This window comes from Triticum aestivum, chromosome 1B (assembly GCF_018294505.1).
Source record: "Triticum aestivum cultivar Chinese Spring chromosome 1B, IWGSC CS RefSeq v2.1, whole genome shotgun sequence".
In the NCBI taxonomy this organism is placed as follows: domain Eukaryota; kingdom Viridiplantae; phylum Streptophyta; class Magnoliopsida; order Poales; family Poaceae; genus Triticum; species Triticum aestivum.
The window spans coordinates 562,034,990-562,107,078 of NC_057795.1; positions in this window are offsets into that span (position 1 = coordinate 562,034,990).

Sequence of the window (72,089 nt, forward strand, 5' to 3'; positions counted from 1 at the left end):
GTCTTGGCGGAGGAGGTTTACATGCGCCAGCCTCCGGGTTTCTCTGATCCGGATCGCCCTGATCATCTCTGTCGTCTGTCCAAGGCAATTTATGGTCTGAAGCAGGCTCCTCGTGCTTGGCATGCTCGTCTTGCAATGGCTCTTCGTGCTCATGGTTTTGCATCATCAACTGCTGACTCCTCATTGTTTCTTCTTCAAAGGCCTGAGGTTACTATGTACTTGTTGGTCTATGTAGATGATATCATTTTGGTCAGCTCCTCTCAGTCGGCTGCTACTGCGCTTGTTCGCTCACTTGGTGCTGATTTTGCGGTCAAGGACCTTGGGAAGCTTCATTACTTTCTTGGTGTGGAGGTTACTTCTCGTGATGCTGGCCTTGTTATGACGCAGAAGAAGTACTCTCTGGATTTGTTGCAGCGAGCTGGGATGCTTAAGTGCAAACCGACGACTACACCCATGTCTACCACTGATAAGCTCAATGCTGTTGATGGTGTGCTTCTTTCTTCTTCTGATGCGACAGAGTACAGGAGTATTGTTGGTGGGCTCCAGTACTTGACGATCACGCGACCAGACATTTCCTATGCTGTTAACCGAGTCTGCCAGTATCTGCAGTCACCCCGTGACACTCATTGGTCTGCTGTTAAGCGGATTTTGCGCTATATTCGTTTCACGGTGGCTCATGGTTTGCATATTCGGCCGTCTGACTCTGGTTGTCTTTCAGCATATTCTGATGCAGACTGGGCTGGCAATCCGGATGACAGGCGATCCACGGGGGGTTATGCTGTCTTCTTTGGCTCTAACCTGATTGCCTGGAGTGCTCGGAAACAGGCTACTGTCTCGCGTAGCAGTACTGAGGCCGAGTATAAGGCTGTGGCCAATGCCACATCAGAGATCATCTGGGTACAGTCCTTGCTTCAGGAGTTAAGTATACCCCAATCACAGCCTCCTGTTCTTTGGTGTGATAACATCGGTGCTACATACCTTTCTGCAAATCCGGTATTCCATGCCCGAACGAAACACATTGAAGTTGACTATCACTTTGTGCGTGAACGTGTCTCTCAGAAGCAACTACAGATCAAGTTTATTTCTTCCAAGGATCAACTTGCTGACATCTTCACCAAGCCATTTCCTTCGCCACAGTTTGAGACTTGCAGGCACAATCTTACCCTTCTAGATTCATTAGAAAGTGGCTAAAATTGAGGGAGGGTGTTAGACTGTATTTACATGTGTATATTGTAACGTTGTATACCACCTCATTATATATATATGTGATAGGCCACCCCTAGAGGGTTGTGCCGGTTCCCCCCAAAGCCTATTGTCTTACACCTGCCCACCCGCCTTAATCTCTAGCCTGATCTTCTCAAAAGGTACAGGAAACCCACGCCACAATAAGAAACGTAGCGGCCGCCGTTCGCAAGCTCCCTCGCTCTTACCCACACGGCGTGTGCGTGGTCAAGGCCGCCATCACGCAGCCATGTGGTGTCACGGCGTGAATGATTGATTGTAGTATCCGCAATAATCTTTCCCCGGTTAGGAAAATGCAACATGGTCGATCCTCTCGCTGGATGAAGATCAGTGTGGAGTGTTTCTGCAAGTGTCTGCAAGCGTGCAGAGAGTTTCCAGTCATGGAGATGCGAGCCTCTGGCAGTAAAATTGCTCTTGGTTGTAGTGAAAATGCGGGTTCAAACATGGTGATCCGGGCTCAAGCAGTGCATATTCTGGGGCTCTTGGCTTCGAACAGAGCGAGATGCTCTGCGGCGCCCTTCTGGGATCGGGCGACGATTAATGGCGCCACGCATGGGGATCGGAGAGCGCGGGTTTTGAGAAGCTGGAAACATCTTTTCTCGAGCCGGAAGCGCCGAGTCCACGGGGGCGCGCGCGAGATCGCGGATGTTTTGGATCGACCCGATGGCCAAGGAGCGCACGGGCACTGCACCTCAATTAGTCAACGGATTAGTGGCCAGTTAAGTACTCTACTAACCATGGCGGTCACTGCATGTCTGCGTGCGCATGTGTTGTTTTGACCTCGGTTTGCGTGGCTAGCTCCAGGAGATGTTAATTCCGGATGAGATTAAATAACCAGCGGAGCAGCTGATGAAATTAATGCGCGATTCAGGCCACTTGATATAGCAGCGGTTGTTTATCATCTGAGTGGCATTTTCCATTCTGCGGGGGAATCTGAGTGACATTTGTGGCAAGTTTCAAACTTCAAACGGGGTTCGTGATTAGTCACTGGCTACCTGTCGACCCGTACTGCCAACGGCCGGCGTTAATGGCGTGCCGTAACCTCGTGATCGACTTACCGGCTGCCTCATCATAGGATACCGTTTTCTACCCACCTCTTTCCTCGATGAAGATGAGAAAATCTTCAGATATTTCACCATTCAGTGGATGGATGCACGAATTCTGACATTGCATTTGAATCGGCGTTTCCATGCTCGTCCGGAGAGATTTATCGGCGTTTCCGTCGTGGCTGATGATCGTGGCCGTCGTTACTGTCATGCCGTACCACCCTGGTCGACTCACTAGCTGCTTCGTTCTGTAATCTTCAGGTATATACTACACGTAGCACTTCTTTCCTCAACAAGGAAAAGAAAAAAAAAGATCTTCAGACACTTCGTCGTTCGGAGAAACTAGATGCCTGGATGGAACCACGATCTCTGACACTGCATTCAAATGGGCGTATCCATCCCCATTAAATTGGTGCCTGTCTGGTGTTTTGGCACGGGCAAAAAAAGGGTACGTACTTGATACTACTGGTCATGCCTCCTCATAGTAGAAGAGAGAATCTACTTACGTTGCATCGGTACTGGCTCGGCTGCAACACATGGCTACGTTGATCAGAAAGAAATCAGTTGCACTGTTGCAATCTGACATACTACTCGCTCCGTCCCATCATAATGTATGTAAGACGTTTTTTTGACGCTGCTCATAGCCCGGCCGCATCTCATAATCTGGCTGGGATTCTCTCATTCGCCATTACTACTTCGATTCCTCTTTGGATGCTCAGTCCAGAGACCAGTTGCTGGTTATTTTTCCATGCATGTTACGACGTCAAACAACTCTATTCTACTCTTCACACGCGGCTGTAGTTTATTTCCAGGGGGAACCACCAGAGTAATAAAACCCCTGCACTTTCTGCTTAGTTAAGCGTAACAGTGTCTGATGTCCCAGGCAGTGATTACTGCTCCGATTCATTAGCACTAGCATCGGTACTGACAGGTACTCACGCTTATGGCTGTGCGTTCAAGTTTGAAATTTGAATTTCAAAGGATATGAGTGTGCGGGTTGGCAACAAGATAAAGAAAGATCACGCAGGTTCTTTATTACTACTGGAGTACTGGTATACTGAATGGTGTTGCAAAGAATTGTAGGTTCGGCACTTGATGGAAGCAGATCTTCAGATCCAATGCCGGTACGGGTATGCCTCAATGAAAACTGCATCTCACCAAGATTGCTGTTAGGTTATACATGCAAATCCCGTATAGGGCGTACTACAGGGATAAACTAGCCAGCCTATTAGAGCAACTCCAACGGGCCGACCCAAACGGACGGTGATTTCGCCCGCTTTTTATCCGTTTGGGTCATCCGCCTGCCCGGCGTCCGTCCTGTTTTTCATATGGGGCGGCAGCGCGCCTAACGCGCCGACCCATATGTGCAGGCGTGGCCGGCTGGCCGCCCAATTTTGCATTGCATTCAACATATTGTGAAATGAAAATATAGTCCGCCCAAATAAATAGTATAGTCGGCCAAATAAAAATAAAAATGTTTCACATAGTTTTACGAGCGAATAAAAGTAGATACATCTATTGGTTGCCAACATGAGTCCACATATGCTCGATCAAATCATTTTGCAGTTGCATGTGAGTTTCCCAATCACGCATGTCTTCATGAAACTGAGTGAACTGCTCAAATGTTGCCGCTACTCCATGCTTAGGCACAACATTCTCACCCTGAAACTGAAAGCCTTGATCGTACAGACGTTTCGGGCGCTCGTCTTCTACGATCATATTGTGCATGATCACACAAGCAGTCATCACCTTCCATAGTTTCTGCATGCTCCAAGTATTAGCAGGATACCAAACGATGCCCCATCGAGATTGCAAAACATCAAAGGCACGCTCGACATCCTTTCTAGCACTCTCTTGCTCTTGGGAAAATCTTTTCCTTTTCTCTCCAACAGGGTCGGGTATTGTCTTTACAATAATGGTCCACTGAGGATAGATACCGTCACCCAAATAGTACCCTTTGTCATAGTTGTGGCCGTTGACAGTAAAGTTCACCGGTGGGTTGTTGCCTTCGGCAAGCCTAGCAAACACCGGCGAGCGCTGAAGCACGTTGATATCATTGTGTGATCCAGCCATGCCAAAGAAAGAGTGCCAGATCCAGAGATCTTGAGACGCCACGGCCTCTAGTATGATAGTGCAAGCCCTGACATATCCCTTATACTGCCCTTGCCAAGCAGAAGGGTAGTTCTTCCACTCTCAGTGCATGCAGTCTATGCTGCCAAGCATCCCCGGGAAGCCCCTGCTAGCATTCATCGCCAACAAACGGGCTGTATCTGCAGCTGTCGGCTCTCTCAAGTACTCAAGGCTAAACACAACAATCACAGCCTTGTAGAACTTATACAGGGACTCTAGGCATGTAGACTCGCTCATACGAACGTACTCGTCAATGAGATCACCGGGCACTCCGTATGCAAGCATTTGGATGGCGACAATGCATTTTTGATAAGAGGAGAAACCAATCTTGCCGACAGCATCCTCTTTGCACTCGAAGTAGTCATCATAGCCGACCACTCCCTCTCTAATACAGTTGAAAACATGCCTACTCATACGGAACCGGCGGCGAAATTTGTGATGTTTGAACAACGAGTTTGTTGTATCAAAGTAGTATTTCCAGAGAAGGAAATGCCCACTCTCTCGGTTACGATTCAACGCCGGAAGGTGGCCCGGAATTGAGCCACGGAACAACGGTCGCTGGTTGTTGAGGTGGTGATGGACCAACACGGCAACCAATATCTCCTCCTCGTCATCGGACGACGAATCGTCGGAGTCGCAAATGAAATTGTGGAAAAAGAACTTGTCGGTGGAGTCCATTTTTGTACCTTGGAAAACTGTCAAACAGCTTGCGGGCGTCGAAGAAGGAGACTGCCGGCGAGGGGAGACGCGGCGCGCACAGACCAGCTAGCTGCCCGGCCGGCGTCCGACGAGTGTGACGGCGTCGGACGAGCATGCCGGTCGTATGTGGCGGGGGCGGCGAGGCGTCTTCTTAGTGTTGGGAGGCTGTGCGGTGGGGGAAGCGGCGGCGGGAACCAGTTTGCTCCCCGGCGGCGGCGCGCGACTGGGGACAAGGGCGGCGTTGTTGGGCGGATGTGGAGGCGGTGACAGCTGGAGGAAGTGTCGCCGCAAAAATGGGCGGCGACGTCGGTGACGGAGGAGGCGGGGGGCGAGGGTTGCTTGTTGGCGGGGGGGGGGGGGGGGAGGGAGGCCAATGTGCCACTGACCAGCGGGCCCGGGGACAGGAGTAGGCGACCGCGCGCGCGTCCGTCGCGTGTCCGCGCCGACGCAAATCAGGCTAAAAAATGGGCCGGGAATGGGTCGCCCGCGGACGAAAAACGGACGCGCGTCCATTTGGGTCGGTGCGTTGGGCCGCCTTTTCTGTCCGCGCCGACCCAAACGGATGACCGCAGATGAAATGGGTCGCCCCATTGGAGTTGCTCTTACGTACTCCCTCCGTTTCTTTTTAGTCCGCATATAAGATCTGGTCAAAGTCAAACCTAGCGCTAACCATCGCCACGACAACTTTGAAGTTCTTTTTATCAAATTTTCTATTTTGTATTTTGGTGGTATCTCTCATGGAACAACAACTTTTCATTCCCGAAATAAAGTAATGATTACATAAAAGGTACTCTTAAATAAACAATAAACAACTGATGTTGATTCCATCCAACAATTCGAGAATGCAAGCGTTATGCATATGAGTAAAGTAAATCTATTTGGTACAATTCTTAACAAAAATCATCTAGCCTTGTAAGCAAACTCTAGTGCTCTCGTGTAAAGAATTTTATTTATTTATTTATTTTCTCAGCAGGTTTGCTACAATTTTTTTGTGGAGTTTACTTTTGTGTCCTGGTGATATTGTCTTTAGGATCTATTGAGTTTTTGTCATTGTGTTTTGCTGCTTTTCTTGTTTTCTTGGGTGTGAATATGGAATCTTTCTTCGGCACATGGTGAAGATCTTGTGGTTCAACATCCCACACTTTTAGGAGATCATCCCTGACCCAAGTTCGTTTATTACTGACGGCTCTCTAAACTTTTTATGGGTAATCAACTTTATATTCCAATTCTTAATTTTAAGAGTTACTATTGGATCTTTGATCCAAAATAATGATTCCCGTGTTTGAATAAAATTATCGGTGGAAAAGGTAATTCTTTCTTAGCGCAACAACGAAAAGTGATTATGAATTTCCCATGTTATTTGTGAATACTTTAAACCCGTCAGTATTTTTAGCATTTCATATTGGTAGTCTTTCTCATATGACACTACAAAAAAAATACACTTCCGTGATGATACGTGTTTGTCACAGTAGGTCGCGTTTTCTGTCATGCATGTACATCCATGATAAATTTATGACAGAATCAAGATAGTCATACCTGTGCTGTCGTAGAAGTGTTCCATGACATTACCAAAATTATCATCACGGAAATGTCCACTTCCATGACGATAAATCGCATGTCACAGAAGTGCTTTCGTCAAGGGTGACCGACACATGGCATCCACCATAACGGAACGCCGTTAAGCTATCGGGTTGGGTTTTGGATTCGATAACCCATTAACAGCCCCGACCAATGGGGATTTTCCACGTGTAAAATCATCATTGGCTGGAGGAAACACATGTCAGCTCATCGTTGGGACAGATGTCATCCACTCATTGGACAGAAGGCACCTATGATACGTCGACACGTGGCACGACCCATTGAGTTTAAATGGGCCGGCCCAACTAAGGGCCTACAAGATTTTGCGGACCATAATGGGCCGGCCCAGCTAAACGCCCACGAGATTTTGCAGACCATAATGGGCTGGCCCAGCTAAAGGCCCACAAGATTTCGTGGCCCATAATGGGCCGGCCCAGGTAAAGGCCCACAAGATTTTTCTGTGCCATAATGGGCCGGCCCAGGTAAAGGCCCACAAAATTCTTGCGGATCATAATGGGCCGGCCTAGCTGTAGGCCCACAAGATTTTGAGGACCCTAGTAGGCCGGCCCATTAACTGGCTGCCATGTTTTGGGCCAAATGCCGGCCCATATTTGATCCAGTCCATTAATGACCTGCCACGTTCCGGGCCTAATAATGGCCCATATGAGATCCGGCCCATTAAAAGCCTCCCACGTTCTGGGCCAAATCACGACCCAGATCAGGTCCGGCCCTTTAAGAGGCTTTGGCCTCAATTATGGCCCATATCAGATTCGGCCCGTTAACTGGACGCTATGCTTTTGGGCCCACTTGCTAAAGGCCCATTTAGTAAATCGGCCTGATATTAGTTTCGCCTGTTAAGGGCCCGTTTAACATTTTGGCCCTATATTAATTTCAGCCTGTTAAAAGCCGTCATATAGTTGGGCCTAACTACGGCCCGGTTTGCATCCGGCCTGCTCGCAGCCGATATATGATTGGGCCAAATAAGGACCGAGCCAATTTTGGCCTGTTAAAAGCCCGTGATTTGATTCGCACAATCATGGGTCGGGGTCCAATTCGGACTGCTGCCAGCCCGTGAGCTGTTCGGCACGTTTCAGGCCCAACCTACTTCTCAGCCTCCTAAAAGCCCACTGAGTTTTCTTGCAAAAAGAGGGCCGGGGGTTACTCAGCCTATTAAAGGCCCGAATCTACTAGTGGGCCAGTTTGACGGGGCCCATGATGCGGATCATACATCGTGATTGCATGACGGCCCGATTATGTATCGTAATTTTACGGTTTGGCCGCTTTAATACGAAGACAGGATATATATACAGTAAAATAACTGCAGCATCGTGAATAAGAAAAACCTAGACTATACAATAAAGAAATTACGGCATATTACATCCACTGGGCATCAAAGTTCGCCACTATGATAATAAAGCACAAGCAGACAACAGATTACATACATTGGGCATCAAAGATTGCCACCAGTGCAAATAAACACACCGAGAAAATAATATACAAAACCGACAGCACTTCAATAGAGTTCAAGAAAGGTTAGCCCTGCTGGCGAGCTGCAGCGCAAGCACCTGAGCAAGATGATGAGACTGCTCTTGTTCAACACTTATATCTTTCTCACTCTGAAAGATAAACAAGCAGACAGATGATAGGTTTTGCACATAAAAGTATCAGTGCTGACAATTCATCACATTTCTTACTGACGAATAAAGTGACACAGTTTAAAAATGCATTAACACAATATGGTATTGTTCAGGTCAAGACATGGCAGGAAATGACATTGTGAAGGAGTTGGCAGCTTCACGACACCACTGGATTACCGATCAAGAACTCATAAGTATCAATGGTTAGTGTGCTGTCAATTTATCCCATTTCAGATTGGCAAATAAAGAGACGGTTTAAATAATAGTAGAATGATATGACATTGTTCATAGTTAAGACATTGCAGAATATGACATTGTGCTGTAGTGGGTAGGTTCACCACACCACTGGATTACAGATGAAGAACAGAAGCATACATGCAGTGCAAAAGAAGATCACTTGCTCTGTATAGTTTAATTTACATGGTATGAAGAAGGAACTTGGTTGTATAACTGAAAACTTAAATTGAGAAGGACAATCTTTTGTTTATGAACTACTCCCTCCGTTCCTAAATATAAGTCTTTTAGAGATTTCAATATGAACTACATACAGATGTATATAGACATAGTTTAGAGTGTAGATTCACTCGTTTTGTTCCGTATGTAGTGCATATTGAAATCTCTAGAAAGACTTATATTTAGGAACGGAGGGAGTACATAATAAACTTTAAACATGCAATTTGATGCAAACACCAAAAATAAACAGCTGTTGCATTCATGCCTAACCAAATATACACAACAAAGTTTGAAGGCTTGAGAAGGACAAACTTACATTACTGGTGAAGACAGGCTCTATAAAGCCCTTGTCCATGCTGATGGGGGGGGGGGGGCAATTCAAGAAGTTTACCACAGAATCTTCTTCATAAGCATTGCCTTTATTCTACATTTTGTTAAGAGTATATATAGATGTGACAATATACGAAAAAATGGAGAATATTTAAGATAAGATGAAGAGTGATGCTACATAACCAAGTAGCTATAAATGTATGTGCAGCGATACAGGCAAAAGGCACAAGCCAAGAGCAATGCACAACTAAACTTCTTCAGTACCAACCTTATGGTAAGAGTAAATATAGATCTGATGTGTAGAAAATGGAGGGAAAAGGAAAATAAGCTGCAGAGTGATGGTACATGAACAACTACATGTCAATATAAGTACACTGATAAAGGACAACATGTACTTACAAGAACAATGCAGAGCTAAAAAAATTCATTGGCATTGGATATATTCTACACTAATGTAACCATTCATACAGATCATATAATTTGGAGCAAACAATTGATAAGCAAGCTATCATGCATACTGCTGTCACATAATGAACCAGGTATGTATGCAAGTACAGTGATACAGGACAACAGGTACTAACAAGACCAAAGCAGCGGGCAGCATATTTGCGATATTCTGTCGTTCTTTTCAAACCGGAATTCTTCATCGAGCAGATTTCCTGCAAAAAAGATCCGTAAAGCACATGTGGAAAAGTAGAAGTTTAAATTGTCATGTGATTTCATAGACAGTACCTCATCCTGGGAATGAGACCAGTGCATAACAAGGTTTTTCCATTCAATGTCTTCTAAATTTAGCACAGGAGACTTCACCGGAAATTCGTTTATAGACTTGCCATCAAAGTGTGATTTCCTCAGGTAACACCGATACTGCTGCAATGCTTTCTTGAAAAGCACAAGCAAGCTTTGCTCGTCATGACTATCCCGATTGACCCTCGCCTAGTGATACGTCTCCAACGTATCTATAATTTATGAAGCATTCATGCTATATTACTATGTGTTTTGAATGATTATGGGCTTTATTATACACTTGTATATTACTTTTGGGACTAACCTATTAACCGGAGGCCCATCCCATATTGCTGTTTTATTGCCTCCTTCAGTATTTTGAAGAAAAGGAATATCAAACAGAGTCCAAACGGAATGAAACCTTCGGCATCGTGATTTTTGGGAAGAATATCATCCTGGAGGCTTGGAGATCAAGTCAGAAGATCCTCGAGGATCCCAGGAGATAGGGGGGCGCCCCCCTACAGGGCGCGACCCCTGTCTTGTGGACCCCTCGAGCAACCCCCGACCGACTTCTTTCGCCTATATAACCCTACATACCCTAAAACCATCGAATATCAAGATAGATTGGGAGTTCCGCCGTCGCAAGCCTCTGTAGCCACCAAAAACCTCTCGGGAGCCCTTCCCGGCACCCTGCCGGAGGGGGGATCCTTCACCGGTGGCCATCTTCATCATCCCGGCGCTATCCATGACGAGGAGGGAGTAGTTCACCCTCGAGGCTGAGGGTATGTACCAGTAGCTATGTGTTTGATCTCTCTCTCTCTCTCGTGTTCTCTCTCGTGTTCCCTCTATGGCATGATCTTGATGTATCCCGAGCTTTGCTATTGTAGTTGGATCTTATGATGTTTCTCCCCCTCTACTCTCTTGTGATGAATTGAGTTTCCCCTTTGAAGTTATCTTATCGGATTGATTCTTTTACGAGAACAGTTGATGTATGTCTTGCCGTGTTTATCTGTGGTGACAATGGGATATCATGTGCCTCTTGATGTATGTTTTGGTGACCAACTTGCGGGTTCCACCCATGAACCTATGCATATGGGTTGGCACACGTTCTTGACTCTCCGGTAGAAACTTTGGGGCACTCTTTGAAGTACTTTGTGTTGGTTGGATGAATCTGAGATTGTGTGATGCATATTGTATAATCATGCCCATGGATACTTGAGGTGACAATGGAGTATCTAGGTGACATTAGGGTTTTGGTTGATTTGTGTCTTAAGGTGTTATTCTAGTACGAACTCTTTAATAGATCGATCCGAAAGAATAACTTTGAGGTGGTTTCGTACCCTACCATAATCTCTACGTTTGTTCTCCGCTATTAGTGGCTTTGAAGTGACTCTTTGTTGCATGTTGAGGGCTTGTTATATGATCTATCTATGTTATTATTATTGAGAGAACTTGCACTAGTGAAAGTATAAACCCTAGACCTTGTTTCCTATCATTGCAATACCGTTTACGCTCACTTTTATCGCTTGCTACCTTGCTATTTTTATAATTTCAGATTACAAAAACCTTTATCTACCATCCATATTGCACTTGTATCACCATCTCTTGACCGAACTAGTGCACCTATACAATTTACCATTGTATTTGGTGTGTTGGGGACACAAGAGACTCTTTGTTATTTGGTTGCAGGGTTGTTTGAGAGAGACCATCTTCATCCTACGCCTCCTACGGATTGATAAACCTTAGGTCATCCACTTGAGGGAAATTTGCTACTGTCCTACAAACCTGTGCACTTGCATGCCCAACAACGTCTACAAGAAGAAGGTTGTGTAGTAGACATCAAGCTCTTTTCTGGCGCCGTTGCCGGGGAGGTGAGTGCTTGAAGGTATATCTTTAGATCTTGCCATCGAATCTTTTTGTTTCTTGTTTTATCACTAGTTTAGTTTATAAAAGAAAACTACAAAAAAAATGGAGTTAAGTTTGTCTCATATGCTTCGTCTTTTTAACATCTTTCGTGAGAATGATGGAAGGGAAAATTGTGCTCAAGTGCTAGAATAAGAATGCATTGGAATGTTTGATACTAAATCTTTGAATGATAAGCATGATTTCAATGTTGTTAGTATGAATTCCTTGAATATCCATGATGCTAATGATATGCAAAGCCACAAGCTTGGGGAATATATGTTTGATGATTATGATATTTTTAGTCCCCCAAGTTTTGATGAGAATATTTATTATGATGAAAGCATGCCTCCTATTTATGATGATTATATTGATGAAAGTGGGTTTGGAAGTGTGTCAACTTTAGGAAGTAGTGATCCCACTATTTTGGAGGATGTTGAATCTTATTGTGATGAACATGAAAGTGGATTCGGAAGAGTGTCAACTTTATTTAGTGATGAATCCACTATTTCGGAAAAAGTTCCAATTGATTATGAGAACAAATTTGCTATCTATGATGATTATTGTGATGACTTGTATGCTATTAAGAATAATGATAACCATGCCACTTGTCATCATGATTTTAGTTTTCAATTGGATTATGCCTCACATGATAATTATTTTGTTGAGTTTGCTCCCACTACTATTCATGAGAAGAAATTTGCTTATGAGGAGAGTAGTAAATTTTCTATGCTTGTAGATCATGAAAAGAATGCTTTAGGTTCTAGTTATATTTTTGAATTCATTCATGATGCTACTGAAAATTATTATGAGGGAGGAAAATATGCTTGTAGGAATTGCAATAATGTCAAGTTTCCTCTCTATGTGCTTAACATTTCGAAGTTATGCTTGTTTTACCTTCCTATGCTAGTTGATTATTGTTCCCATAAGTTTTTTGCTCACAAAATCCCTATGCATACGAAGTGTGTTAGACTTAATGTGCTAGTCATATGCTTCATGATGCTCCCGTTATGTTTCAATTCTTATCTTTTATGTGAGCATCATTGTCATCATCATGCCTAGCTAGAAAGGCATTGAAGAAAAGTGCTTGTTGGGAAACAACCCAATATTTATCCTTACTGTTTTTGTGTGTACACATGATTATGCTACTGTATTAATCATGTTTTATAGCTTTTGTTTCAATAAAGTGCCAAGTAGAACCTTTGGGAAGACTTGGGTGAAGTTTATGTGATCTTGCTGTAAAAAACAGAAACTTTTGCGCTCACGAGATTAGCTGCCATTTTTTATTGGAGAGTGATTTTAGGTTAATTCTTTTTGGAGATGATTAATAGACAAATTCCTCAAGTACAGAAATTTAGTTCAGAATTTTTTGAGTTCCATAAGTATACGTTTGATACAGATTACTACAGACTGTTCTGTTTTTGACAAATTATGTTTTCATTGTGTTGTTTGCTTATTTTGATGCATCTATGGCTAGTATTAAGTGGTATGAACCATAGAGGAGTTAGAATACAGTAGATATTACACCAATATGAATTTATAATGAGTTCATTACAGTACCTAAGTGGTGGTTTTATTTTCTTATACTAACGGAGCTTACGAGTTTTGTGTTGAGTTTTGTGTGGTTGAAGTTTTCAAGTTTTGGGTAAAGATTCGATGGACTATGGAATAAGGAGTGGCAAGAGCCTAAGCTTGGGGATGCCCAAGGCACCCCAAGGTAATATTCAAGGACAACCAAGAGCCTAAGCTTGGGGATGCACCGGATGGCATCCCCTCTTTTGTCTTCGTTCATCGGTAACTTTACTTGGAGCTATATTTTTATTCACTACATGATATGTGTTTTGCTTGGAGCGTCATTTTATTTTGTTAGTATTTGATTTCTGTTAGTTAGAATAATGTTTTGCATCTTTATTTTCAATAAAAATTTCAAGGATAGCCTTTGCCATGCTTATTTTGCTAAGTATACATGTTGCTGTTTGAAAACAGAAAGTTTACCGCTGTTGCAAAAATTCCCTAAAAAGTTAGAGAATGGTATAACCTTGAATCTTTTTTAATATTAAGATCTGATAAATTTATTACAGTGGAAATTTTAGTTCATAATTTTTGGAGTTAGGGAAGTATTGATACTCTTGCATTCTTTACAGACTGTACTGTTTTGGCAGATTGCTGTTATGGTTGCATTGTTTGCATATGTTTGCTTGTTTAATGATTCTATTTGAGGATAGGAGTGTTAAATATGCAGAGACATTTAGTATGGAATGTTGAATAATAATTTTAGTGATTTGTTACAGTATCAAGTGATAAGGTTTTGCATTGGTTTATACTAACCTATCTCACGAGTTCTTGTTGAGTTTGTTGTGAATGAAGCTTTTGATAAAAAGAAGAGAAACCATGATATGATAGGAATTAAGGAGACATAAAAGCTCAAGCTTGGGGATTCCCAAGGCACCCCAAGATAATATTTCAATAAGTCTCAAGCATCTAAGCTTGGGGATGCCCCGTTAGGCATCCCACCTTTCTTCTTCAACAACTATCGGTTAGTATCGGTTGAGCCTAAGTTTTTGCTTCTTCACATAAGTTGTGCTATCCTTGAAATGTAATTTTATTTTATTTTGCTTGCTGTTTGAATAAGATACCAAGATCTGAAACTGTTTAATGAGAGAGAGCTTCATATAGTTGCATAATTATTTAGCTACTCATTGTTCTTCACTTATATCTTTTTGGAGTAGTTTGTCATTTACTCGTGTGCTTCACTTATATCCTATGAGTAAATGGTTGAATGAGTTGATTGTCATAAATCTGAAATTATATATGTCTCTTTTGCTTATCCCATGGGGAGTAATGACTTCACATCTAAGAAGTAGAGGTTGTAAATTTATTGACGGTTAGCAAGCATTGTATTGGTCATTTGAACAATTCATGAAAGAATATTGAAGGAAGGGAGATTTCACATATAAATATATTATCATAGACATCTTTCATAATTGGGAGCACTCATTATGTATGACATGCTAAAGAGTTGATGTTGGACAAGGAAGACAACATAATGGGTTATGTTTTCTCGCATCTCAGTTAAAGTATATTGTCATGGATCATTCAAACATGTTTAGCTTGCCTTTCCCCCTCATGCTAGCCAAAAATTCCTAGCACCAAGTAGAGATACTACTTGTGCTTCCAAATATCGTTAAACCCAGTTTTGCCATGAGAGTCCACCATACCTACCTATGGATTGAGTAAGATCCTTCAAGTAAGTTGTCATCGGTGCAAGCAATAAAAATTGCTCTCTAAATATGCATGACTTATTAGTGTGGAGAAAATAAGCTTTGTACGAACTTGTTATGGAAGCAATAAAAGCGACGGACTGCATAATAAAGGTCCATATACAAGGGGCAATATAAAGTGACGTTCTTTCGCATTAAGATTTTGTGTATCCAACCCTAAAAGCGCATGACAACCTATGCTTCCCTCTGCGAAGGGCCTATCTTTTACTTTATGTCTTTTACTTTATGCAAGAGTCAAGGTGATCTTCACCTTTCCCTTTTTCATTTTATCCTTTGGCAAGCACTTTGTGTTAGGGTGATCCTGATATATATATCCAATTGGATGTACGTTAGCATGAACTATTATTGTTGACATCACCCAAAGGTGAATACATTTGGAGGCAACATTATAAGCCCCAATCTTTCTCTGTGTCTGATTAAAACTTCATAACCACAAGTATTGCGTGAGTATTAGCAATTGTAGAAGACTATATGATAGTTGAGTATGTGAAGTTTGCTAAACCAAAGCTCTGACATAGACTCTTCCTGAAAGTAAGATGAATTGCAATTGTTTGATGACTAAGAATGAAGTTTGCTAGTTTTCAAGAAAGTTTATGGTCTATGCTTTAACATGTGAATTGCTTGTTACTAGTTCGTGAAAAGTTTTATGAGATGAACTACTGTTATGACATATTATCATGCTAGAAAAGGTGATTGAAATTATCATTGATCAAACTTGTGCACCTTCTAGCATTCACACTTCATAAATTCTTTCTTTTATCATTTACCTACTCGAGGACGAGTAGGAATTAAGCTTGGGGATGCTGATACGTCTCCAACATATCTATAATTTATGAACCATTCATGCTATATTACTATGTGTTTTGAATGATTATGGGCTTTATTATACACTTTTATATTACTTTTGGGACTAACCTATTAACCGGAGGCCCAGCCCATATTGCTGTTTTATTGCCTATTTCAGTATTTCGAAGAAAAGGAATATCAAACGAAGTCCAAACGGAATGAAACCTTCGGCATCGTGATTTTTTGGAAGAATATCATCCTAGAGGCTTGGAGATCAAGTTAGAAGATCCTCGAGGAGCCCAGGAGATAGGGGGGCGCCCCCCCACAGGGCGCGGCCCCCTGTCTCGTGGACCCCTCGAGCACCCCCCGACCGACTTCTTTCGCCTATATAACCCTATGTACCCTAAAACCATCGAATATCAAGATAGATCGGGAGTTCCGCCGCCGCAAGCCTCTGTAGCCACCAAAAACCTCTCGGGAGCCCTTCCCGGCACCCTGCCGGAGGGGGGATCCTTCACCGATGGCCATCTTCATCATCCCGACGCTATCCATGACGAGGAGGGAGTAGTTCACCCTCGAGGCTAAGGGTATGTACCAATAGCTATGTGTTTGATCTCTCTCTGTCTCTCTCTCGTGTTCTCTCTCGTGTTCCCTCTATGGCACGATCTTGATGTATCCCGAGCTTTGCTATTGTAGTTGGATCTTATGATGTTTCTCCCCCTCTACTCTCTTGTGATGAATTGAGTTTCCCCTTTGAACTTATCTTATCGGATTGAGTCTTTTATGAGAACACTTGATGTATGTCTTGCCGTGTTTATCTGTGGTGACAATGGGATATCATGTGCCTCTTGATGTATGTTTTCGTGACCAACTTGCGTGTTCCGCCCATGAACCTATGCATAGGGGTTGGCACACGTTCTTGACTCTCCGGTAGAAACTTTGGGGCACTCTTTGAAGTACTTTGTGTTGGTTGGATGAGTCTGAGATTGTGTGATGCATATCGTATAATCATGCCCACGGATACTTGAGGTGACAATGGAGTATCTAGGTGACATTAGGGTTTTGGTTGATTTGTGTCTTAAGGTGTTATTCTAGTACGAACTCTTTAATAGATCGATCCGAAAGAATAACTTTGAGGTGGTTTCGTACCCTACCATAATCTCTATGTTTGTTCTCCGCTATTAGTGGCTTTGGAGTGACTCTTTGTTGCATGTTGAGGGCTTGTTATATGATCTATCTATGTTATTATTATTGAGAGAACTTGCACTAGTGAAAGTATGAACCCTAGGCCTTGTTTCCTATCATTGCAATACCGTTTACGCTCACTCTTATCGCTTGCTACCTTGCTGTTTTTATAATTTCAGATTACAAAAACCTTTATCTACCATCCATATTGCACTTGTATCACCATCTCTTCGCTGAACTAGTGCACCTATACAATTTACCATTGTATTGGGTGTGTTGGGAACACAAGAGGCTCTTTGTTATTTGGTTGCAGGGTTGTTTGAGAGAGACCATCTTCATCCTACGCCTCCTACGGATTGATAAACCTTAGGTCATCCACTTGAGGGAAATTTGCTACTGTCCTACAAACCTGTGCACTTGCATGCCCAACAACGTCTACAAGAAGAAGGTTATGTAGTAGACATCACCTAGTTACAACAATGTAATGTAAATCATTGATGTGTTCGATCAGCAGAAAACAGGAAAATAATAACCATGAATAATAGCACTTACACGTAAGTTGGACAGGAAGATGTGAAAATGGTGTTTGTCTTCACTATAATCTTCCCATGATGGGAATATATGCACGTAGTCCCTAACAACATTGAAAGCATTATCTTTTAAACTGGGAATAAATGGAATGGGGTTCCAATCTGCAGGAATTGGCCGACTCTGCAGTTGGGAAGGTCTTCGGCCGGTGGACTTGCTGTACTTTTTGCTGGAGTGGGATTTTTTTGTGGTACTGCTGGTGCTATGGCAAATGAAATCGGTATACCTTTTGCTGGTGTGCAGGTCCTATGTGGTGGGGCTAGTGGTGTGGCCAGTGAAGTATGGGTACAGTCTGCTGGAGTCGGTCCTACGTTTTGTGTCACTGGTTGTACATCCAATATTAGTGGGGCGCTGTCTGATTTCTCCGGCACCACCACGTTTTCCAAGGACTTTGCTGGTGCTCCTTTGGGTTTGGCAATCATCCTCTTCCTTTTTGATGTCTGATGCACAAGACCAACATTTGAGTGAAAAAACATGGTATGATGACAGATGGAATATGTATTGATAAGGGATGGGCATGGCATCTCGAGTTATATGATGAGTAAACTAAGCAGATGGCGGTGCAACAAAGTAGAAGAAATGCAAGACAACATATGCAAGATACACGCAATCAATAAATCCTTGCCAAATTAGAACATGCACCTTGATGGGTGAACAGGACAGGCCATCTGCCTTTGACTCCTTGAGGTTAGAATAGTCATTAGGATGATATTCTGAACAAGAATCAATAGGTGGGGAGCGTATGAGTTTCATTGCTTCCAGAATGGCACTCAATGCCTTGGTGCCAATTTTGTAAGTCATTGCAGTGTTCCACAATATTCTTCTGATGCGCGGATTCTGATATTTACTGTAATTGCGTATAATATCTGAGAACCATGAAAACATAAATAGTTGTGAGATTATCTTTGTAATGTAGATGATATTCTAATATAGGGGCGCCCCTGTAAACACTTGTGTGCTATCACTGGATTCTGATGAGAAAGCTCATGTGTGCTGTAATATGGTGCGTGCATTTATATAATCTGGCACAAGTACACAAAAAAATAGGCTCCAGAAGTAAGGATAGCTGGCAGATGACAGGTTCATAATATACTGTATAGAGAGTTTATTGCCAAACCATGACAACAAGAGCACACAACAACTAGGCAGATCATAGTGTACATAACAGGGGTACACCATAACCACGATATATAAATCAGGAAAGTGGAACTGGCTTGAAAATATGGTGTTGTATTGCCGCTAGTAATTGAAAGCTTATCGATCACGTACAGGCCAGCTCTATTAGCTGTTGACTGCAGATGTCCCTGCACCCCTTCCTGACAAGGAACATACTGTACGTACTAAATACAGAATAAACAAAGAGGAACATGTTAAAGAACAGAAGAGGAAGCATATTCTTGAGGTTCCGCTTCATTGCATACAATGTTGGTTGCCCACTCATGATGAATCACAACGCCCAAAGAAATGCAATTCCATGCTGTCTCTCTATATGTGGCAATTTCGAAAAAGAGTCATTAGGATCATATTCTGAACAAGAGTCAACAGGTGAGGAGCGTATGAGTTTCATTGCATCCAGAATGGCACCCAATGCCTTGGTGCCAATTTTGTGAGTCATTGCAGTGTTTAGCTTCAAGAGTGGACTGCTGCTAGTGCAACACAAAGCAGCTACACAGATCATAGTGTAGATATAACGGGAAAACCTTAAGCATCAGAGTAAAATCAGCAAAGTGGAACTTGCTGGATATATGTGCTAGTTTGCTGGTATGACTAGAAAGGCTTCGGATACCAGCTCTCTTCAAGTGAAGGTGCGGTACTGTTAATATCAGTGTAACTCTCAAAGGCGACACAACTCCCCGCATTTCCTTGCTGTTCTTATAGGATTCAAGTGGGCAAGCCAATACAAATCATATTCCTATGTTTACAAGATCCTACGAATCAAAGAGGCTCAAAGTGTCCATCACAACCGACCATATAGACCTCTACACTGCAAATGTCCATGCTCTTCTTCAGTACAAGGAACATACTGTACTACTATCAAACTCCCTGCATTCCAAAATATAAGTCTTGGTAGAGATTTCCACTATGGATCACATACAGATGTATCCAGATACATTTTAGAGTGTAGATTCACTCATTTTGCTCCATATGTAGTCCATGGTGGAATCTATACAAAGACTTGTATTTAGGAACGGAGAGAGTACATATTAAAGAAGAATGGAAGAGGAACATGGTAAAGAAGAGAAAGCAGATTTTGGATAATAAAGTGTTGGTTGCGCAGTGCCCACACATGATGAACCAGAGCGCATTAAGAATGCAACTCCCAGCTGTCTCTCGACCCTTTCAGGCGGTTGGATGAAGATCCTACGTCTCCTAACCCATCTTCTTCATCGTCTCTGATTCTTCTCATACAGAACACCGCACGGGCCGCCGGCCGGACCACCGGCACCTAACGCCCGTGTTCCTCCGCCACCCCCACCCCACCCCCGCCCCAACCCTCACCCGTGTTGAGTTTTCTTCGTTCGGTGAGGCCCCACAACCACCTGAGCCCCTTCGTTCGCACCGGCGAACTCCGGCGAGCTCTAAAAAATTTAGTCTACTATGATTTAACTAGTGTGGAATATAAAAGGGGAAAACCATAAGCATTGGGAGTATAGTGTTGAGCGTGCCATGGCGGATCTGAAGGTGCAAACCGGACAAAGGCAACTTCGCAACCAAGACAAGAAATCAGAGTAAAGCAGTGGCGATCTATTTTCTTGCTGCGATAAATAAGTTGAGCAGATACGAAAGAGTACCTTCTCTGGTGCGGCGCTGAATACGCATCTGCTAAGAATTTGATGGTGCTGCGGTAGCGTTGGCTGTCGGCAGTGTGGAGCCAAATCTAGGAGGGTAGACGGTGGCGGCGGGGCACGGTGGACGAGACGATCGTAGGAGCAGCGCCGACAAGGTGGACGACGACAGGGATGAAGCGAGATGACGGGATGCAAGGATCCCGGTCCGAAGCCGTGGATGAGAGAGGTCGATCTCTTCTAATGGATGGCGGCATCAGCGTATCAGCTCCGGCATGGTGGAGGAGGACGGCGGTGGATGGGGTGGCAGGCGGCGGCAGATGGAGGAGGGTGGGGTGGAGGGGTGTTTTGGCGCCCACGGAGTACGAATGGGGAAAAGGGAGGTAGAGAGGAAGGGGGAAACATGTATTCAGGGCGCGCTTGTCTTAAATGCAAGGAAATTTACAAACTTAGCCCCCGTTTCAAATTTCTACTACATCACAGCAACATTAGTCGGTTGGGGATAGGACGGTAATCTCGAATACACCGAATATTTGTCGACGAGAGTTTGTTTTTGGCGCCCACCGTGTATATGAATATGAATCGGGGAGGGAGTCGATTTCAGCCGAGGACACACTGTGTTTTGGCGCCCATCGTGTATGAATCCGGGTGAGAGGCGGTTACGTCACATTTGGGTGAAATTACAAACCTACCCCTATCAAAACCTATAGAAATCCAGCAGATAGGCTTTGCCTGGTAGGGATAGGCAGTAGTAATTTCCATCTCGCAGGTTTTGGTTTCGGACAGTTACTGCGACTTTCCCCGCTTCGTTCAAATTTTGCACAGTGCACGTTTACGCTCATGCCAACTCAATTCGAATCCCGTTTGTATTCTATTTTTTTCGGGCGGGATCCATTTTCAACTGGAATTACATTCTATATACATCATTTTTTATATATACTTTCAAAAGCACAAAACCATTTATACATAAATATGGTTTAGAAATGGCATGATCTTAGATTCATAAGGTTGTATCCATCAATTTGGATTTTCAAATATTTGAAACCACTTTATGTTGAAATCCAAAGTATGCATTCCTCGCTAACTGTCTCCAATTAATGTGTGTTTCATGCATGTTTTTTATTTACTTCTCAAACATGTATAATGTGTTTCACACACGCAACATATAGTGTAATCCCGTTTAGACATTAATTGCATATAAACCATGCATTGTTTGTAATTAAAGAATCTATGGATCACCAATATTGATCAACTATATAACATTACACGTGTGCCCAAATTCAAATGAATATGCATGTTTGATACACCAATTTGCGTTATGATATTATCGATGTCGTGATCTCCAGTTTAAATATTTGAATCCCCTTTAATCCAGATATTCGTCTCATATAGCTATCACTCATGCTTATATAGGACTATCTCTCTGGACCTATACGCGTTCATCGTCTCTCAGGTATCTCTCGTGCTACCTGTATGTCGACAATGATCTTTTATCTTCGTAACACACTGACGGTACTCTCTCCCTCGACCTTCATCACTCTATCTCTCTCTAAGTATATCTCGCTCCCTGCTATGTGTCTCTAACTATGATTCTCCATGTGGAATCTCTTTCTCTCACACAAACACAAAACTTTGTCTCTTGGGGTCTCATTTCTCTCTACTATTCCCATGTGTGCCACTCGCACACCCCTCATACAGAGATGTCTTTCGCTCCTTAGATATGAGAACCTACGACTCTTCCTCTTAAATATCTCTTTCTCACACACAAACACAAACTCTGTCTCCCAGGGTCCCATATTTCTCCATTGTTCTCTTGTATGCCGCTCACACACACTCTCTCTCCCTAGATATATCTTGCGTTCCCTCATATGTCTCTCTAGCTATCACTCTCGTTGTGAAATATCTTTCTCTCTCGCAGACACAAAACTCCATCTCTCGGGATCTCATTTCTCTCTAATATCTGTTTGCATGTGACTCACATGCACCCTCTCTCTATCTCTCTCACACCCACACACATAACTTAGCCTTCTGATCCACTCGACTCCTATCTCTAACGCACACTAGATAGCATCTTTATTTTTCTATTTATCTGTTTCTCCATCAACCTTCTTTCTCACCCTTACTCTTGATTCCTATCAAGCACACTACATATGTTTCTCTCTACATGCAGTCAAGTGCCCTCTCACACACATATATAACTTCACCCTCTGAACCATCCGACGGTCATCTCCAACACCCAAACTAGCGGATGTCCCTCTAGCTAGCATCTCCATCTCTGTATCTATCTGTAGTTTCTCCGTCAACATCTCTTTCTCGCACAGAGTCTTGCTTCCTATCACCCACACTATATATGTCTCTCCATACATATGCATTTATAGGTTGATCTCTTTTGCACAATCGTTGTGCCTCACTCCCTCTGCTCGCCATAGATGCATGCTCCAGCCTACGCCACTATCTCTTAAAGACAAAAACACATGCTCAATTGTCGGGCCTTCTTCCCTGCATTCTCACATGCATGCATATTGTCATACCGATCCGTCTCTCCCATGTCGTTGATCTTATGACTTATGTCTTCTTTCTTTTATCTCGATCATGCGCGCGCGCACACACACATCCCACGTATACATGTATACCTCTCACACATGCACGTTCAAGGTCTCTATGTCTCCATACGTAGTTAATTACCCTCAATCCTAAGGCCACATCAAATCGTTCTCCTCTTTTGTGCACATAACTTCCGCCTGGATGGGTAAAACACACACTCACACTTAACAATCTCCTTCTAGCTACCCCTCGCATCTCACTCTTCCCCTATATCCCCGAAGCCAATAAGACCATCCCTTTGTTTAATTCCCGCCTACATGCACCATCGATATATAGTAGTCTTCCTCGGTGTCTCTCGAACAAACATGTTCTCTAGATATCGACTCCTCTCACGCGCACACACCTTCTCTTCCCTCTCTACGGGCATTTTCTCTCTCGCACCCCATCGTTGGTGGCCTCTGCCATACACATCACCTCTCTATGATGAAGCCATGCACACTTACACACACGCATGCACGCACCCCCCACACACACTAAGACTCCATCTCTCTCTCTCTCTCTCACACACACACACACACACACCACACACACTAAGACTCCATCTCACACACACATGCTTTAGGCGGAGCATTTGTTCCTACCACCCTTCATCCAACCTTACCCGTATGATAAACAATCACCTTTATTTACTTGCATAACATGGAAAAATTCCACTTTACTTTAGTAGTCAGCAAACTTATCATCTGTACCCTTATAAAAAAACGAGTTGGCGATGATGGTGTGCCTGCCATCTTGTAATACACACTGTATGATCTATATCTGACGGATAGAAAGCAAACTATGATAATTTTACCAAAGATACCCGCACCTCTCTCCACATCATTATCTCCCACAACCTCATTGCTCAGTAATTAAAAAAGGAATAAGTCTCTGGAAAAATCTAGCAAGCATGGTGGCCGCTGCCGCCTGCCGGCGCCGTCAATCCCCATGCATCCGCCCTTTCCGACCACTAGTCACCACCACGCTCCACTCCTCCTCGCCTTATCTCTCATCTTCCATTTTTTCGATGACATTCTCGAGATACCAGTTTTTTGATAAAATTCTTGAGATATCATTAGTTTTTACACATGGGATTACTCCTACATGGGTCAATCACAACAGGTGTTTTGTAAAAAAATGCATATTGATGTTCCGTGCAATGCACGAGAATCTTGCGTGTAATTATATAACGCAAATCACGAGCAGGAAGTGACATTTTTTTGACACAACCACGTTAACATGGCCACGTAAATCACTAGCTAAAGTAAATACCATTATACTTATATCCCGATGCAAAAGGTTGAGTACATGTACGAAGAGTAGAGTCGCACACACGCACTCTGTTTCTCAGAATCTCTCTCACACACACACCAGTTACGTGATGCCCACTTAAGCAGACACGTATGTTACAATTTGTGCACCCGCGGGTACACGTGATGCTGTGCATTTATTGAAGCCGGAAGGCGAACCCAAACTGTAGCTGCATTCATTCCCCTCCCGCTGCCTCTTCTCTGGTCGCCATCGCCCGGTAGCCATGGCCCATCCGAAGGTAACAACATACGCCATACTCCCGCCGGAGCGGCGCTTTAATATGGAAATTTTAGTGGTCATGCATGCATCTTTTAGTGCTAGCACTCCTATATAAGGGTTGACCGGTCGCTTCCCACGGACGTGCGTGGGCGGTGGAAGAGGAAGGAGAAGGGAAGCGGGCTGTGGAGTAAGGTTTTTTACCACCATTTCTTAGGAAACTGAGTGCAATAATTGAGTAGTTTTGCAAACTACCAGTACTACACCTTAAACGGTTCAAAACCTATGCTCCCTTGCCAGCGCGCGCTTCTCGCGTGAAACGGTCAGCGTCGCCCTGGAGCGTCAGTGCCGCATTAATGCCCGGCCAGAGCGGAGGCGACCTCTCACTGGCGCCGGCTTTGAACTGGCGCGACGGCCGAGAGAGCGCCGCTTCCCGGTGCACGCGACTGCTCCGCATCGAGACTGGCCATAGGCCCTGTTTGGATCCATGGGTTAGAGTTAGTTTGAGCTAGTTGGGGCTCAAATAGGCCTAAAGTATCCAAGCATGAGGGTTTAAATTGGAGCAAGTTGCACCGAACCCACCAAAAAAAAACTATCCCACCCAAGAGGTGCTAACTGGAGATAGTTCTCATTGGGACCACTGAAAAATCACTTTTCTCCCTCCATCAAGTGCATTTATTGTCAATCTAACCCTGTCACCCAAACACCTCTTTGGCTACAGTTAGTTCAGGCTTAGTCATGAGTTAGTCTAACCTCTAGCTAAGTTAGAGTATCAAACAGGAGCAGTATAGGACATGCAAGTTTCTCAAAGCATACATGCAAATACGTACGTGAAAGGATTTTTTTCTTTTTGAAAACAGAACATGAAAGGAATTTTTTTTAGAATGCTCTTGGCATGTCGCTAACATGTGATGAGTTAACCAACCTTAATAGACGGCAAAAACGCCAGCCCGCCGCACTTTGATAGAGACGAGGAGGGAGAAGCGATACAGGCTGTTGGATTACTAGAGATAGGTGTCGCACGGAAGCCAAGAAATATGCTGATAGCGTGGGTTAGCCATGTACTAGTATGATGTAACTATACTGGGCTGCCGTGTTTCATACTCTTCCAGTCCACTGTGGAGATGATTTGTTAATTTTATATCGCTGAACAATATTAAATATTATGAGTGCAGACGCTCCACCACGAGGTTCCTTGCTCCTTCTCGGTCGTCCGGAATCTATGTTCTTCCACTCTATTTTTTTACGTGAGCTTTGTTCATCCTTTTGCCAACACATGAGACATCTAGCATCAAGGTGCACGTGTTATGAAAGGATCATTCCATCTATATGAAGAACACGTGGGACTGGAACTACGAGACGGACATGTACCCAGGAGTGGACGTACGAACCTGAGTAATGTAGCGCAGTAAGTGAAGTAGAAAGGCACAAATGGTATGAACAGGCGTGGCATATAGGGTGTGTTTGGTTGCATTCTCGTCTCAGCATAGTTGTTCCCTCTTCATGCATGCTCACCTCAACACCCCTCTTCATGCATGCTCAACTCAACACCCCTCTTCATGCATGCTCTCTTCATGCATGCTTCTAGTGTATTTGTGCTAAATTAGTGTGGACTCATGCACCCTACCAAACACCCAAAAGTGGGTCGAGAAGGGAACTCTTGGACGGCATTTGTCTCTTACTACGTACTACCACTAAATGTTGTACATGCAATGCACGGTGATGTTATGGAGTACGTGCCTAAGTACTCTACTACTACTATATTAGTTGGAGGCACATATTAACTTTTATATTTGTTTACTTGTATGCCCCGAGACCTTCCAACTAGACGTGTCTTTCTCTCCAGGTCGCACTTTGTATCGTTCATACCACTAAGTACTACTACGTGTGGTCTCCGACGCAGAAGTGGAGACGCTCTACCACACTGTTTTTTTTACGCTGGGCTCTACCACGATGTTCATGTCCCACTCCTTTCGCTGACGTGTGGGACATCCAGCACGTGCCGTGTTTGGCACCCTTCATCATAAGAGTTGAAACGCTAGCATTCATTAGAAATAAAAAATAATTATAAATCAGCAGTGATACTATTTTTTGCGAACCAATCAGCAGTGATAGTATACCACGCGGTTTCATTGCTCCTCGATATCGGAAAGAATACTTCCGTTCGCCAACATGTGGGACGTCGACCATCCTAGTCCACTTGCCATGCATGCAGAACTCCAAGGGAGAGTCACCCAGGTCGTCGTGCTGCACTAACAATGACTAATGAGTAGTCAAATCACATGCCCACTTCCCACTTTGAAGTTGCTCGGACGAAGGAACCATCATGACTTCGTTGAATTCCGCTTCTTGAAGAAAACTACTGTACCAGCAGTACTGCTAGCTACAGTAGTTACTCCAATAGAGGCCTCCTTTTGTTCATAGGATAGGAATTTTATAGGAATATGAAAATCATAGGAAGTGAGATGACATGCATCTCAATTCCTATAGAGAAAGAGATGCCATTTGATGCATAGTATAGGAATTTTTCCATTTAGTCTAGGCTAATGTACTGGTAATTTGCTCTAAAAACTATAGTAGTAACTAGTAGTACTGGTACATGCTCGTACTCAGACACAGACACACACACTAACTACTAGTACTACTACTTCTCACATGCTGGCCAGACGCCGTCGTTCTCCTTCCCGGCTTTGTCGGCGACACCCCACCGTGCTTGGATCTCCGTCGACCTCTCCGCAGCAGCGCGTGCGTCCTTTTCTTTCTTGCAGCGGCGGGCCTCTCTTTTCTTGAGTGCTTTCTGACTTTTCCGCTCCCTTTGTGCGGCTTTGGCCGCCTCTTGCTCTACCGCCCATTCGGCCTTGGCATCTTCAAATTCCTCCCACATAGTTGTGAGTTCGTGAGCGGCGATGAACTCGGCACGACGGGATGCCATTGCTTCCCTACCATTTTGTGTGCGGTCATGGGCGGCGAGGAACTCGGCGCGGCGGGATGCCATCGCTGCCTTATCGGTTAGTGTGCAGCACGGTGGCATGAACGATGCTTGGTGAGAGCTCTGGGGTGGAGTTGCCGGACAACCGTATAGTGCATTGGTTTGTCAAGAGGTCAAGGACAGAAGACGAAGCAAATTTGGATTCTCCTTTAATCCTAGTCATTTATTACCGAGTAAAATGCATTGGCGGTCATCGAACTTGTCTTATACTAGCTCACTTTGATCATTGTATACGAGATATGGTGATTATATAGTCACTGGCTCAGCGTATAGCTCCGTATTTGTCTGGTTGACCAGTCAAACAGTCTGCATGCGCCTCATCATCTCTTGTTCTTTATCTATATACGCGGGCCTACCTGTCAATGGAGAAAGAAATACTGTAAAAACCAAAATTATGCGTATGTGGGGAATCAAACCACGGACTCGTCGCTGCAACACACCCTGGTCATGAAAGTGTGTTATGTCGACTAGAGGGTGGGGGGGGGTGAATAGGCGACTTTTATGAATTCTTCACTGAGGAATTTTCCGGTGAGGAAATTCCTTAGCGAAGAACTATTAGCAATGGAATAAATACTCAGAAGTAAGCATAACAGAATACAAGCATGGTCATCCTGATGAAATGAAGACCAGAACAGAGTACAGAAAGCGTAATCACAGGATAACACAAGATGAAGACAAACAGACTGAAGAAATTGAACTGAGGAAATTGAGAAAGTCTTCAGTCAAAGTCTTCAAACACAGATATGAACAAACACTCAACACAGTAATGAGGAAATGAAAGGGTTGAGGAAATAGAACCAGTTAGGTTGGTGAAGACAATGATTTGGTAGACCAGTTCCAACTGCTGTCTCAGTTGTACGTCTGGTTGGAGCGGCTGAGTATTTAAACTCGAGGACACACAGTCCCGGACACCCAGTTGCTGAGCACGCAGCTCAGGACACCCAGTCCTCACCGTATTCTCCTTGAACTAAGGTCACACAGACCTCGTCCAATCACTCGTGGTAAGTCTTCAGGCGACTTCCAAACCTTCACAGACTTGGTCACTCGGCGATCCACAATTCCTCTTGGATGCTCTAGACCTTGACGCCTAACCGTCTGGAAGAAGCACAGTCTTCAAAGGTAACAAGCGTCGGATCCACGCAGGATCAATTTCTTCAGTGATGCTCAATCACTTTGGGTTTGTAGGGGTTTGGTTTTGGGTTTTCCTCACTCGATGATTTTCGCTCAAAGTCCTCGGAGGATGGGTTGCTCTCAAATGACAAGTGTCAAGTTCTCTCGGAGCAGCCAACCAGCTAGTGGTTGTAGGGGGCGGCTATTTATAGCCTAGGGAGCAGCCCGACATGATAAGACATAAATGCCCCTCAATGATATGACCGTTAGGTGGATAAGATATTTTGGGACAGCTGGCGCGCAGCACAGCAACGGTCGGAAATTTGACTCTCAAATTCCTCAGGGCTATCATGTTCCTCACTGTGTAGGTAATTCGCACTGACGAATTCCTAACTCCTCAGTCAGAACAAATTCATCAGCGACCAGAAGAACTTCGTCTCTGTCACTGAAGAAAGTGACTGAACTGTATGAGATTTCCAAAGGCTTCACTCGAAGGGATTGGTAGGTGTAGGATTTTGAGTTGAGCATCACATGGAAATTTTTCCTTAGTATTTCCTCGACCCCCTTTAACAGTACGGTGTTTCCTATGACTCAAGAAAGAGAAAATGAAACTACGAAAACAAAAGTCTTCACGCTTCATGTTCCACAAATGAATACCAAGTCTTCAAGGTCACACCAATTTCTTCACTTTCAAAGTCTTCAGAAAGTCTTCAGAATATCAAAGTCTTCAGTTGAAGAACTTCATTTTTAGGGGTCGACTTTCTCTGTAAATATCAAACTCCTCATAGACTTATAGACCTGTGTACACTCACAAACGCATTAGTCCCTTAACCTATAAGTCTTCAATACACCAAAATCACTAAGGGGCACTAGATGCACTTACAATCTCCCCCTTTTTGGTGATTGATGACAACATAGGTTAAGTTTTCAACGGGGATAAACATATGAAGTGTATACACTGATATTGAGGAATTTGATTACAAGATATAGAAGAACTCCCCCTGAAGATGTGCATAGTGAGGAATTTGCTTTTGAGGCAATGCACATTTGAAGAGTTGAATCATGGAGATCTCCCCCTATATCTTGTAATTCATACACGCATTTGATATATAATATGAAGAATTTGAAATGCATGATGAAATATGGTGCCTGATGAGATTCAGCATGCGTGCAATGTCATTAACGAGGAATAAGCATGCAAAGCATAATGCAACAAAAGTATCAGCGCACCATCGGGTTTAAGATTACAACTCGATCCAAATAAAAGTTTCAGAAGAACGAGAGTTGTAACTTAAAAAATGCCCTTAATATAGACCCGCTTGAAGACTAACTCAGATTTCTCCCCCTTTGTCATCAAATGACCAAAAGGATTGAAACTGAGGACTAACGCCCCTGAAGAATTTCAAGTCGATGGAGGAGCGCCAGCGTTGTCGGGGTTGTTTGTTGTAGCAGGGCCTGCCGCAGTGTCGTCCAAATCTTCATACTCATCAGTGTCACGCGATGAAGAATAAGAGCTGGCCACCAGTGGAGGAATTTTGACCCTCTTGAATTTCTTCGGAGGAGGTGCAGACCAGTCAAATTCTTCCTTGAGACCCATAGTCTTCAGTTCTTCAGCGCTATAGACATGAGTGAGGACAGCCCAGGTGCGGTTGAAGGTTTCATGAAGGTAGTATTGGTTCTTCTTCACTGCATTGTGTGTTGAGGTCATATTGTGAAGAAGTGCACCAAACTGACGCTTTACCCATTTGTGATTGCGATCAACCTTCTGATGAAGACTGAGGAGTAACTCACGGTCAGTCATCACCCTGGGTGCTGTGGCTTGAGGATTTTGCTTGGCTGAGGTATTTGCGGCAGAGTCATGTGTGGCAGAATCGTCATTGGTAGAGTAAGATGCAGCCTTGCGAAATTGACCATCCAATGGACGAATGCCTTCATCGATCACAGCAGCGGCCTTGCCTTTATCATCAGCTGATGAAACTGTCCGTTTGAGGACTTCAATGGGAGGCAAGTAGCTACCGTGGTTCAGAGTGTCAGCTTTGTAATTCAGTGAAGATCTTGCCCTGATGAATCTCATAATCCAAGGAGCATAGGGCTTCAGCTCGAATGGTGACATAGCAATATTGGCCAGAGTCCTCATGAAGAAATCATGGAAGTTGACGGGAACGCCATGAATGATGTTGAAAAGCATATTCTTCATGATGCCAACGACTTCTTCATCATTTGAGTCGTGGCCTTTGATAGGACTCATTGTCTTCGTCAGAATTCGATAGACAGTCCGAGGCACATAGAGTAATTCCTTGACGAGGAATTTGGTTCGTGGGGCCTGCCTTGGCTTCAAAGGCTTCATCAGCACTTGCATATAGTGATTTGAAAGTTCTGGTTCGTTGTAGATACAACGAGCATCATCAAGTGGAGGACTGAGTGGTAGAGCACGAAGCAATTCAGTTGCTGGTGCCTTGTAGTGAGTATTTTCAGACATCCAGTCTAATACCCATGAGTTCACGTCTTCAGCGTCTCCGGTGATGTGCAGAGTTGCATAGAATTGAAGAATGAGTTCTTCATTCCAGTCACAGATATCAATGCAGAAATTCAGAAGTCCTGCATCGTGAAGAACACTGAGGACTGGCTCAAAGCCGGGCAGAGACTCCATGTCCACATGAGGAATATGTGCATGATCGAAGACTTTGTCTTTGTTGAAGAGCACTGAGGAATAGAAATTGGCTTGGCTGGCAGTCCAGAAACGCCTCTTCCTTATGCGAGCAGAATCATATGGATTATAATCAGTGAAGAATACGTGCTCGGCAAAGAAATCTTCAGCCTTGAACTTCTGTTTGCTTGAGAACGGATTCTTTGGCTTTGGCAGAGGGGTGTCAGTGAGTTGCATCACCACCTCAGGAATCGCGAGCTCAGGTTCTTCAGGCTGAGGAATTTCTTGTTCCTCAACAGGTGCAGTCTGAGGATCAGCAGCAGCAGGTTCATCAGCACTAGTGGCTGGAATTTCTTCATGGACAGATGAAGTGGGATGAGTTTCTTCAGAGCCCATTTGAACAGTTGGAGCAGGGGACTGAGGTATCTGTTGGATTGGGGTGAAGAGTGGAGAATTTGGATGCTGACTTTCCCAAAAGTCATCGTTCATCACTGGTGTTGTGCTTCAAATATCCACATCTTCTTCAAGTTCCTCAACACCGGCCTCTTCAGCTGTGAACTGAGGAATAGGCGAGGAAATGATTGGGGTTGAAGGGATTGCTTCCACTTCAATTTCTTCATCAACTGCTCTGACGAAGCAGCAGAATGATTTTCTTCATCAGATCCTCTTGGGATCTCATAGTCTTCTCCAAAGGGAACAAGGTCCTTTGATGGCATGGTGGAAATCGGAACAGCATCAATTGGATTTTTGAGTGAGCTGGTCATTGGCTTCATTTTCTTCGCAGCCGAAGAGTTTGACGTAGCTGATGCCTTCCTTTTCTTCACTGTAGCTCGCTCTGCAACCTTGGTCTTCTTCACATCAGAGGTAGATGGAAGAATTGGAGTTGGTGTTGGCGCAGGAGGAGCTGAGGAATCTGGATGAATTTCCTCATGCGCAACTGATGCAGTTGCCCTGACTTGTTCAGTTTCTTCAGGCGCACCACTGGTGGATGCCCTGGCAATTTCTTCAGCGGCTGGAATGGGATCATCAGCCCTGGAACTGGCATTTTCATCAGCAACCTGAACTTCATCAGCGGTGCTGGCATGTTCTTCAGTCGGCTGAGCTGAGGCTTCAGCCTGAGGAATTTCATGTTGCGTTGGGGCAGCAACATTGGTGAATTTGTTCGTCAGGTTGACGAATCTGACTTTGTCCCCTTGCCAATCAGCATAATAAGCATCGAAGTTTTTGTTGAGGTCTTGAATTTCAGTCTGGACCTTGAGAAGTTCCTTAGGTGTCATTCTGACAACGTTTTTCTTCAGGAACTTCTCCTTTCTGTATTGAGCTTTCTTGATCTCTCTTGCCTTTTCAAACTTCCATTTCTCTTCAGTGATGAAATGGGTCAACATATGACTTTGTCCAGGGGTCAGATGAAAATCAGGCATTGGGGTGTTTGGATCCTTGTGCCAGAGATCAATATAATCGAGGATTTTCCTCGGATCCAACAGCAGTGGCACAGATGTGCCTTTGGCTCTAGCGGCCTTCACCTGTCTGTCTCTGATGATTTCTGCAAGTTCATCATCAGAAGCTTCATCATCAGAAGGCACATGGAATGCGACCTGTTTCTTCTTTGGACTTGGCCGAGGACCTCGTCCAGCTGTTGCTTTGGTCTTCAACAGTGTGGGGCCTGATGAGGAAATTGGTGCAGCTGAGGAACTTGCTGAAACACCAGAGGCAATCGAGAAACCAGCAGTCCTTTGACATGTAGCCAGATGCACAGGAGCTGAGGACTTTGAAGGAGCTGTTGAGGACTTTGGTGGAGCTGTAGCAGTGTGAGGAATTTGCCGTGAGGGCACTGTTGGTGAAGCACTTGGCTTACGAGCAGGCTTCTTTGGCATGGATTTCCTCGGTTTGACCGAGGCCTCAGTAGCAGTAGCAGTGGCAGAATCCTCATTGAATTTCTTCACTGCCTCCTTGGCTTGTCTTGCCAATTTAGCTTGGCGCTTAGCCCATTCTTCAGGAAAGTCCTCACCACGTTTGATGCTTGTGGGGTCAGCTACTTGGCCAGGTGCCAATGGAGCTCTTGGGCATGGAGGATTGAGGGCGAATTTCTTCATGTACTTTGGAGTCACATATCTGTATTCCCTCCATTCCCTTGCCCATCTCCGTTCAATCTTCTGAATGCGCACCTTGCGCTGATTTTTGTTTTCTTTGCCAAATTTTGCTTCATCAGGTGTGCAATAGTCAGCATAAATTTCCTCAGGGATTTCAAACGCAGTCATAACCTCAGGTTTCTTTCCTCCTTTCTGCGGCTTCTTACCGTCTGCCATATTCTTCAGTTGAGGAATTTGAACAATTGAGTTCTCTGAAGAAGTATGCAGTTTTTCTTTGAGGAACGCTGCAAATGAGTTAAGTTGATGAGAACCTAGTGATTCAGCAGCAGACATGAGTACCTGTGAACAGAGTACAGGTGCGAGGAATTCGGAGAGGTCATATGCGTTCTGAGAAGGTTTTTCGAAAAGAACAAGTTTTGAGGAATTTGACCAGATGAACCTTGAGGAATTTCACTAAGCGTTCTTGTCTTAGGTTCCAGAGTTGTACAGATCGAAGATCCACACAATTAGGGAATCTTGAAGAAAATGATTGCTTAGAGAAACAGTTCAAGATCATATGATGTGAGGTGTTCATATGTGTGAAGATTTGAAGAATAAACACCTTTGAAGATTTTGTAGTGTAAAATTTGGATCAACGAGGGTAGTAAAAGTAACTTTTAATTACCCTAAATGAAGAACACGACGAACTGGGTGTTGTAGATGTGAAGCTCGTCTGTTCAGATCTTCCACGCCCTAACTTGGCAGAGGAAGACAGCTACGGCGGCGGCGGAGTGAAGATTTCCGCGGTCGGCGTGAGTACGACGGCGACGAGGTCGAGGCAGCGAAGCTCTTCCTCACCGGCGATGATGGAGTAGCGGCGGCGCTAGGGTTTGAGGAGCTCGAGCGGGAGAGAGAGGTCGAGCGGAGTAAAAGAAGTGAGGATGGAGAGAGGGGTATTTATAGAGGCAGTGAAAAACTGTTCGCCCGAAGATTTAGGACGAACGTGCCCCTGACCATTCTCCTTCTCACGACATGTGTCACCCACGTACTGTGTAGTGGAGATCGTGTACGATCGTGGGTGAGTAAAATAATGCATCGTGGGATGCGGAACGGTTTGAGTGGCAAAACCGAAAGTTTGGATAAGATTTGTTTTAAAGTTTCGTTCGCAATTTCTTCAGCTGACAAGGACACAGTGAAGATTTCGAACGAGTTTCAAATAGAACGCATATGAAGAATTTGTGAATAGATTGGGTTGAGTATAGCATAGAGGGGGAAGGGTCCGATCACATTCACTTAGCAGAAAAAGCAACTTGAAGAAATAGCTATAAGTGAATGCTGTAGAGGACATAAACGCATATACATATATATAGCCAATGAAGAAAAACGAAGGAAACAGTGAAGATTTTGCAAAGTTGAAGAATTTGAAAAACTGAAGAATTTCAAAACTGAGGAAAAACTCAAATTGAAGATTTTCAACTTTTTGTGGTGGCGTGACCCACCGTATAAGAATGATGATTTCAGACACCGCGTACAATTGTCGTAGGGTTCTGAGAATCAAATTCTTCATTAATTTCTTCACACTTAGAGTGTTATTCTTCATTGATTGAAGAAAAACGTTTCTTCATGTGTTGCACATCTAAGTCATCAATTTTGCATAAGTGTTAGGATGTGTGTCCTTTTCAAAGAACATTCGAAGATTCTAAGATATTTAGCTCACACCGCAACTTGCTAAATCTCTTCTCATCCAAGGGCTTAGTGAAGATATCAGCTAGCTGTTCTTCAGTCTTCACGTGCTCGATGGAGATGTCGCCCTTCAACACATGATCACGAAGAAAATGATGACGAATCTGAATGTGCTTTGTCTTCGAGTGCTGAACTGGGTTGTGAGCAATCTTGATGGCACTCTCATTGTCGCAGAGGAGAGGCACATTCTTCACGTTGACGCCATAGTCCTTGAGTGTTTGCTTCATCCAAAGCAGTTGAGCACAGCAAGAGCCAGCAGCAATGTATTCAGCTTCCGCAGTGGACAGTGATACGCAGTTCTGTTTCTTCGAGGACCAACAGACCAAAGATCGTCCGAGGAAATGACAAGTGCCAGAAGTTGACTTGCGGTCCACACGATCACCAGCATAGTCAGAGTCAGAATATCCAATGAGATCAAAAGCAGAGCCCTTGGGGTACCATAATCCTAGTGTTGGTGTGTGAGCTAGATATCGAAGAATATGCTTCACAGCCTTATGGTGTGATTCCTTCGGTGCAGCTTGAAATCGGGCACACATGCAAACACTAAGCATTATATCTGGCCTAGATGCACATAAGTACAATAAAGAACCAATCATGGAGCGGTATACCTTGTGATCGAAGTCAATACCATTTTCATCAGTGCATAGATGGCCATTTGTGGGCATAGGAATTTTGACGCCTTTGCAATCTTGCATGCCGAATTTCCTCAGTACATCTTTGAGGTATTTCTCCTGAGATATGAATATGCCATTGCGCTGTTGACGAATTTGAAGACCTAAGAAGAATTTCAACTCTCCCATCATAGACATTTGATATTCTTCACTCATCATATAGGCAAATTCATCACTATAACGTTGGTCAGTACAGCCAAAGATAATATCATCAACATATATTTGGCACACAAACAGTTCACCATCATAAGATTTAGTAAAGAGAGTAGGGTCGAGTGAACCGGGTGTGAAGCCATTCTTCACGAAGAATTCCTTCAATGTATCATACCACGCCCGAGGGGCTTGCTTGAGGCCATAGAGGGCCTTATTAAGTCTGAAGACTTTGTCAGGATTCTTTGGATCTTCAAAACCTGGGGGTTGAGCAACATATACTTCTTCCTCAAGCTTACCATTGAGGAATGCACTTTTCACATCCATTTGATATAAGATGATATCATGATGGTTAGCATAAGCAAGTAATATGCGAATAGCCTCAAGTCTAGCAACAGGTGCAAAAGTTTCATCGAAATCAATTCCTTCAACCTGTGTGTAGCCTTGAGCTACCAGTCGTGCCTTATTCCTCACCACAAGGCCATTTTCATCTTGCTTGTTGCGGTAGATCCACTTTGTGCCAATGATATTATGCTTGCGAGGATCTGGACGTTTGACCAGTTCCCAGACATTGTTGAGCTCGAACTGATGTAATTCTTCTTGCATAGCCTGAATCCACTCCGGCTCCAAAAATGCTTCATCTACCTTAGTGGGCTCTGTGATAGAGACAAAAGCATAGTGCCCACAAAAGTTAGATAAATGTGAAGCTTTTGAGCGTGTGAGAGGACCTGGTGCTCTAATGTCATCGATGATCTTCTCCACTTGCACTTCTTTTGCAACGCGAGGATGAGCTGGTTGTCGCTGAGGAGTTTGGTCAGCATTTTCTTCAGCACCATTTTCCTCAGCATTTTCTTCAGGTGTATCAGCTCGATGTTCTTCATGAACTGGAATGAATTCTTCAGCAAATTCTTCAGTAGGAATGACATCCTCAGTTGCCTTGAACTTGATAGAATCCTCAGGTGCTGGTTCATCTAACACAGAAGGTAGGTGCTCTCTTTGCGAGCCATTAGTTTCATCGAACCGCACATCTACAGTGTCAACAATCTTGTGAAGAACAATGTTGAAGACTCTGTAGGTGTGCGAGTCCTTTCCGTAACCAAGCATAAAACCTTCATGTGCTTTCGGTGCAAATTTAGAATTGTGGTGAGGATCTCTAATCCAACATTTAGCACCGAAGACTTTGAAATAACTCACATTGGGTTTCTTGTCAGTGAGGAGTTCATAGGCCGTCTTCTTGAAGAATTTGTGAAGATATACTCTGTTGATGATGTGGCATGCAGTATCAATTGCATCAATCCAAAAATGAGGAGGCGTTTTGTATTCATCAAGCATAGTGTGAGCCATCTCAACAAGAGTTCTGTTCTTGCGCTCCACGACGCCATTTTGCTGAGGAGTATAGGGAGCAGATAACTCATGAGTAATACCAAGTTCATCAAGATAGTCATCAAGACCGGAATTCTTGAACTCAGTTCCATTGTCACTTCTGACGTGCTTGATCTTCACACCAAAGTTGGTTGAAGCCCTCGAGGAAAGACGTTTGAAGACTTCTTGCACTTCATGTTTGTAAGTAACAATGTGTACCCATGTATATCGAGAGTAATCATGAACAATGACAAAACCATATAGAGATGCAGCATTAGTGACTGCTGAGTAATGATTAGGTCCGAAGAGGTCCATGTGAAGCAACTCGAATGGACGAGTAGTGGTCATGATAGTCTTCGCTGGATGCTTGGCCTTGGTCATTTTTCCAGCTTCACAGGCTCCGCATAAGTGATCCTTGAGGAATTTGACATTCTCAATGCCAATGACATGCTTCTTCTTCGCAAGCGTGTGCAAATTCCTCATGCCTGCGTGACCAAGTCGTCGATGCCATAGCCATCCTTCTGAAGCTTTTGCAAGTAGACACACGGCTGGTTGTGGTCCTGTAGAGAAATCAACAATATACAAATCTCCTCTCCTAAAGCCTTCGAAGACTTTGGAATTGTCAGCTTCCATAATCACAACACAGCGATACTTGCCAAAGACAACAACCATATCAAGATCACAAAGCATTGAGACTGACATGAGGTTGTATCCTAAGGACTCAACAAGCATGACTTTGTCCATGTGTTTATCCTTAGAGATCGCAACCTTACCAAGACCCAATACCTGACTTTTGCCTTTGTCAGCAAAGATGATGTGCTTCAGATGTGACGGTGATAAGGGAGCATCCATCAAAAGATTCTTGTCACCAGTCATGTGATTTGTACATCCACTATCGAGGACCCATTCAGTGGTTTTGGGTTGATCATCCTGCAGATGAATTAGTGTAACTTACAATCTCATATGCTTCATCAATGAAGAATATGATATCAAGTTCATCAGATGAATTTCATCAAGCAGTAAACAGATATAGCAGTAGGAGGACGTGTGAAAGTTTATTTCATCATGATTCGCCTGCGTCCTTTCAGGCAATTTTGTCAGGTCCCCAGCAAATTCTTCAGACGTTAAGGCACGTCTGGAGACCTGACCCTGCAGAAGAGATTAGTTCTTTTTCTTCACCACCCACATCTGAAGGGGTGGCAAAGAGTTCATCACTCTGCGAGCACCATACGAGAATGGTGGCATAGAAGCCAAACCATTTCGTTTCACATAAGAGGGGTTAGGGTAAGCATATGAATAAGCAGAGAAATTCTTCGAGGACTTATGAACATAATGGTTTGAAGAATAATGTGCATATTCATAGCCCTTAGCTCTACCCTGCGAAACAGAGTTGTTAGCACGATGATAGTCATATGAGGACTTTGATCCATTTGAGGAATTTGATCCACGTGAGGAATTTTGTCCGTATGAGGACTTGGATCCATATGAAGAATTTGGTCCATATGAAGAGTTTGATCTGGGGTTCCTGTTCTTCACAGGTGGTGTCATGAGGACATTTACCTGAAGACTTTCAACATAACTTTTGGGAACCCAGATTTTCTTCATAGGGGAATCGTTCCTGCAGTTAGTCCCAACATATCTAGCAAATACTTCACCATTCTGATTTTTGAACAGTTTATAGTTGGAGTCAAATGACTCATCAGAAGAATGAGGAGATTCACATGTAAAGCCAGATAAGTTGGATGGATCAACTGGAGGCCCCTTTGCAGCAACCCATGAGGTTTTGGGGTACTGCTCAGGCTTCCAATATGTTCCATCAACATTGAGTTTCCTCTCAAAGGCAATACCCTCTTTCCTAGGGTTTCTGTTGAGGATCTTCTTTTTAAGCACATCACAAAGAGTCTGATGCCCTTTGAGGCTTTTGTACATGCCTGTCATGTACAATTCCTTCAGCCCTGCATCGTCAGTGATACTAGCAATGTCCTCAGATGAGGAATTAGTGATAGCAGAGGCAGGTGAAGAATTTGTAACAGTTGAAGCATTTGAACATTCAGGTGAAGAATTAGCAGATTCACGTTCAATGCACTTTAAGCATGGAGGAACAAATTCTTCCTGAGAAGCGCTGATTTGTTGAGCTAGTAATGAATCGCGCTCCTTCTGAAGATCTTCATAACTCACTCTTAGCTTCTCAAGATCTTGCTTTCTTTGAAGAAATTCATAAGAAAGTTTCTCATGATCAGACAAGAGAGTGTTATGATGACCTTGAAGGTTATCAAACCTAGACTGAAGTCTCTGAAGATTTTCAGTCAGGGCTTTAGTGCGATCCATTTCTTCACCCAACATATCATCACTTTTGTCTAGCATGTTTTGAACCTTTTCAAAAGCCCTTTGTTGTTTTACAGCAATCTTAGCAAGTTTAGAGTAGCTGGGCTTGAGATCCTCATCAGATTCATTTTCACTAGATTCAGAGGAGGTGTATTTGAGTACCTTTGCACCTTTTGCCATGAAGCAATAGGTGGGAGCGTAGTCATCATTATCTTCATCAGGCTTGTCGGTGGGGTCAGTTTCTTCAGTGTTGAAGATGGACTTGCTAACGAAAGCAGTAGCGAAGGCCAGACTCGCCACACCAGATTCGGATTCTTCAGACGCCTCCTCTTCCTCATGTTCCTCAGATTCAGCTTCAGAGTCCATTTCCTTGCCAATGAATGCCCGAGCCTTCTTGGAGCTGCTCTTCTTGTGAGATGAAGACTTCGAGGATTTTGATGATGAAGATTTTGACGATTTCTTCTTCTTCTTCGCATCATCAGAACTGTAATCCTTGTATTTCTTCTTCTTCAATTCCTTTTCCCACTGAGGACAATCTTGAATATAATGACCAGGTTTCTTGCATTTGTGGCACAGCCTTCTCTTATAGTCACTTGATGAGGAATCACCGCTTCTTGAGGAGTTTCCAAAGCGACCACGTCTTGAGAACTTCTGGAATTTCTTCACGAGCAGTGCTAGCTCCTGGCTCAATTCTTCAGGATCACCAAGGCTACTACCAGAATCCTCACATTCAGACTCAGACACAACCTTGGCCTTCAGGGCACGTGGTTTGTTATAGCTCGAACCATAGAGATCTCTCTTGTCAGCAAGCTAGAACTCGTGAGTATTTAGCCTTTTGAGGATATCGGCGGGATCAAGAGACTTGTAGTCAGCCCGTTCTTGTATCATCAGACCCAGAGTATCAAATGAGGAATCAAGCAATCTCAACTGTTTCTTCACCACCTCATGGTCAGTGATGTCAGTGGCACCGAGGGCTTGAAGCTCATTTGAGATGTCAGTGAGGCGATCAAAGGTTTGTTGGACATTTTCATTGTCGAGTCTTTTGAAGCGGTTGAAGAGATTCCGAAGAACATCCACTCGAGAGTCACGCTGAGTTGAGACTCCTTCATTCACTTTGGACAGCCTATCCGAGATAAGCTTAGCAGTTTCCAAAGCACTCACTCTTCCATACTGTCCTTTACTCAGATGGCCACATATGATATTCTTCGCTTGAGAATAGAGTTGCTTGAATCTCTTCACATCGATAGCGTTTGGTGAGGGTGAGACAGAGGGAACACCATTTTCCACAACATACCAGAGATCGTTGTCAATTGCCTCGAGATGCATTCGCATCTTGTTTTTCCAGTAGGGGTAGTCCGTCCCATCAAAGGTAGGACACCCAGCCGAGACATTGATCATACCTACGGTCGACCTAACTAAAACTCTAGGCGGTTAAACCAAAATCACACAGAACAAGGGAGTACCTTGCTCTGATACCAATTGAAAGTGCGTTATGTCGACTAGAGGGGGGGTGAATAGGCGATTTTTATGAATTCTTCACTGAGGAATTTGCCGGTGAGGAAATTCCTTAGCGAAGAATTATTAGCAGCAGAATAAGTACTCAGAAGTAAGCATAACAAAATACAAGCATGGTCATCATGATGAAATGAAGACCAGCATAGAGTACAGAAAGCGTAATCACAGGATAACACAAGATGAAGACAAACAGACTGAAGAAATTGAACTGAGGAAATTGAGAAAGTCTTCAGTCAAAGCCTTCAAACACAGATATGAACAAACACTCAACACAGTAATGAGGAAATGAAAGGGTTGAGGAAATAGAACCAGTTAGGTTGGTGAAGACAATGATTTGGTAGACTAGTTCCAACTGCTGTCTCAATTGTACGTCTGGTTGGAGCGGCTGAGGATTTAAACTCGAGGACACACAGTCCCGGACACCCAGTCGCTGAGCACGCAGCTCAGGACACCCAGTCCTCACCGTATTCTCCTTGAACTAAGATCACACAGATCTTGTCCAATCACTTGTGGTAAGTCTTCAGGCGACTTCCAAACCTTCACAGACTTGGTCACTCGGCGATCCACAATTCCTCTTGGATGCTCTAGACCTTGACGCCTAACCGTCTGGAAGAAGCACAGTCTTCAAAGGTAACAAGCGTCGGATCCACGCAGGATCAATTTCTTCAGTGATGCTCAATCACTTTGGGTTTGTAGGGGTTTGGTTTTGGGTTTTCCTCACTCGATGATTTTTGCTCAAAGTCCTCGGAGGATGGGTTGCTCTCAAATGACAAGTGTCAAGTTCTCTCGGAGCAGCCAACCAGCTAGTGGTTGTAGGGGGCGGCTATTTATAGCCTAGGGAGCAGCCCGACATGATAAGACATAAATGCCCCTCAATGATATGACCGTTAGGTGGATAAGATATTTTGGGACAGCTGGTGCGCAGCACAGCAACGGTCGGAAATTTGACTCTCAAATTCCTCAGGGCTATCATGTTCCTCACTGTGTAGGTAATTCGCACTGACGAATTCCTAACTCCTCAGTCAGAACAAATTCATCAGCAACCAGAAGAACTTCGTCTCTGTCATTGAAGAAAGTGACTGAACTATATGAGATTTCCAAAGGCTTCACTCGAAGGGATTGGTAGGTGTAGGATTTTGAGTTGAGCATCACATGGAAATTTTCCCTTAGTATTTCCTCGACCCCTTTAACAGTACGGTGTTTCCTATGACTCAAGAAAGAGAAAATTAAACTACGAAAACAAAAGTCTTCACGCTTCATGTTCCACAAATGAATACCAAGTCTTCAAGGTCACACCAATTTCTTCACTTTCAAAGTCTTCAGAAAGTCTTCAGAATATTGAAGTCTTCAGTTGAAGAACTTCATTTTTAGGGGTCGACTTTCTCTGTAAATATCAAACTCCTCATAGACTTATAGTCCTGTGTACACTCACAAATGCATTAGTCCCTTAACCTATAAGTCTTCAATACACCAAAATCACTAAGGGGCACTAGATGCACTTACAGGTCAGCCAAATGAAAATGAAATACTTCGCGTCAGACACTCACGCTCATGCTGTCAAAGCATGCTAATACATGCACGTCGCCCTCTAAATCAAAGTCCTGCTTATGGCGCAACGCAAATGGCGAGCCCACCACCTGCGTGCCCCGGCGGTGCCTGACATTATTGTTTAGATGTTTGATGGAGGCTACGCGAACACCGAGCATGTATTCACCTGGCTCAACACCAACGGTCATACTCGGACCGCCTTGCTCATGTATATCGTCCATCACAACAACAATCTATAAAACAGCCTAGCTAGAGAGGGTACTATGGTAGTATGGTACGGAGTATGTACTATCATGAGTGACCGATCTTAGTGCCACTGCACACCGAAACCCCTTCCATCGCTAGCATGCGCTTCCCGCCTGAAATGGTCACCGTATCTCCAGAATGTCAATGCCGCATTCACCGGACTTAACAGCAGGTGCAATTGGTGTGTCACTGACATGTGGGCCAGATGCCCGTTGGGCCCACATGTCAGTAACCCAATGCATCTGCAGTTAAGTCACTGAAGCAGCGTCCGCATTCACGCCCGACGAACCTACTCCAGCGCCAGTTGTCCATCCATCTGCCGTGGCTCATTGCCATTCGCCTGCTATATTAACTTGAGCCCCAGCTCCCAGCCATAGCCAAAGACCCACACTTATTCTCCTACGGTCCCTTCCTTCTGTCGGCACCACTCCAACCATGGCCTCCTGGCGCTCTAAAGCTCTCTTGGACGTACTGTCGCAGGAGCAGACGAGGGACATCGGCGGCTCCACTCCGGGCGCGCTCCAAAGCTCTCTTCGACGTACTGTCGCAGGAGCAAACGAAGGAGATCGCCGGCACCCCCTCGGCCTCCCTCCGCCGCCACGACCACGAAGCCGGCGCGCGTGCGCGGGCGCAGTCGGCAGCGAGGAAGAGTAGTACACCGTAGGTCGCCGCCGCTCTGGTCCCGTGAAGGCCACCGCTACTCCAGTCAGTCAACGCCAAGCTTGGTGGGGTAAACATCGGCGGCCGATTAGCCGCTTGACGGAGACATGGAGGCGGAAATCTTCAGAACCTTGTGCTCCGGAGGAGGAGTTTATCGAGGCGGATGAGGAGGAGGCAAAGGCAATTGCCGGCTTTCTCGGGTTCATGGACGGACATGGTGGTCGGGCGCCGGCGATCGTTTAGATTAGGTTTACAGTAGGTTTTAGTACGGTTTGTGCGAAATATGTAATAAATTTCGTCCAGTTTGTAGGAAAAGTTTTCAAAATGTAATGAATTTCATCCGGTTAATTTGAAATTTGCTTTGTTTGCACGATTTTTGCCCGGTTAGTTCATATAGATGCCGGTGTAAATTTGTGGGCCAGCGCTGGAGATGCCCTAACTATAATCGCTAACAGTCCTCCATTTTTATCTTGCTTACATAAAAATGGAGCAAGTGGACGGCACTGTAGCACGTCATATCACTCGAACTAGCCCACCTAACGAGTGAGAAAGCACCGCCCTCGTCATTTTATCGATCGATCGCACGAAAATGTTACGCTTCGCAAGTTCTAAAGGAAAAGGCGACACACTTACGACTCATACGCGTCGCACCCCCGACAGTCCGGCTCGCACGTTGCTCACCACAGGGGACACGCGTTGTCTTGCAATTTCACTAACATGTGGGACTGTAATTGAATAAACCGGCGATAGCCGAAATCTAATCGCTCGGCGGGTGTCGGCTGAGAAGAGAGAAACAGGGGAGGGAGAAGAGATCGCCTGCCCGCCGCGCACGGACTCCAAGAAATATATAGTGATAATGTGAGGTGGGCCATGCTGGAGTCTGGACCGCTTCTGGAGCCCGCTCTGACCGCCCTGGCCCCTCAAGACGCCAGCTGCACATCGCATGCATAGCAAGTAGTCCCTGCTTATGTGGAGGAGAGAGAGGCATTGACAAAGTCAAGGAGTAACAGTGGAGACAATAGCTTTCATAAAAAATAAACAATGAATACTCGTTGCTCGTATTTTATAAAGGAAAGAATACTTTCATTCGCCGACATGTGGGACGTCGACCATCCTGGTCCACCCGCCATGCACAAAATTATCCTGGTCTACCCCGGTCGTATCATAGGCCCAACCTTTCCCACTGTAAGTTGTTCGGACAAAGGAACCATCATGACTTCGTTGAATTCCGCTTCTTCAAGAAAACTTACTGTACCCGCAATACTGCTACCACACACGAAGACTGGACGGCACTGTACCACGTCATATCACTAAAACCCACTAGGCCAAACTAGCCCGCCTAGGTCATCTTTTTTGGAACGGAGGGAGTCCGTCTCTGCACTACTATGATTTTGTGTTGCACGTTCTTTGTACTTTTGCTACGATTTTCCTACCCTATGAACCAAATGAGGCCTGAATGTATCCGTGTCGACTATTGTCTGATCGATCGCTAAGCCTACAATTTTAGGAGCTAGGGCTATTGGTCGATCGACGAGGGATAAGTATAAGCGTACCACGAGCTCATCAGCCCCAACCTTTCTCTTCGGTGAGTGTATTGCAAGTACTATAGCTCGCACAGTAGCTAGCCTACTAACACCAAGAATCATCAAACAAGCCCTGCTGATATGATAAACAGTTTAAACTTACATGTAAGCATGCCATATATTACATCAAAAGCTTGTGAGGATACATCTGTTTCCATAACTCAGAGAGGGTTCACATGATTCATCGCATGATTCACTATCAAACAAAAGTAGCAAGATCCGCCCACACAAGACAGTGCACTAGCCCTAAGATGGTTTCATAACACGCATTGTTCTGGTAACTAAACACAGGGCAATGCAAACTACCTTGAAGGATTAGCGCGACCAACTATTTCTTATCATCGATCTCTCGGGCAATGACCATAGCAGGAACAGCGGCATGGGAATTGATTTCTGGGGCGATGTCCATAGGACTGACCGCGACATCGGAATCGATCTCTGGGGCGATGTCCACAGGATGGACAGAGGCATCGGAATCAATCTCGGGGCGATGCCAACAGGACGGGCCACGACATCGGAATCATCAAGGACATCCACCGGCACCTGCACAACCCTAACATATTAGCAAGCACATTGCAAATAATCAAAAACCACAACTATGGTAATAAGCCATTATTTTTTACCTTGTGCAGCTCACCGGGGGATCTCATCCCTCTAGGGCCATCTCCTCGTCCTCGATGGGGGCCATGACCTTGCCAGGGGAATACTGCTTCTCAACAGCGACTATCTCCTCAAACTCGGTCTTGAGCCTCACATAGGTGGCAATCAGAGTTCCTGGGGTAGGCACGGTGGGGCCCTTGATGTTCTTCCAACTTTCTTTGAGGAGTTCATCCGCCAACGTCCTCAACTCTTTGGCCAGTGCTTGTTTCTTGGAGTTCTTTGTCTCCATGGGTTGGCCCGCCAACATGGTCAACTCGTTGGTAGGTGCTCGCTTCCTGGAGATTGCTGTCTCCAGTGGGTTGTCCGCCGGCAACTCTTTGCCTAGTGCTCCAGGATCCATCAATGAACTGACAAACAAAAAGCAATCGAAAGGAAACCACAATCACAATGAAAACGGGAAAAGAATAGGATGTGAGAATCGGTCGGTGCTTCGCAAAAAGAAGATTCTTGGAATGAAAATATAGCAGCATAACTGATTCGCCCACCTTTCCTTCGTCGGTACAGAAGAAAAATGGCAGAAGTGAGTAGCCTGGAGTGAGGTTTTCTTCAAGAAAGGGAAGAAAAGGCTTGAACGAGTCTTCTAGTGAAACGATGGTTGCTTCGTCCAGTCCAACTTGAAGGCCACCTTACCACTGCTGGTAAAGGTGTGGGTTTTGTGATATGACGGGTCATGACGGCCACACCAGGGTGACAGGTGAGTCTTGACTATAGCACCTCGCTGTGATTTGGTGGATGGCACGCGGGCCCGGATGCTTCGAAATGTCCCGCATGTAGATAGAGCGGCTAGTCATATAGGAGTGCTTAATATTGTGCACCGCGACCAAGGCAGAGAGGAAAGTGAGAGAACTACGTAATTAATGCATGAGTTTACTTAGGGTAGTTTTGTAAAGTAGTATGAGATACTACCTCCGTCTAGATGAATAAGTCATTCACGTAGTTCTAGGTCATCGATTTGAGGAATTAAATATGCGTTATATGTCATGAAAAGTATATCACTAGGTTTCTACATGGATGTAGTTTCTAAATATATATTTGTTGTCACATATAATACATATTTAGATAGTTAAATCGTCAACCTAGGACTATGTGAATGACTTATTCACCTAGACGAAGGTAGTACATTCCTCCAATCGCAAAATGCCTTGGTTCATGAGATTTGAGATTTGAGCCCTATAAACCGGAAGGGAGTGAGTACTGCATGGCTGCACACGGTGTAGTCTAGTCACTTGTTGAAATATCTAGAAAGGCAAATACTCCTTTCTGGTTTACAGGGCTATACTACTCCCTCCGTCTAGGTGTGTAAGTCATCTTACGAAAACCAAATAGTCCCAAAACACTTAGGCGTGGTGCATTAACTTCTACCTTGTTTCTTGTTTCTTGACATATCAACCAATAAGAGATGAGAGGTGTGCATGCTTTTAATGACTTGCAATGGCTAGTTCATTGCAAGCAATGCTATTAATTAGCAAATAAACATTGGTGACCCGAGGAGGAAACGGTGCTAAGCGCGTGGACCTATGCAGAATGAGTATCAACCAATGGATGATGGAGTTTAAGTGTTAAACAATAGCAATTTTGTCTCACGCAAGAGCCTGGCTACTATATGCATGCTCCAAGGCACCGCACCACACGAGCGTTTGCAACTGCCACGTTCGGGTTGTGCTTGGCTCTTCGCCTCTTCGAGAAGACGAACAATGATGTTACTCCTACTTCTACAGTATCGAATCCACTGCTGTATGTCCGTCCACCTCGTGCGGGAGGGATAGCGTGTAGCGAAAGCTTCTACTTACTGCTCCTTCCTTTGCGTCTATGACTGGTGGGCCCAACAGGTGGTTGGCCCTCCTGTCATGCAGCCAAAGGCAGGTGCATTTGAGGCACCGGAGCTCAGTCCGCGAGGGAGAGGGCGTTGTAGTAATCAAATTTCTTGGTCTTGTACGAGTTGACGCGACACATCAAAGCACTGCACTCGATATAAGGCTGGTCATAGTGGGGAGTAACTTAGACTAGTAACATGCATATGTTACTAGTCTATGTTACTTATCTCTATAGTGCATAGTATCATAGGTGGTCTCATTTATTGACATGCATGACACATAGTAGCATCACATTTATTTTGTTACGGTATCTACCTATGTTACTATAACCATCTCTCTCTTCTTTAATTGCCTGCCACATAAGCATCTTTGCAAGTCCCAAGTGCATGACACTACTTATGTTACCCCCACTATGGCCAGCCTAAGTCTTTTTACACATTTGAAATGGACTACTTTGTATGTAGACATATTCTGCTTCGTATGTAGTCACTTGTTGCAATCTCTAAAAAGACTTATATTTGGAAACAGAGGGAGTACAATGCATGCATGCATGCCGTGACTTTCCTTTTGATACTTGCATGTGTTGATTTGATGCACCTTGCCAAATTTTGACTCATGTCACAAAAAATTACGGGGCTGTTTGGATTGTGACTATGTTTGTCTTATGTTGCCACATTATTTTTGCCACACTTGCCTAACCTGAGTTGCTCAAATTTTTAGACACACTTTGGCTTGCCTAAGGGAATCTTGCCACAATTTTTGTGTCTATGACACATTATTTTTGTGTCTATGACATGTGGAGTAGAAAATATAAATAATAATGCATGTTGGGGCAACCCACGTTTCCGCTAATTTTAGCCGTGGGCTTGTTCACAATTTTTACGAGGGGGTGGTTGTTCATTTAATGGAGGGACTTGTAGTACTAGACTTGAACGATACAAAGTGCGACCTGGCACATTGTAACACCACTTGGAACAAGCGGGTAGCTATCTCAAAAAACGATCAACAACTAAAAAAAACCGCGACCTGGCATGTAGTAGTACACAATTTTAAACGATTGTTTTGATGGAGTGAAAAAGTAAAACTACCCCACTACGTATATATAGGCCGGAGCCTCCACGCTTGGTTGCTAGGGTTGCTCTATTCACACACTCTCATCCTCTCCAGATCTAAACAAGATAGGGGTAGTAGCACTGTCTTTCTCCCTTCAAAAAACATTGGCTTTCTATCCTCACCGCTAGTTACAGATCCGGACGTATCCCCCTCCGCCGGTGAAGGGGAGGAGGGGCAGTGTTTAGGTCGTCGACGACAGCGAGGGAGGAGACCCACTGCCGGCCGCACCGTTATCTCTGGCCGAGTGCCGGCACGGGAGGTCCTCCGATCCCTTCGTTGTTTCCTGTGGGCGGATCCAGCCTCCCGCCGCCCACCTATCCACATCCCGACGACCTTCAGGTATATCTTCGTTTGAAACCGCCTTAGGTCTACCTCCCCAGCTTGCTACGTCGCTGCATGTGCATCATTTTCTACCTCTCAGCCCCTCTTGATCGGATGGTCCAACGACACCTAGTATTTTTCTTCTTCTATTGTTAGAGGTAAAGCTACTTCATGGAGTCGAATCTTGTACTCCCTCCGTCCGAAAATACTTGTCATTGAAATGGATGTATCTAGATGTATTTTAGTTCTAGACACATCCATTTTGATGACAAGTAATTCCGGACGGAGGGAGTACTTGGTTCAAACAAGAAATAAAGTGGGGGTGGGGGAATTTAGTATGTACATCAGACTTGGTACAAACAGGAAGGAAAGGGGGTGAAAGTAGTACAGACTGGTCATCCAACCGGTATCTTGGTCGAAAAGGGAAATATAGGGGTAACGCTGTACACAGTGGTATGACTAGGACTAGATTTGCTATCCACACATAGGAGTAGGTGGCTAGAGTGAACAAAAATGGGACCAACCCAGATATGTTTCTTGGATGTTTGTTTCTCGGGGGAACAAACTATGAATCACCACTTTATGCCCCTGTTTACGTACATGGTGCTGGACTGCTGGAGCATCCACTGTCCCATGCCCTTATACCAAATATTTAGCTGTTCTTAATCTAATGTCCCTGGTAAAAATGAAGCCATGCCACTGTTATAAGCCACGACAAGTTTAGCCAAATGTTTTTGCCTGTAATTGTTTGAGACTCTGACAGTTTCCTCTGTACCTTTTTGTGCAAACAGGGATATCCAATTCACCTGGTTGCTGTTGTGACCTTTTGGTGCACTGCACAAAGCTCTTCTTAAAAGAAGTGACTTTTGTGCTGTTTAACTGGAATGTCAGAATGGAACAGTTGGTTCATTTTGATGGAACCGCAAAAAGGGAGATCTGTGTTCCAATCCTCATCATCCATATTGGCGCCATAACCTTCCTTTAGGTAAGAATGATATTTAATGCATGTGTTCATCTCTATTTTCCGACTGCCATGAGAAAATAATGCTATTTTTACTAGTACACTTGTACTCCCTCACTGACAAAACCAATTCTAAACTAGAAGGCCAATCATGTACTTGGTTTCACCAACTGGTGAGGAGAAAGAGAAACATAGCATGAAGAGGAAGAAGAAGAAGAAGGAGGAGGAAATGAAGAAGATCACACGATGGTACCGTCCTATGTTATCCTGACATCTTGCTAGCGGTGTTGTATTGTTGTGTTGCTACTAGTCTTAATTTACTTGGAAGACTAGCAAGATGCTCGTTCGTTGCACGTAACATCGAGATGCACTTAACAACAAGATCACCAAATCTGTTTTTTAAGAGTATAAGAGTAATAGATAATAGAGTAGAGATAGATAGAGAAATGCAGCATAGTAGTACTTGGCTTAACGACACATCATACTAATTAACCGGATTCTCGATGCATGTGTGACCCAGCTCTACACGATCAACAGTGCCAAGTTGATCTTGCTGAAGCCGAGGCCTCAGTCGAGGCCATTCAAGGGCTCCGGCAATGTCTCCCTTACATGTGAGACGATCCTCCAGGGAGCCCTTCCACTTCGGTCGTCTCTCCTGCAAGGTCACTTAATTAATCAGGAGTACTTAAGTAGCACTAATTTATTGCTTCCTAATTTTCCCGTCAGAGTTAAACAAATCTTTAGTAGCACCCTATGCTGAATCATTTATGTGTATATATGTATCTAGAGGTGAATCATGTGGTGGAGCAGGGAGGGAATCTTGGTAGTGTCATGACATAATAATGCTATTGTCTTTCTATCCTTTCTCACTAAGCTAATGAAGGTTTCACCTTTTTCCTACTTGTGCAAACAGGGATCATGTTGTGCCAATCGTACATTTTAGTGGAACTGCACTAGAGAATACAATGAACTGTATCCCAGCCAGTGCTTTAACTCTGCTAGAAGTTCTTGATAATCTTTCAATATAATCTCACCACTGATAAACAAGAGTTATTTCAACCATACATTTGAAGTGCACAAAAATATATACTATTTGGTGGAACTGCACAAAAACTTTGGGTGCTTCATTGCCTCGATCGCTTCCTTCCCTTCATGTCAGTCGCTTTGTCTCGGCTTGCTTGCTTCCTTTGTTTCCTGTCAGTCTCTTATCTCGACTTCTAGTGAAAGGAAATAGTATTTGATATGCTACCTCACATAGGTTGGTACTAGGCTTTATCCTAATTATTGTGCTTGTCATGTATTGGTAATTTGGTATTGTGCTACTGTTTGCCGATTTTATAAAGGAGTAACTTGGAGCCTGAACTCACATGCAAATCATTGCATTGGGTGATTTCAGTAGAACTGCACAAAATGATCAGATGGACAGATACTTATGCTGCTGCCATGTACTCCAAATTTCACTCAAACAAGCATCCATGTTGACAAGAAGTGCCTATATTCATTCAAGTACCAACCGGCGTCAACCAGTTGTAAAACTCCCAAGTATTAGGAGAGTGAACACCAAAAATATTGCTTGGTGCATATCCCAGAAGAACACAGTCCAGTCTTTGGTCCCAACTTGTGCCTTTTGGTTATCGGCAGATATGGTAGCGAACTGTATGGCATGGAGTCTAAAGATTCCAGACAAGTTGGTTGACGCATATATTCATCTGGCACTTAATCAGTCTGCACGCCAGGGATGTTCCATTTCAGTTGAACTGCACAAAAAATTTGGGTGGTTCATTTTCTCAACTGCCTCCTTTCTCGTCCGCAATGTAGAATTTTGGCGAGCTACAAGACCAAGATGAGCCAGTAAACTAGTTGGATGAAAGTAGTGGCCAAGTTGCTCAAACCTCGCTCGACACAAGGCCACTATTTGAGGATAAACCTACAAGCAAAGTTCAGATTGTCTGTGCTGCCTCTTATGTACTCGAAAGTTTACTCGTACAAGAACTAATTTTAGCAAGAAGTACCTCCGACTGAACACCATTTACCAGTCTGTACCCTAGGTAATTAAAGTTCGTCCATGGATCATATTGGCTGTGATCTCAATCATTTGGATGCATAAACCTACTGAACATGTGTATATCTGAATCTTTTTGTGAATTATGAATGAATATTGTAGTGTGATCTATCAATCATTTGGATGCATAGATATGCTGAGCTTGTGTATATATGAATCTTTTGAGTTGTTGATAGTGAATGTTGGCTATGAATATGAACGTGTCCTGTGAACCTGAGTTTGATACGAATGTTTACCTTTTCTGTTGTATTTGTGTGTGAACTTGTTAGTATGCCTACTGTGGGGTATGTGATGTGTGGGTGTCAACGGCACACCTTCTTCCTGAGAAGAATTGCACCTGCTTTGTTAGGGTAGCAACGACGCATCAGCTCTTTTTAATCTTTTTATTACTCTGTCTTCCCCTCTCCCCTGCTCAACCCCTGCCGTAATGTTTTCGGCCTCAAAACAAACATAGTACTGTGTTGTTTTTGGGGCTTGTTGAAAAATTGGGTGCTGGTTTCTGTAGGTTGGCCCGCCCAGCAAATGGGCTACTGGTCCACCACGACAGACTGGGAGGCTAAGAATACAAGTTGTATGGTGCAGAGGCAGGTAAAAAAACACTATCGAGAGCCATCCACTGAAGAAAAAAAAATCGCTCCTGATGTGCTTCTTCAGTAGTGCCGCCAACCCCCTCTTTAATCCAGTTCGCTCGGGGATCTGGTATCATTTTTTTCCAGAGGGCGAACAAGTATCAGCTAGGCCTAGGTTTTGTATTTTAACATGCGTAGCCCACGATATACGGAGACAGTGGTTTCAACTTATTTTTTGAGGTCCATACCGGCCTATGGGCTTTTTCTTAAAGATCGGCAACCCAATGTATTTTTTAACAAAATGCAAGTCTCTGTTATATTTATCTACATATAAGAATAATAATGCTGTGTCCAATTTATGTTTTCCCTTCTAACCACATTATATATATTTATATTATTACTATTATTGTATATTTTATAGAGACTTTTATATACATTATAAAAACATCCCACGTGTTATTAACTTATAAAAGTAAATGTTGAACGGAAGTTGGCAAGGAAAATCCTGGTTGTTTTTGACTCATAGGCAAGGAAAATCTTGGTGATTGCGTACAAAATCTTGCGAAGATTTTAAGGACCAATTTAATAATAACACACTCATTTTTATTTTGAGCAATAACTCGTTAAGTTATTAATTATATATAAAAAATGTGCCTCTCCGGTTTATTCTTTGATATTAATTGCTCCTTCTAACATAACATTATATATATAACGAGCCCAACATGTTGTTTTTTGAGAATCACATCGCACTTTATTGCCTAAGTTCAATGCTTACAGGAATACATAAATGAGCAGGTGGTGCATCAAGCCACACATGCCTACCTATATCAAGAGACGTAGCCATACGTGCTAGTCGATGAGGCTCCTCATTACATTTGCATTGTTCATGACTAAAAAGACAAGCCCTAAATAAATTGCTTCGTTCTTTGATCTCATGAAACACCATACAATGTCCACCAAGGTTCTTTGGTGCTTCGATTTCCCGGACGACTCTCAGACAGTCAGTAGCAATATGTATTCTTTCCAGGTCCAGGTCCTCACTCAATGCTAGTGCTTCTCGACATGGGCTGGGATTCGTGTATAAATGGGCTAGGATTTCTTAGAAAATATAACGAGCCCAGGTAATTCGTGTATTTCAAGGAAGTGCAAATGGGCTGGGATTTCTTAGAAAATATAAATGGGCCTGATTGATGCGGAATTATTTGTTCACCCAGCCCAGCAAATTGACTGTACATTCTAGAAAACATGGGTTAAATATATGCCACATTTTTGCATGCTGACATGTGGGCCAATAGGTCGAAGTCTACGCAGGGCATTGTCAACTTGGTCAACAAATGATTGTGACATCTACAACCATTGGATTTATATCCAACAGTCAGCATGCACCTTCAATCTCTCGTCTTCTTCCTCCAGCGTCGCCGGGACCGCCTAGTCCGGCCTCTAGCGGCTAGCGGCTCTGCTTAGCACGCATCGCTACGAAGCGCTACCCCACCGCCGGCCAGGCTATCGCTGCGAAGATGACTGTACGTGAGAGGCTGACAGTGGGGATACACCACGCCCATGGACGCATGCATGCAACGGAACTCAGCGTGGTCAACGTGGTCAAGGAACGACTTCCATTGGAAGTATACTGTACGTGGAGAGGCTGACAGCTAGGCCCACTAAGTTGACGGGGATGGAGGGCTTTGTCAACTTACTCAATATGAACGATTCTAGCTGCAGTGACCGTACGATGTCCATCCAACGACCATCGTGCTTCTTCAACCTCTGGTCTTCTTGCTCCAGCCGCCCAAAGCAGCGCCGGTCGTGCCGTCTGCTCCTGCCTCCCGTGGCCGGCTGTGATGCCGTGGAGGCCTCATCGCCCCTATTACTCCTGCCGCTGGCCAGGCCATCCCTCCACTCACCCACACCCCATGTTATTTTGCGGCAACGGCAGCCTCACACCGCAGCCGAACGAGTGAACCCTCATACTCCTCTACGCGTGGCCATCCACTGCCGCGTCTTCCCCGGCTCTGTGTCGTCCCCTTCCTAGACGAGGAGAGCTTCATTCAGCTGGCCGAGAAAATGGCCTATCAGTAATGAGAAATGGGCTGTACATTTTTAAAACACATCAAACCGGCAATTAGTTTCAAATTTCTTTTTTTCATTTCGAGATTTTAAATTGCATTGATTTTTATGCATGGACAATTTGTTGGACTTTATATTGATATACATTTATTTTTAAAATCAGTTTGAATGTGACTCAAAATTTCGGGATTAAAAACAGTTCGGACCGCACCAAAATATGCAAAATTTCATATAATTTTTTAACCGTGGCCACAATATGGGCTGTAATGCTAACAAAAATAATATGGGCTCCAAAAACCCCCTTAAGAATTAGCAAATGGGCTGTAAATTATTAGAAATAATGGCAGATGGACTGTATGCTGTTTTCCACAGATTTGAGGCTATCCTAAAAAAAAGGTTGATGCATAAGCAATGACTGTTGGATTTCCATCCAACGGCCGCCGTGCTTCTTCAATCTCTTCTCTTCCTACTCCAGCCGCTCAAACAAGCGCCAACGGGACTGCCTGCTCCCTCCTACCCGTGGCCGACTGTGCTGCCGCGCAGGCCTCACCGCCCCATCGTACTCCCATCGCTGGCCTAGCCATCCCTCTACTCACCCACACCTGCTGTTATTTTCCGGCGATGGCAGATGAACCAGTAAACCCTCGTATAGTCGTACTCCCCTCCGCGTGGGAAACAACTGCCGAGTCTTCCCTGCCTCCGTCTCGTTCCCTTCCTAGGCCTCACCGTCGTCCACCGCCCTGGTGCTCTCGGCGCGGCCTGGTCAACATGGTCAATGACTGACATGCATCTGAAGTGGACTGTACGTGGAGAGGCCGACAGCTGGGTCCATGGCCGCACGCAAGGAAGTGCCTCCTTATTACGTGCAAAATAATGATTCCTCCACCTGACATCAGGGACCCACCAAAAGGGCCTCTGTATTTTGCAAAAAAACGTTACCACCGCTGAGTTGTGGTCCTACTAAGTTGACGAGGACGGAGGGCTTTGCAAACTTAGTCAATATGCACGATTCTAGCTCTAGTGACCGTACGATGTCCATCCAACGACCATAGTGCTTCCTCAACCTCTGGTCCTCTTGCTCCAGCCGCCCAAACCAGCGCCGGTCGTGCCTCGTGCTCCTGCCTCCCATGGCCGGCTGCGATGCGGCGGAGGCCTCACCGCCCCCTACTACTCCCACCGCTGGCCAGGCCATCCCTCTACTCACCCACACCCCTATTAACTGTTATTCTGCGGCAATGGCAACCTCACACCGCAGTGAACCAGTGAACCCTCATACTCCTCTATGTGTGGGCATCCACTGTCGCGTCTTCCCTGGCTCCGCGTCGTCCCCTTCATAGGCCTTGCCGTCGTCCACCGCCCTGGTGCTCTCGACGCGGCGTGGTCAAGGAACGGCTTCCATCGGATGTGGACTATATGTGGAGAGGCTGACAGCTGGGTCCACAGCGGCCGCAAGGAAGTGCCTCCTTATTACGCACAAACTAATTATTCCTCCACCTGACAGTGGGGACCCACCAGACGGGCCACCGTATTTCGCGAAAAAACGTTTCCCCCATGACTGCTGGGACCCACCAGCTACACCTTCGCATGCAAGGAATTGCATCCGAGCCAAAAAAAATGATTCGCCTCCCTGACAGCTGGGACCCACCAGCTACATCTTTGCACGCAAGGAAGTGCTTGACAGTCGGGACCCACCTGGTCGAAGCGTTCATAGCATTGTCATTCTAGTCGTGAACGTGTACGTACATATATACTAGTGGATGTAGAGGCGCGCACGTAGCATGTACACGTATGTACATCGGCCAGGGTGCAAGAAAGAAAATACGGCCACGTATGTGTACATACGGGCGGGGTCTCGAATACCTACTCGCGCATATATATGTACGACCAGGGTTCGTGTACATTGGCTGGGTCAGAACGGAGAAACAGCATCGTCGTCGTGTTCATGGGCAGCCAACCGGCTGGGTCGGAACGGAATGCGTCGTCGTGTTCATCGGGAGGGCTTGGACGGAACATGCAATGGAAACGAGGCCTGGCATACCGCAGAATGGAGGAAACAGACCTCCTACGTTCGGAATGGGGTCCTGTTCATCGGGAGGGGTGTGGCGTACCGCAAAACGGAGGAAATGGACCTCCTACGGTCGAAACGGGGGTCCTGTTGATTGGGAGGGGTGTGGCGTACCGCAAAACGGAGGAAACGGACCTCCTACGGTCGAAATGGGGGTCCTGTTGATCGGGAGGGGTGTGGCGTACCGCAAAACGGACGAAACGGACTTGTGTTGGAGCGCTACGGTCGAAACGGGGGTCCTGTTCATCAGGAGGGGTGTGGCGTACCGCAAAATGGGACTCCACGAGATACTGTTCATCTCCAGCGTTGACCTCCTCCAGCCTTCACGGGCTACTGTTCATCCACCGTCGACTTCCTCTAGCCTCCACCTGCGACTGTTCATCCACGGGCTCCTGTTCATCCAGCCTCCACCGCGCGCTACTCCACCGGCTACTGTTCAACCACCCCTCTCCACGGGCTCCTATTCAACCACCCCTCCATGGGCTACTGTCCATCCACCCCTCCACCATCTACTGTTCATCTAGCCCTCCACGGGGTCGTCCTGTGCATCCAGCCCTCCACGGGGTCCTGTTCATCCAGCCCCAACCGGCTCGATCGATCGGGGTCCTGTTCATCCAGAGGCAACGCCACGGGTCCTGTTCATCCACTCCCACCGCTCACTGTTCATCCAACCCGCCCCCCACAATGCTCACTATTCATCCAGAGAGGCAACATCGATCGGCTTCAGTTAGCAGCAGTAGTAAAGGAATCGATCGCTCGGGTTCAGTAACGCGTAGCCTACAATGCAATCGCTCGGGTTCAGTTAGAGCCCAATGCCTCACTCGGGTTCAGTTAGAGCCAACGCCTCGCACACATGCGCGTACGTGTACGAGAGAAACGCGCATCGCTCGGCCCGCGACCACCCACCGTAACCGGTAACTCCCCAAAAGTTTCCTCACCCTCGCTTCTACCATAGTTTTTTCCGTCATGGACGGCCGAAAGAATGTCATGCAGCCGAGTCTCCGGCCCTCCCAGGACGAAACGCCCATTTCCTGTCATGATTTTTTGTCATAGAAGTAGGAGCCCACCACATCTATGATGATACCGGGTTTTGTCACAATTATCGTCATAGAAGTGTCATATGTATGCCATATTTTTTTTCGTTCGGCCCAAAATGTCACGGATGTGTCTTTTTTTGTAGTGTGAGTTCTTTTGAGCTCAGCATGTTGTAGCAGTGACCGTTGGATTAACATTCAACGGCTGCGCTGCTTCTTCAATCTCTGATCTTCTTACTCTAGCCGTCAAAACCAGCGTTGGCGGGACCGCCTGCTCCTATCTCCCGTGGCCGGATGTGCTGCCACCGTTGGCCATGCCATCCCTCTACTCACTCACACCTCCTTTCATTCTCCGGCAACGACAACCTCATACCGCAACCGGATCAGTCAACCCTCGTACTCCCCTCCGTGTGGGCATCCACCTGCATCGTCTTCCCTGGCTCCACGTCGTTCCTTTCCTAGGCCTCGTCGTCATCCACCGTCTTGATGCTCTCGACGCGGCATGGTCAATGAACGACAACCATCGGAAGAGGACTTTAGGCGGTGAGGTTGACAGCTGGACCCACCAGCTACATCTTGGAACGCAAGGAAGTGCCTCCTTATTACTCGTAAAATAAAAATGATTCCTTCCCTGATAGCTGGTACCCAGCAGCTATATCTTCGCATGCAAGGAAGTGTGACCTTATGCTCCCTGACAGCTGGGACGCACCCGGTTGAAGCGTACGTAGCATTGTCTGCCTGGTCGCAAAGGTGTTAGTACATACTCGTGGATCGGTCTCTGATACATCTCCAACGTATCTAGAATTTTTGATTGTTCCATGCTATTATATTACCCCTTTTGGATGTTTATGGGCTTTATTTTACACATTTATATCATTTTGGGACTAACCTACTAACCGGGGGACCAACCCGTATTGCTGTTTTTTTGCCTATTTCAGTATTTTGAAGAAAAGGAATATCAAACGGAGTCCAAACGGAATGAAACCTTCGGGAGCGTGATTTTTGGAACGAACGTGATCCGGAGAGCTTGGAGTGCAAGTCAAGAAGCTCCCGAGGACCCCACGAGGTAGGGGGCCGCGCCCCCCTGTAGGGCGCACCCCCTGTCTCGTGGGCCCCTCGGGCGTCCACCGACGTACTTCTTCCTCCTATATATACCTACGGACCCCGAAAACATCCAGGAGCACCACGAAACACAATTTCCACCGCCATAACCTTATGTATCCACGAGATCCCATCTTGGAGCCTTCGCCGGCACTCTGCCGGAGGGGGGATCGACCATGGAGGGCCTCTACATCAACATCCTTGCCCCTCCGATGAGTTGTGAGAGTTTACCACAGACCTATGGGTCCATAGTTATTAGCTAGATGGCTTCTTCTCTCTTTTTGGATCTCAATACAATGTTCTCCCCCTATCTTGTGGAGATCTATTCGATGTAATCTCTTTTTGCGGTGTGTTTGTCGAGATCCGATGAATTGTGGGTTTATGATCAAGTTTATCTATGAATAATATTTGAATCTTCTCTGAATTCTTTTATGTATGATTGAGTTATCTTTGCAAGTCTCTTCGAATTATCAGTTTGGTTTGGCCTACTAGATTGGTCTTTATTGCCATGGGAGAAGTGCTTAGCTTTGGGTTCAATCTTGCGGTGTTCTTACCTAGTGACAGAAAGGGTTGCAAGACACGTATTGTATTGTTGCCATCGAGGATAACAAGATGGGGTTTACATCATATTGCATGAGTTTATCCCTCTACATCATTTCATCTTGCTTAATGTGTTACTCTGTTCTTATGAACTTAATACTCTAGATGCAGGCAGGAGTCAGTCGATGTGTGGAGTAATAGTGGTAGATGCAGGCATGAGTCGGTCTACTTCTTATGGACGTGATGCCTGTATACATGATCATGCCTAGATAATCTCATAACTGTGCGCTTTTTTATCAATTGCTCGACAGTAATTTGTCCACCCACCGTAATACTTATGCTATCTTGAGAGAAGCCTCTAGTGAAACCTATGGCCCCCGGGTCTATCTCTTATCATATTTGCTTTCAATCTACTTTATTTGCATCTATATTATAAAGTACCATAAATATATTTATCTTATCATACTATCTCTATCAGATCTCACTTTCGCAAGTCGCCGTGAAGGGATTGACAACCCCTTTATTGCGTTGGTTGCGAGTTCTCAGTTTGTTTGTGTAGGTGCGTGGGACTTTTGAGGAGCCTCCTACTGGATTGATACCTTGGTTCTCAAAATTGAGCGAAATAATTACGCTACACTTGCTGCATCACCCTCTCCTCTTCGGGGAAAACCAACGCTAGCTCAAGACGTAGCAAGAAGGATTTCTGGCGCCGTTGCTGGGGAGGTCTTCGCTCAAGTCAAGACATACCAAGTACCCATCACAAACCCATCTCCCTCGCATTTACATTATTTTCCTGTCATTTTCCTCTCCCCCACTTCACCCTTGCCGTTTTATTCGCCCTATCTTTCCCAATCTCCTCTCTCTTTTTCGCTTGCCTTTTTCCGTTGCTCGTGTGTTCGCTCGTTTGCCTTGTCATCATGGCTAGCTCGGTCTTTATCCCTTCGTCTCCCGATTTTGAAGTTCTTCATTTCAAGCAAGGACAAGGAGAAAATTTAAAAGATGCTTGGTTTAGGATGTTAGAATCTTATTGTAGTTGTGCTGTGGAAGGATATTTCAAGATTTTAATGCGCAATTTTTATGTTGGGTTAACCCTATCCCATAGACAACTTCTTGATTTTGCCGCAAAAGGATGTTTCATCGAAATTGATCCTAGTTTCGCTTATGAAATTATAGAAGGGATAGTAGGAGTACTTCCCTTAAAAAAGGGATCTTCATTCTCTCTTGAAGGAACTCAAATTTTAGAGAAACTTTGTAAATTGCAAAAAATTGTTGAACCACTTAAGAATATTGGTGGGAGTATCAACCGCATGACTAACTTGATCGTACTTTGTAATAAGCGGTTGGATGCCTTAGATCAAAGGATCTCTGAGCATGAAGGGAAGCACAAAGAGCCTCCCAGACCTGAACACAACTCCATTAAAAAGTCAAGTGCCAAAGATGGTACTACTTGAATCTATCTTCGCTTTTATGCCTAGCTAGGGGCGTTAAACGATAGCGCTAATTGGGAGGCAACCCAATTTTTCTTTTTCTTTTTTCTTTTTGTTTTTGCTCCTGTTTAGGAATAAATCTTGCATCTACTCTCTGTTTAGATGTGTTTTTATCTTTTAGTTAGTGTTTGTGCCAAGTAGAACTTATAGGATAACCTACGATGATAGTTGATTTGATTCTGCTGAAAAACAGAAACTTTGCGTTCACGAGAAAAAATTCAGTAAATCACAAAAACGTGCTTTTGCATTGATTCTTTTTGCTGATGATCAATAAACAAATTTTCCAGTACTTCCTATTTTTGTAGGAGTTTTAGAGTTCCATAAGTTTGCGTTAGTTACAGATTTCTACAGACTGTTCTGTTTTTGGGAGATTCTGTTTTTCGTGTGTTGTTTGCTTATTTCAATGCATTTATGGCTAGTAAATTAGTTTATAAACCATAAGGAAGTTGGAATACAGTAGGTTAAAAACTAAAATAAATAAAGAATGAGTTCATGGCAGTACATTATGTGGTGGTTTTGTTTTCTTTCACTAACGGAGCTTATAAGATTTCCTGTCGAGTTTTGTGTTGTGAAGTTTTCAAGTTTTGGGTAAAGCTTTTATGGACTATGGAATAAAGGGTGGCAAGAGCCTAAGCTTGGGGATGACCATGTCACCACAATATATTCAAGGATAGCCAAAATCCTAAGCTTGGGGATGCCCCGGGAAGGCATCCCCTCTTTCGTCTTCGTTCATTGGTAACTTTACTTGGAGCTATATTTTTATTCGCCACATGATATCTGTTTTGCTTGGAGCGTCGTGTATTATATTAGTCTTTGCTTTTTAGTTTACCACAATCATACTTGCTGTACACACCTTTTGGGAGAAGCCTATTTGATTAGAATTTGCTAGAATACTCTATGTGCTTCACTTATATCTTTTGAGCTTGATAGTTTATGCTCTAGTGCTTCACTTATATCTTTTAGAGCAAGGCAGTGGAATAATTTTGAAGAAATTGCTAGTCTCTCATGCTTCACTTATATTATTTTGAGAGTCTTTTAGAACAGCATGGTATTTTCTATGGTTACAAAGTTGGTCTTCGAATGATGAGCATCCAAGTTGGGTATATTAAAAACTATCATAGAAAAAGAATTGGATGCTATGATCAACTTGATGCTTGATAATTGTTTTGAGATATAAAGATAGTAATGTTAGGGTCATGCTAGTGGGTAATCATGAAATTGAGAAATACTTTTGTTGAAGTTGGCAAGTCCCGTAGCATGCACGTATGGTAAAAGTTGTGTGACAAATTTGTTGCATGAGGTGCTCTTTTGAGTGTCTTCCTTATGAGTGGCAGTCGGGGACGAGCGATGGAATTTTTTCCTACCAATCTATCCCTCTTGGGGCATGCTTAGTAGTATTTTGCTTCGAGGGCGAAGTAGACTTTTGCAATAAGTATATGAGTTCTTTTTTTGACTAATGCGAGTCCATGGACATATGCACACTTATCCTTTTACTTTGCTAGCCTTTATTATTACCGCGCAACTCTCGCCGGTATTGAACCCTTTATTTACCTTCCTCAAAACAACCACCATAACTACCTATTATGGCATTTCCATATCCATTCCGAGATATATTGCCATGCAACTTTCCACCGTTCCGTTTATTATGACACGTTTCATCATTGTCATATTGCTCTTTGCATGATCATGTAGTTGACATCGTATTTGTGGCAAAGCCACCTTCATAATATTCATACATGTCGCTCTTGATTCATTGCATATCCCGGTACACCGCCAGAGGCATTCATATAGAGTCATATCTTGTTCTAGCTTTGAGTTGTAATTCTTGAGTTGTAAATCCATAAAAGTGTGATGATATTCATTATTAGAGCATTGTCCTAGTGAGGAAAGGATGATGAAGGCTATGATTCCCCCACAAGTCGGGATGAGACTTCGGACTTTACAAAAAGAAAGAAAAAATGAGAAAAGAAAAAAAAATGAGAAAGGCCAAAAAGAAAAAAAAAGAGGCCAAAGAAAAGAAAAAAAAAGAAGAGAAAAAGAGAGAAGGGACAATTGCTACTATCTCCTTTTCCACACTTGTGCTTCAAAATAGCACCATGATCTTCATGATAGAGAGTCTCATATGTTGTCACTTTCATATACTAGTGGGAATTTTTCATTATAGAACTTGGCTTGTATATTCCAATGATGGTCTTCCTCAAAATGCCCTAGGTCTTCGTGAGCAAGCAAGTTGGATGCACACCCACTTAGTTTCTTTCCTTGAGCTTTCATATATTTATAGCTCTAGTGCATCCGATGCATGGCAATCCCTACTCACTCACATTGATATCTATTAATGGGAATCTCCATATAACCCATTAGTATGCCTAGTTGATGTGAGACTATCTTCTCCCTTTTTGTCCTCACAACCACCACATACCACCATAGTGCTATGTCCATGGCTTGCGCTCATGTATTGCGTAAGAGTTGAAAAAGCTGAAGCGCGTTAAAAAGTATGAACCAATTGCTCGGCTCGTCATCGGGGTTGTACATGATGGGAGTATTTTGTGTAATGAAAATGAAGCATGGCCTAACTATATGATTTTGTAGGGATAAGCTTTCTTTGGCTATGCTATTTTGATAGGACATGATTATTTGTTAGTATGCTTTGAAGCATTATTATTTTTATGTTTTATAAGCTTTTATCTTGAATCATTTGGATCTGAACATTCATGCCACATGAAAGAAAATTACATTATGAATTATGCTAGGTAGCATTCCACATCAAAAATTTCTTTTTTATCATTTACCTACTCGAGGACGAGTAGGAATTAAGCTTGGGGATGCTTGATACGTCTCCAACGTATCTATAATTTTTGATTGTTCCATGCTATTATATTACCCCTTTTGGATGTTTATGGGCTTTATTTTACACATTTGTATCATTTTTGGGACTAACCTACCAACCGGAGGCCCAGCCCGTATTGCTGTTTTTTTTGCCTATTTCAGTATTTCGAAGAAAAGGAATATCAAAAGGAGTCCAAACGGAATGAAACCTTCGGGAGCGTGATTTTTGGAATGAACGTGATCCGGAGAGCTTGGAGTGCAAGTCAAGAAGCTCCCGAGGACCCCACGGGATAGGGGGCCGCGCCCCCCTATGGGCGCCTCCCTATCTCGTGGGCCCCTCGGGCGTCCACCGACGTACTTCTTCCTCCTATATATATACCTACGGACCTTGAAAACATCCAGGAGCACCACGAAACACAATTTCCACCGCCGTAACCTTCTGTATCCGCGAGATCCCATCTTGGAGCCTTCGCCGGCACTCTGCCGGAGGGGGAATCGACCATGGAGGGCCTCTACATCAACATCCTTGCCCCTCTGATGAGTTGTGAGTAGTTTACCACAGACCTACGGGTCCATAGTTATTAGCTAGATGGCTTCTTCTCTCTTTTTGGATCTCAATACAATGTTCTCCCCCTCTCTTGTGGAGATCTATTTGATGTAATCTCTTTTTGCGCTGTGTTTGTCGAGATCCGATGAATTGTGGGTTTATGATCAAGTTTATCTATGAATAATATTTAAATCTTCTCTGAATCCTTTTATGTATGATTGAGTTATCTTTGCAAGTCTCTTCGAATTATCAGTTTGGTTTGGCCTACTAGATTGTTCTTTCTTGCCATGGGAGAAGTGCTTAGCTTTGGGTTCAATCTTGCGGTGTTCTTACCCAGTGACAGAAAGGGTTGCAAGACACGTATTGTATTGTTGCCATCGAGGATAACAAGATGGGGTTTACATCATATTGCATGAGTTTATTCCTCTACATCATGTCATCTTGCTTAATGCGTTACTCTATTCCTATGAACTTAATACTCTAGATGCAGGCAAGAGTCGGTCGATGTGTGGAGTAATAGTAGTAGATGCAGGCAGAAGTCAGTCTATTTGTTATGGACGTGATGCCTATATACATGATCATGCCTAGATAATCTCATAACTGTGCGCTTTTCTATCAATTGCTCGACAGTAATTTGTCCACCCACCGTAATACTTTTGCTATCTTGAGAGAAGCCTCTAGTGAAACCTATGGCCCCTGGGTCTATCTCTTATAATTTTGCTTTCAATCTACTTTATTTGCATCTTTACTTTTTGCATCTATATTATAAAATACCAAAAATATATTTATCTTATCATACTATCTCTATCAGATCTCACTTTCGCAAGTGGCCGTGAAGGGATTGACAACCCCTTTATTGCGTTGGTTGCGAGTTCTCAGTTTTTTTGTGTAGGTGCGTGGGACTTTTGAGGAGCCTCCTACTGGATTGATACCTTGGTTCTCAAAACTGAGGGAAATACTTACGCTACACTTGCTGCATCACCCTCTCCTCTTCGGGGAAAACCAACGCTAGCTCAAGACATAGCAGTCTCTCTGCAACGATGAACCGTGGCCAAGTAAGTAGCGGCACGTGTTATAGTAGAGCCCCCGATGTAGCAGTTTATGCAGTGCTGTCTAAACCGTGTGCATGTAGGTACAACACACATGCCAAAAAATACAACCATGTATGTACATACGGGCGAGGTCTCGCGGGCGTACTCGCGCATACGTACGGCCAGGGCTCGTGTACATGGAGATGCAATGGACGACATCAACAACATCCTGTTCAACGGGGGCCAACCGGCTTGGATGGAACAACCGCAACGGGCCTGGCATACTGTAGAACAAAGGAAACGGCCTTCTGTTCGACCGCCTACGGTCGAAACGGGATCCTGTTCATCGGAAGGGTTTGGCTTACTGCAAAACAGAGGAAAACAGACTTCTGTTCTAGCGCATACGGTAGAAACGGGGTCCTGTTGATCGGAAGGGGTGTGGCATATCGCAAAGCAGAGGAAACATACTTCTGTTCGAGTGCTTATGGTTGAAACGGAGTCCAGTTCATTGGGAGGGGTGTGGCGTACCGCAAAAAGGGACTCCACGGGCTATTGTTCATCCATAGGTTGCTGCCTCTCGCCCCAGCCTCCACGGGGTACTGTTCATCCATCGTCGTCCTCCAGGATCCACCGACTACTATTCATAAAGCCTCCACGTGGTCCTGTTCATCCTCCCCCAACCGGCTGGGGTGTGACGGCCTCCTCGGGGACTTGTTCATCTAGCGGTAGCCTCCTACTACCACGGGGTCCTGTTCATCCAACCCCCACTGGCTGGGGTGGGGCATACACATACATACAAGCAGGCGGCAGCAACGGGAATTGTTCATTCACAACCAACCAACCGGCTGGGCTCACCACACGTCTCGAATCATTTCTACGTATAGCGCGCGCGGCAACAATAGGCACTGTTCATCCAAAGGCAACCCAACACACCGGCTGGCTACATCTGACACGGGGGATTGATTGGCTTCACTGGGAAGTGAGAAGGATTGATTAGATTCAGTTAGCAGCAAAGGAATCGGCCGGATTCAGTTAGCAGCGAAGGAATCGTTAAGATTCAGTTAGCAGCGAAGGGATGGATCAATCGACTTTAGTATGTTGTGGGATTGATCCCTCGTGTTCAATACGTAGCTAGCTATAGTGCAACCGCTCGTGTTCAGTAAGTGAACGTGTCGCAAAAGGGTTCAGTTAGCGAGCGCCTCGCACACACGCGCTTACAAGAGAAACACATAAACCACACTGCATCGCTCGGCCCCGACCACCCATCATAACCGAGAACTTCCTGATACTTTCCTTGCCCTCACTTCTACCATGATTTTTTCTGTCATGAATGGTCCAAAGAATGTCATGCAGGTGCATCTCCGGTCGGCCCAGGATGAAAAGCCCGTTTTCCGTCATAGAAGTAGGAGCCCACCACATCTATGATGATACGTGTTTTGTCACAATTATGGTCACAGCAGTGTCATAAGTGTAGGTGTCAAAACCGGCGGATCTCGGGTAGGGGGTCCCGAACTGTGCGTCTAAGGCTAATGGTAACAGGAGGCAGGGGACACGATGTTTTACCCAGGTTCGGGCCCTCTCGATGGAGGTAATACCCTACTTCCTGCTTGATTGATCATGATGATATGAGTATTACAAGAGTTGATCTACCACGAGATCGTAGGGGGTAAACCCTAGAAGCTAGCCTATGATTAAACCCTCCAGTTTATGTAGACACCGAAGGGGGCTAGGGTTACACAGAGTCGGTTACAGAGAAGGAGATCTACATATCCGAATTGCCAAGCTTGCCTTCCACGCAAAGGAGAGTCCCATCCGGACACGGGACAAAGTCTTCAATCTTGTATCTTCATAGTTCAACAGTCCGACCAAAGTATATAGTCCGGTTGTCCGAGGACCCCTTAATCCAGGACTCCCTCAGTAGCCCTTGAACCAGGCTTCAATGACGATGAGTCCGGCGTGCAGATTGTCTTCGCCATTGCAAGGCGGGTTCATTTTCCGAATACTCCATAGAAGATTTTGAACACGGGAATCGTGTCCGGCTCTGCAAAACAAAATCTACATACCACCGCAGAGAGTACAATATTCCACAAATCTAACCTGCTGACAGCTTTTTATGACATCACGCCACGGTCTGGTCATTATTCGAACCATTTTTCACAACCAGCTACTGCACGTAATGCGAGGCAGTTTCCTTGACACGTCTTGTCAAAGCAGAGATCGTGTCCCCTTATCACGGGATTCTCATCAATACGGGTATGGGTAACCCAACCGCACCATCAATCATGGCCCTTGGGAAACAAGCGATCTTAACGGGCAAGTGGGGAGGCGCACAGTTTCTACCGCCTTTATAAAGAGATAGGGATCCTCCTCTTTCACCCACGCCTTCTTCCTTCTTCGCTCATCCATCCTCGCACGCTCGAGCTCCAGCGCCCCAATTCTCATCTTCTCCATACAGCCAAACATGTCCGAAGCGGGAGGCAAGTGGATGGCCTCCTCCATCACGGAGGAGGACATTACGAAGCTCCGGGCGGCCGGATACTTGGCCGCAGACATCGCGCACTGGCTCCCGAACGCAGGGCAGATCATTCCGACCCCGGGACCCCACGAGAGGGTTGTGTTCCTCGCTCACTTCGTCCGCGGACTGGGATTCCCCCTCCACCAATTTGTCCGCGGGCTCATGTTCTATTGCGGGCTGGATTTTCATGATCTGGCCCCTAATTTCATCCTCAACATCTCGGCGTTTATCGTCGTGTGCGAGGTTTTCCTCCGCATCAGGCCCCACTTCGGCTTGTGGCTCAATATCTTCAACGTGAAGCCGAAGATTGTGGTCGGTTAGCAGGCGGAGTGCGGAGGCGCCATGGTGGGCAAGATGCCCAGCGTCACCTGGCTCGAAGGTTCCTATGTGGAGACCATGAAGGGGTGGCAATCGAGGTGGTTCTACATCACCGAACCACGCGACGCCAACTGGGTGGCGGCCCACGAATTCCGATCTGGTATCCCCATGCGGCTCACCTCCTATAAGAAGAAGGGCCTAGCTTGGGGTGCGTCCGTGGAGCTGACCGTACTCCAGAACTGCGTCAAAAATATGATAACCAAGAAGATCAAGCTTGTCAACGTGGTCCAGGTCATGCTATTTCGCCGGATTCTCCCATGTCAAAGACGGGCATTCAACCTATGGGAGTTCGACGCGGCCCAATACCAGACACTGCAAGAGCTCTTTGACACGATGCACAAAGATGTCTGGAAGGTGTTGTTCAAGCCCAGCGAAGTTCCTCCTCCCACCATCGAGGACCGCGGACTCAACGCCAAGCACCACGCCAACTCGGTAAGCATTCTACATTTTGCAAGATGTGCCTTTCCTCAGTATATTCGTGGAACGAACTTAAGCCACCGTACTGATTTAACAGGATTATGTGGCGACAGCGGAGCGGATCGACTGTCCGACTCCGTTGTCTGAAGATCTAGCAACCGCTCTCCTGACGGAGATGCTGGTTCCGGCGCCCTATGAGGTGCCGGAGAAGAAGGCCAAGAAGAAGGCCACAGGGACCAAGAAAAGTCTCCAACGCAAGGTGGTGTTGGACTCATTGTGCGACCGAGGCGCACTCCTCCAACGACAATGAGGAGGAGGAGGAAACCCCTCTCCCCAAAACCGAGGGGGAGAAGAAAAGGAAGGCCGCCCCTTCCGGGGTGGCCGAAGGGTCCAAGAAGGGAAGGACCCTCCCTCCGAACCACTCCACAACCGTTGCCTATAGCGAGGAGGAGTGGGTACCCAGGGCCAAGCCCCTGGCGAAGTCGTAAGTATTCGCATGCCATAATAATTTTTGCATGTTTTAGCTTTATGGCTTCTTATTATGTCAAGATTTGTTTGTGCAGTCCGTCCAAATATCACATCGACTTATCCTCCTCGGATGGGTCCTTGAGCTCGTCGGAGATGAACAACTATGCACTCCCGACGGCTCCACTCCCCGGCCCGCGGATGACACCGAGGTGTTATCTCAGAGGATACGGGGCCAGGAGGAGCTAGTCCTGGAGATGCCTCAAGGCGAGACCCCCGATGCCAGACTCATGGGGGGGGGGGTCCCCATGGATTCATATGAGGGGGCTGTAGCAAGCTTGGACCCCAGTCGGATACTGCGCTGGAACCTCCAGTGATTTTGGATTCAAGCAGGCAGCCCCCCGCCAAGGGGGGCGAGCCACCTATGCCGATGACCTCTGTCCATCCAAAGGCATCAGATAACTTGGTGGAAGCGCTTCAGAGCGCTTCCCTTGATGAAGGACACCGTACTCTTATGAGTACGGTGATTGCGAAGGTTTAGTCTGCCAAAAGCGGATTGACCGAAGCCTGTGCCAGCCTCCTGACAGGCTTTGAGGTAAGTAATTTAAATTATGAGAAAGTATCACAGTATAGATAGTAGCCCCTAATGCTCTGTTTGGTGTTCAGGAAGAAAAGCCAAACAGAGGATCAAATATTATTCCCAGGAGTCTAATCATATTATGTCTTTGTGAATAAGCAGGCGTCACTACTGGCCACCGCCGCTGCTACTGCGGAGGTCTCCGGACTGAGGTAGAACCTGGGGCGGGCCGAAGAAGAGCTCGGCCTCGTGAAGAGGCAGCTCGAGGAGAACAAAGGGAAGTAATACCCCGTCTGAATGTTATATAAAGGAAAAAAATGTTGATGCTAATAGAAGCACAATGAATTTTACTAGGGGCCACGACCGAAGTGGCGGCCCTTTAGAAGGCGCTGTCCGAGGCCGAAAACAAAGCGGCCAAGGAGCGCACCGAGTGCGAAAAACAAGAGGCGTGAGTTGATGAGGTCCATCAAGAGCTTCAGGACTTCATCAAAAAATTTGAGTCCTTGGAGCGTGACTCCAAGACGCAAGAGTCGGAGCTTGCGAAGGCCCGTCAAAGCGCACTAGATGCCAAGGCCGAAACCCAGAAGGCCCTCTAGGAAATTGAGGCGGCCAAGAAGATAGCTACGGTTAAGGCTTTCATTATGCAAAGCAAGCATGTGAAGGAGACTTTCCTTTTACTTACCCGAGTTCGGAGCTCTCCAGGAGCATTCGCAGATCTGCCGCGCAGCATCTCTGATGCCGCAGAGTTCTATCGGGCTGAGGAGGGGAGCTCGACAAATAAGCTGTTTTGGTCCCAATATATTGGGGCCGAACATCCGATGCCCTTGACCGACCAGCTAAAGCAACTGGTCGAACTTCACAAGGCGGTCGAACTGGCCATGAAGGACTTCATAGTCCGGTTGTGGCCTGGCGAGCCCCTGCCCAGCAGCTACTTTGTCTTTGTCAAGCGGATGGTGAATGCCTGTCCGCGGCTTGAAGTCGATAAGCGGTCCATCTGCATTGAGGGTGCACGCAGGGCCTTGGCCCGTGCGAAGGTGCACTGGGGGAATATGGACACCGAGAAGCTGGTGACAGAGGGGCCGCCGAAGGGCAAGGAGCATCGCCACCCCGAACAGTATTATGAAAATGTCATTAGGGGTGCCCACCTTGTAGCGGATGAATGTACTAAGGATGCAATGTTCGAACGAATGTACTCATGCCATCCTGTAATATGAAAACCGGTTCATGTGCGCTATATGGCGCTTGGTAATTTAAAACATTACCTTTTGTGCGACCGTTTATAAAATCTTGAGAGTTGGCCAGTCGTCAGCTTCTGCCCCCATGCAACTAGTACTGGGGTGTTCGGGATAAGTATAAACACTCTTTATCCAAATTTTTGGTCCTTTTAAGGAGGTGTTTAGCGCCGCGAATGAGACAATCAGACTATACAGCTTTATCGCTCTCACTTAGCCATAGAAGTCTACAATTTTAAATTTTGGCGAAGCCCCTAGTATCTGAAAAGCCGGACTCGGGGCGCTATACACGCCTAAATCGGACGAGGCCGATTCCTCGCCTAAAGCGGAAAAAATCTTTAAGGATTTGAGACCTCTCGAACAGCGACCAGCTCGCGCCTTATCATGACAGTTAGTTTTCGGCTTTCTCTACTGAGGTGCTCGTCCGGAAGAACCGGGACACAATCGCAGTAGTTCTCCTTGCGCTACCTTAGTCGATAGAGCGGAACGTAAGGTACCAAAACATAGGAGCCGGGCAAACCGAACTATTGACCCAAGACATGATTCAGAGTTGATGCATATAGTGCTATAAGTTTGGGGTACCGCACTATCGAAAGTGTTCGGACTTGTCTTGCCAGGTTATGGGGTACTGAAGCCCCTCTCAAACTGGTCGTGCCAAAATGCACGGGTATAATAGATAAGCAGTAAAGGAAAGGGGTAAATAAATGTAATAGCAAACTAACGCTGTATACTATTTTCCCTTTTTATTCAAATGATATGTCAAAGCATACATATACAAGTAGGGCGATAAGCAGAATAGGACTGTTTGACACATCCTAACCAGGAGCGGGCGGTATGCGGGTATGTAAAACAGGTATAATCGTTATGAGAGACCACCTGAGGATTCCCTTGTACGCCAAAGCTTCTTGTCCTCCTGGTGTGTCCGTCCTGCTATGTGTCCGATAGCCGGTCTTTCGGAAGAGCCTCCTGAAGATAGGGACCTGAAAGAAAAAAAATCGTGCAAAGGTGCGTCTCTCCCGGGGCGGTCGAACCGCATTGTGGACCGTGTCATGGTCATGCCTTCGCCTATGCCCAGGGTATTTTAAGTGCGTAGTTGTGTACGCACGACACAAATTTCGCCGCCTGACTCGGACTAGGGCGGAGGCCGGATTGCTAGTCGAGCTCTGGACGTGCCAGATGATCTTGTTGCAGAGTACTCCGGAATCGCTTG